This window comes from Aulonocara sp. 'chitande type north' Nkhata Bay, linkage group LG8 (genome assembly GCF_057382095.1).
Source record: "Aulonocara sp. 'chitande type north' Nkhata Bay isolate Kocher_YH1m ecotype deep benthic linkage group LG8, A_spYH_male_GT1.1, whole genome shotgun sequence".
Lineage (NCBI taxonomy): Eukaryota > Metazoa > Chordata > Actinopteri > Cichliformes > Cichlidae > Aulonocara > Aulonocara sp. 'chitande type north' Nkhata Bay.
Genome location: NC_141351.1, coordinates 3180295 through 3252383, shown reverse-complemented (window position 1 = coordinate 3252383; position 72089 = coordinate 3180295).

Below are 72089 nucleotides of genomic sequence, written 5' to 3'. Positions count from 1 at the left end.
CATACGTTGTACGTACCTATAGCTGGACTGGAGGCTGATGGTGATTTTTCGTTTTTATGGGCCGATAATTTTTTATTTTTTTTGCAACGGTATAAACAATGAAAGGTGGTGGATTGGCCAGATGCTGGTCGAGGTGTAAAAATAACTCAGTAACTCTCCCCTCCCTCTCCTGTTGCTACTTCAATCATGAAACTGATCAATGATTATCAGTTTCATGATTCTCTCTTGCTTGTTTATCGCCCACTTTGCGCCAGAAAGAGGAAACTAGCGGATGTTGCGCTAAACAACAGCAGCACGTTTAAGCTTGGTCAGCTGTTCTTAGAATTTATTTAATATTAATTTCTAGTATCAACAGTAAAGCTGCTGCTCATGATATCGGTTTGAATATGTGGTGAGAGGGAAACATGAAAATGAAACCAGGAGATGTCCTTACTGAATCATCAGCGCTGAATAGGTGATGGAGAAACAGGTTTACCTTTTAGGTGAAAGGAATGAGTTGAAGGGAAGTTATGAACTGTTTCTGAGAGACAAATAACACCAGGATCCTTTTCTAAGTAGCTGACAGCTGGTAACTGTGCAGGGGCGGGTCTAGCAAAGTGTTGCCAGGGGGCCAAGTAGGGCATTAACAGGGAGAGGGGGGCACAAAGAAATACTTTTCTTTCTTATTCCCATTTAAAAATATGGAGCTTTTATTAAATAATTATCTGAATCTTACAACCAAAATTTTTTTATTTGATGTAAAATGCATAGAAATCATACATATACCAACAAGACTGTACATCACTGTCACCACAGTGTTTGTTTTCATTCAAAGGCTTTATGGCTTTAATACCTGGTGGGCCGGTCTCTAGTCAAAATGCCCGCGACGATTTTTTGTCCCAGTCCAGCCCTGTACATACCTCACTGTGAATCGTCACTTGTTACAAATGGGAACCATGAAATAGTTGTTTGCTTTCAGCTTTCATCAGTTTCATTTTTATTTAATAAACATTAACTGCTCCTCTTGCTTTAAAAAAGATCAAGACTTTTCCTGAACATGTGCTTGCACACTTGGCGCCCACAGGAATAGTTCATCTAATTCTTTTATTGTGGTAAGTTAGTCATCAACAGTGAAAAGTAATTATTTTTTTTCATCCCGGGACGTCCCTTGGCTCTGATCTGGCTGCTGAGGCACCAAACATAAAATCATTAATACTTTAAAACTGCGTTATATGCTAGTTTATGTTCAATTTCAAGCCAGATAGCAAACAGAAAACTGTTACTGCCAATTATCTTTTGTTTTTTTAAATGTATCCAAACATGTGGATTTCTTTTACTTTCAAGTTACACAATCCTAATACTTAATTTGCCTTTGGGACAAAAGTTTCTATCGCTAATTTTCATCTAGAGTCTTTTATAACAATTTTTCAAAGTTAATCCGATAAACATGTGGTGTGCTGTTGACCACATACTGAAACGATGTGAATGCCATTGCGTCATTTGTATGTGTCTGCTTGTGTGTGTGTGTGTGATGATGTACTTTTGCATACTTGTGTGCATAAATGTTGGGGTCGTACAAGCCCATTGTTTTGTCGGTGTATGTGTGTGTGCTGCTGATGTAAAACAAGCCAGCTGTGGTACCATGTTCAGGCTTGATTTGCAACATCTGGACTCATCACCTCATGAGCTTTCACATTGTCAGAGCCTTCCTCTAGCATACTGATCATTTAAATCCATTCTAAGCTTCTCTGAGGAGAGTTTGTCTCACAAAGCTCTGCGTGATTGTGTCCATGACTCGTAACCTCAGTCTAAATAAAACTCAGATGGAAGTCTGCAGATCTGTTGTTGTGAATCACTTGTTACTTCTACGTTACTTACTTAAAAACAACAACTGGCTTGCGAGGTTTGGATTTCTCCAACTGCTTTTGAGATCTGGCAGGTTCTGGGTAGTAAATGACTTGACCGTCACTTTGCAAAATTGCAACCAATACATGACCTCCGCATTAAAGCCAGTAGTGAAACTGTAGATGCACTTAAAACATCAGGCTCTGATAGTTTTTCAACTGAGATGTTGCCAGTTCAATTATTCTACACTACTTGCTTTAGGAAGTTGCAGTGCCCCACAAAATGGTTTATGTTACAAAAACAATTATTTCAAAATGTGTTTAAAAGAAAATGAAATTGATAGTCACACCGCTTATTGCTCAGAATGTCGACTTTAACACTCTCCAACCCTACAGCCTAGTCCAAAATGTTTATAGCCTCGGTAATAGCTCTGCAAGATTTACTTCTAGCAGTTTGCAGTGAACACAAAGGTTACTTCCTTTTTTTTCTTTACAATGCCATAGTATTTACTTGGACCTGTCTTCTTCTGCAGCCCCTACTGGGTAGCATTACATGTGGCAAAAGGAAATTTCTCAGTCTGATTTCCTGCCATCAAAAATGTCTCAGTATGCCCTCACAGAGCAACATACCGAACACAACATGGGGTGGAGGGGATGGTGCACTTACAGGTCATTCTTTTATCAGGTGACTTTTGACTGGTGCTGTGCGATACAGCATATTTTGGTACCGATACCAAGTAAATTCTGGGCAGTATTGCTGATACCAAGGGAGCTTATGCAGGGCAGCAATGTGTAATGATTTATGAGCTGAATTACTTTAGTCAGGGTCTGTTGTTTGAATGTGCTATAGGCTATAAAGATACAGATAAAGGTTCCAACATTTTTCATAGTGCATGTTTGAGGTATATTCTTTAGTGAAAAAAAATGATACAAAAAATTAATTTGACACAATTTAGTGCGATACACACTGGACTCTGAGGATAGAAACAAAGTATTGATCCAGCTGTGCTTTTGACTATTTTGGTGACTTCTGAACTAAAGAGAGGTAGAAATACTCTAAGTGCAAGTGTTGTGACTGACCTGTTTTGCACTAGCAAGCATACCAAACTTTATACAAGAGAACTTAAACAAAAAAAGCAAGTAATAGAGGCATTGTTTTAGTTTTGTCTTAGTGATTCAAGATTCAAGATTGATCACTAACGTCTGAGAACGGAAACAATGTTTTTATGTTATTGGTAAATTTCAGTGTAGTTTAGAGTTCAGAGCTTTTTTGAAAGCTCTTTAGCAAGTTATATTTCTGCTTTTACTTGGCTAAAAAATATACTAAAAATTAGTGATTTCAGCTTCTTTCTCTCCTCTGGATGAGCACATATAATTTGAAGTGGATTCCTGTGCTGTGAGCTCTTATTTGTGTTATGTATGTTGATTCACCTTTCGAGCCAGTCTTTTGGACCACGACATGTTACTCAGTTACTCTTTAAATATGTAGATAACAAAAACGAGCCGGTATTATGACTACAATCTAAAAACCGCTGCGGGGGGAGAGCAATCCCGTACAGCAGAATGCTGCTGCAGGATTGCTCTCCCCCCGCTTCAGGACACCTACACCAGGAGATGCCGGACTAGAGCAGCGCAGATACTGAAGGACCCGTCCCATCCTGGCAACAAACTGTTCCAACTTCTGCAATCTGGTAGAAGGTTCCGCATCTTCCGGGCAAGGACAGAGAGACTCAAGAGGAGCTTCTATCCCCAAGCCATCCGTGCCCTAAACACACACACCCGCCCGCTCACATCATCTATAATTGACTGAGACAGGACTCTCTTCCAGACACTCTAAACCAACCATATTAATGTACAGAATCCACCTGCTTGCTGCTACTACTGCACATTCACCCAGTGTATATACTATATGTATGTATATATATATATATATATAATGTTCTTCCTCTACACCCCCCCCCCCCCCCCCCCTAATTTTTGCACATGTCGAGGAGCGTGTCAGGCTACATTTCACTGTGTGTTATACTTGTATAACTATGCATGTGACAAATAAAGAACCTTGAACCTTGAACCTTGAAAACAATGTGCTGTCATCCAAAAGAAAAACAGATATAAAACAACAGAGATAAAACTGAGTAATAGAAAATATAAACTGTTACTAAAAAAGAAGTTGAAATTATTAAAAGATCTGCAGGTTTTCAGGGGTTTTTTTTTGTTTGTTTTGGTGGCAACTACTGACTTACTAATATTCAAAGGACAAATCTATCCAGTTTAGCATTAGCTTCCTGTGTGCCAATTAGATTTCAAGCCAGTGACCATATCCATAATTTTAGACAAACATGGTGAATCCACAGGGTCCTAATTACAGAGGATGGCACATTCTTTTCTTAAGCTGCCTGAAATTTGTGGCAGCAAAGATTCAGGCAGAAACTATGGTTTTATATTTACGCGGAACCTTTGCCAAATGTTGCTTTAATGCCTGCTCTGTACAACTCAGGAACCATACTAAACCCCAGTTTGTTCACTTCTCTTGAACTTGGAGCCATGAGCTGAGCTGCTCATCGCACCACTGAGGCTCATAATTAAAAATCTCCAGTTACTTCCTCCTTACCTCTGCTGACCCTGGCCTCGTGGCTCAGCGTACCCGAGACCAGTGAGCCGCCTCTGGGGAGCCACGGGAGGAACTTGGCCTGGACATTGGATGGAGACTGGACAACGTTTGGAAGTAATGGGGATGTTGACTCAAGGGTGACGAGGGTGGGCGGACGTGACCACTGAAGAAGAGCCTGCCAGGTAAACACCGTGCAATCACGAGGCCAGATTAACCTTGCTTCTGATGCCAGCGTGCAGGCTGTGTTTCTACGGTTTTCAAATGCTGGAGACATTTGTGGATTTCTGAATGCAACTGACTAGGAGAAGGGAAAATAAAAATGGACACGAAACAGATGAGACTGGGAAGAAGAGAGAGCGAAATGGAGACGGCAACACACTGAAAGCGGTCATGTTTCTGTCTCTGGGGCTGTTATTAAAGCAGCATCTGGAATGCAGGAATGTCCGCTGACGTCTTTCTCATCAGGTAGGGTACGAGACGGGGAGGCGAGAGTGTCAGCTTGTTTCAGGAAGGAACTGATACTGCAGGGCCATCTGAGGATTCAAATATTGCCACTTGGGGGAAAGAGGGGAAGACAGAGGTATCAGTTTCACGAAGAATGAAACAGATCCACAGCGAGGGAATGACAAAGCAGCTGAAAAACCGGTTTGTATTAAACCGTGATAGAATAACGCCTAAATCCTTCACGGCGAATGGTCCAAGGCTAAAGGTAACACTGGGCCCCTGTCATTGGGACCCCCTCCTCGAGTACCAACCCACTGTGGTGAGTGAGCGGTGGAACGGCAGAGGGCCATACATACAGTACACGCTCTGTCTATCTCATAGGCTCTTTCAGCCTTGTGGTTTGGCAGGTCGAGCAACGATGTAGGTGGCTTCGAGTGAAGATACGGAGACCCATGTGTGTTGAGCTTAAGTATTCAATTTACCTCTGCCATTAGGACACATTACACATTGAGTCTGTGTGTGGAGTGGGTGCGAGTGTTTGGCTTATTGCAGCTAATCCCTCACTTTTAGCCTGCACTTGGCATTGTGTAGCACCTTTTATTTGTCATGCAATTCAAGTTTTAGAGTCTAATCGGGAAGTTGAGACTTAAGCTTCTGCAAACAGTGGAGAAAAGCAGCCAGTATCGCGGCTCGCCCAGCGAAGAGGAACCTCTTATTCCAGTAATGGGGGGTACTGCTCAGTTACCTACACCGAGGTATTCCCAAGAGCCTGGCCAAACATATATCAGCACTGTTTCATATCAAAGACCTTTATTTTGGCAAATGCTGATGTTTGCTTGGAGTGAGCACTTTTTAATGAATTCACTTGGTTCTGTACATAGTGTTAATGCACTATGTACATTTTAGCAAAAACACAAGCTAAAACCTTTTGACGTCTGTCTGGGTAATATGGGCTTATGGGAAGCTTAGACAACTTCCCATAAGACAACATAGACCCATGCAGGGTTTCGTCGCACAAATGCCCTTTGTGGGACGTGCAGAAATGCTCCCCTAAAAGAAAAGGATCTCAGAAATAAGGTCAAGGTTTAGCTACTGGTTTATAAAAATATCACTACTACCAACTGTCCTCAAAGGGATTAATTGATGTGCCATGTGTTTATGACGGTTAGCGGTCACATAGGTAACATTTTGAACCACTGAATGTGATAAAACAGACACAAAAAGTATTCTCTTTTTAATTTATCCCAGTTCCTAATGTTGTAACCCAATTCTTCTGTCCAGCTATGGAGCAAATCATTGTCACTAGCTGTTCCTGTCCTACGTATACGTGATTAGTCACACATTCACTTGATACTCCTACAATTAAGTGCTGAAGTAAGTCACTTAATAAATCTTATCCTTAACATTCAATAATCATTTTTTTCCATCTAAGCAGCGCTCACAAGTGCAAGTTTAACAAAATGCAGGCCCTACTAGTAAGACACGCTATTTTTATATAGGCTTTATTTTTAGCCTATGTAATCATCTTTATTACAGCTGAGCTATCTGCAGTACCAACAAAGAAAGACCTGGCTTCTACTGTACTGATCTGACTCTGTGTTTCCTCTGTTCCTTGTGATTAAGTTAAGTAGCAGAGCTCCGACTCTGCTCTGGGCCCACGCGCGGCTCGTCCTACGCTGAAGCGCTGCGCTACTCTTCGGTGTGCCTTTTATTCTGTCCTGTGCTCCGATGCCGGCTCCTCGCTAGGTGCCAAGTGATTTTTATCACTGGGAAAACAGTCTCCTTCCAATCTCAGCCCTCTTAGGACCATATGAATACACTTTACACTCACACGAAGGAAAACAGGTAACTTGAGATCAGGCTTGGGGCAAGAGCAAGAGTCTGCAGGTAAAAGAGCTGCAGTGTGTCTGAGTGAGTATGTGCTGGATGTGTTGACGCTCATGAATACCGTTATAACACAAATATATGTGCTTTCATTTTAAACCAGTGCAGTTTGCATCTTGGCACAGTGGATGAGCAGCAGAGGTGACATAAAGCAAAGAGAGGAACTGCTTTTTATGTGAAGCATTATTTATCCAGGAAGAGTCCAGTGGGCAAATTCGAGTATTTTTCCAGTGATTCCATGAACATTCATGGGCGCTACCATCCTAGCCACAGTGTTCTGCTGCCAACCATTCCTCAGCAGTCAAACGAGGCCTCTAAAATGTCATTAATTTATTGTCTAAATGAATTCATCTCTGTATCTGTGTTGCTATCTCAACAGCTGTTTATCTGATCCAGACTTCAAACTTGGCTTATGAATTGCCAGAGATAGTACCACCACTCGTATTAGTATCACATCAATGCTAGAGTGATAGGAAGGATCATTTGTTTCTATCAGGACAGTATGTAGCCCAAAGTATTGTGTTAAACAATGATTTACCTCAAACTTATACTAAGAAAAATGTCTGAACGTTTTTGTATTAACTGTCACATCTTGTTTTTTATAGCCTATAGCATATTTAAACATCAGAAGTTGATCCAAAGTATTTGAAGGCAGGCGCATTTACATTCTAGGTCTCCAAAAAGATCCAGTTTCAAAATACATGAGAAGTTGAAAGGTTGTTTTGTTGTGTTGATGATGATTCATCTCATAAATCCTGACACACTGCTCTCCCATACATACAAAAATATTGAAGCTTTTTGTAGAAGAGGTTTAGTAGTAGATTTGTGTCTCTAGCAGACCACTTTATCAACAGGTTTGACACTTATCAAGCTAGGCAAATATCCACGTGTTGGTGTTGTTCCTGCGTCATGTTGTTGTGTACATGCTGTGATGTCCTAGCTTAGAAAAAATGCTCCTTTTTATATGAAACTCTCTTCTAGAACAAATGGTCAGTTTTTCAAACGTTTTCTTTATTCATTTATACAACGTAATAAGTATATTATTAAGTTATGTTTGGTTTTAGCCAAATTTATGTTCTTCATGTTGGTTTGCTAGTGATTAATTTCAGTGGCATTAGCTTACGTTTGACTAATGCTAACTGAATGCTAAGAAAGTCACTTATAAAGTCAGTTACGAGGATGATCCTGGAACCAAATTATTACGATGTAACACCAACATGAGGGTATCTGATACCCTCATGTATCAGATTGAGCGAACAACACAAACATACAGAGATTTCTTTTTTAATTAAAGAGCTCTTCGTTCCTTACTGCTAGAAACATACCCGCAGTTCAAAGTTCAGCTTTTCAATACCAAACATAAGACATTTGTCTCCGTTAAATGCTATAAAACAAACAATCTCGTCATTTTCAGGGGTGGTTTCCCCAGTTTGTTTTAATATCATAATGACTCCTTTTGGAAGGTAGCCACCACATTAACATGGACATTTTGTGCCCTCAAACAACAATCTGGAGTCATACCCATAAGAGTTTATAACCTAAACCTGAAGGCAAGGCAAGGTGTGTCAAGAGGTCCTCTCCTCATCAGCTTCTGTTTATTTAATTTCAGATTTTCCTTTTTTAACACACATGTACATACACTAAATCCCCCATAAGTCATAAGTCTCCATCCCTCCTCCGCTCCATGCTTCCCGCCTTCTTTCAGCAGCACTGTTTATTTTAGATTTTTGGAGGAAAAACCTACAGTTAAATGAAAACAAAGGTAGCGTCACACTCATAATATTTGGAGTGGAGAGCAATTTATTTTCCTTTTATTAAATGCTGATTAATATGCAGTGTTGGGGAGACTAATACCGCAGGTTTCATTTCCCCAGTATCCTGTGCTGCGCTGTCTCTGCCTCAGAGGTGGACCCAGCTGTGAGTGAGCTGTGAGCTGGAGATATGGAAATCTGGTCTGAATTAAAAGAAATAAACTCCTTTCTCGCTGTTGCCGTTTTCCTGTCTCCTCTTCAGTCATCCTTTTTTTCTCTCTTTCTTTTCTGAGCTTGTAACTGTCAGGGTGAAGTTTGTTTTGGGGCCGGTGTTAATGTGGATGCCGGGAATGCCCAAACCCTAATTGCTCTGGTTAAATATTCGTGTGTATGTGTATTTATGTGTGTGTGGGGATTCCTTTTAATTAACAGTGAGCATGCATCATCATGGCAGGTGAGGAAGTGAAGCCAGACAGTAACACTGCTGCCTCAGCAGCAGTATCTCAGACCACATTCTTCGTGTTTGGAGCAGTGGCACACTATTTTGTGTGAGATACATCGAGATCAATGTGAGGCCATGCTGTAGCCACCATGCATAAGCATACCTGGAGGTTTTAGCTCCATCCTCCCTTTTGCAAAGAGTAAAAGGGCAAAGTAGAAAACCTGGACACAAAATAACTATTTTAAATTTTTTGTTTTAAAAATAGGCAGCCTTCATTATTTGCTGAAGGCTGCCAACTGGCTGCAAATATTTGCTATTTCTCATCTAAAACTCATTTATCATTAAGAGTAAATCCCACATTAGACTGATAAACTGTAATTTTCTGACGATATATTGGTTCATCTCCAAGTTTTCATGAACATTTGACAAAGATGAACAAAGATGACAAATCCTAACTGCAAAAAAAAAAAGTTCTATAAAAGCTGCTCACCTATAAACGTATAACTAGTAAGAAAATGTTTACCTTTGTTATTGATCCTATGAGAATAGAGTTTAAATGGGTGATCCAATCAGAAGCAACTGCGCAGTAAGGTTAGACGCAGACATTTGATCTGCACTGGGAAATAGTACAGCTTTTTCTTTTTTAAAATTTTTTTTTTGGGGGGGGGGGGTCCCAAGCAGTCCATTTGCCATTGAAACACGACAAAATGTCAATGTTGGGGAGGAAGGCAACACATATCAATACATTTGATGTTTGATATGAAGGAAAAGAAGAGCAACTCCATCCATCCATTCACTTCCACTTGTCCTTATCGGGATCATGGGGGGTTGGGCTGGAGCCTATCCCAGCTACCATTAGACAACCAGATAGGTCGCCAGTCTGACACAGGGCTAACACTGACAGACGGACAACCACACACAGTCACATTCACACCTATGGGCCATTTAGAATCACCAGTTAACCCAAACCGGCCAGATTGTGGAGAGGAACTCAGGACACTTCTTCTGCTGACCATCACACCAACTCTTAGTAATCTAATGATATCCAGTCGACTACAACTAAAAGAATTTAGACACCTAAATTATGAATTAAACTAAATTAAAGTTTGCTGTTAAAACTAACACTGATTTAAATCAATTTTGACTCCTTGAGTCAAATCTTTGGGTTTCGGTCCACCTCCACTGCCATCACATAAACCATACTAGCTGTAAGACTAAGAATGACATTTTATTGAATGAGTTTCTTTAAAACTATTGTGTATTATTTTTAATATACTTACTTGCTACCTTTCCCATACCAACAAGTTTGGTGGACACCAAAGTTCTGGATTCATCAGGATCACCACAGCTCCAAATGAACGATTCTGTGTCTCCTTTAAGTCAATATGTATACTGTATGTGGGCAGCATGGTGGTGCAGTGGTTTGGATTGTCCTTCCTGGTTCCTCACAGATGCCCCGAAAGTATTAAAGTGATTGAGATCAACACAAGGTTAAAGAATAATCTTCCAGATTAAACTTCCACTAGTCTTTGGCAAATTAAGCAGCACAAACTGTCTGTGTGTGCAAAGACAACACAGCAATAATCTCAAAACATACAAAGAATACACTCATGTTTCTTTGTACATTCACGAGCTTGCATGCAACGAACACCTCGGAGATCAGGACCTGGTCGGGAAATATGACTCACGTCGGCTTGAGTAAGCAACGCAGTTCGGCCGTCACATGAAAGGCTGTCCTGGAACAACTCTGTAACTCTGTTTAAACAGGCCTCCGAGAGATGCCCTCTCATTTCCTGCTGGAAAAGCTTATCAATCAGAGTTCTCATCACCTCGGAGGGGCGAGAAACGGAGATGTCGGTGGATTGGCTCGGGACACAGAGAGGAAGGTGAGATGAGTGAAGAAATGACAGGAGAGAAGGTTTTTTTTGTTGCTGTTTAAAGGTATTTATGTTTAATGAGATCTGAAAGAGACAAAGGCAAGAGTAAAGTAAAAATAGCAATTTTCTGATTTCCACATAATATGACATTATCTTTAGAGCAAACATCTAGTATTATGGAAGGATGAAAAGAGCAGTAAGTATGGAAGAAGACATTGGAGTGCGTGTCCCCTCCCTCCCTCGATTTGTCTTTGCGAGTGTTGAACAAAAGCTGGATGAATTGTGAAACGTTACATCCATATATCACATCCAAAAGCAGGCTGTTCTGCTCTTACGGGTCCTCTCTCCGCTCCTTCCTCCTGCCCAGTACTTAAAACAACACATTGTGCCAGCAGCTCTTGATTTCCACTTCAACACCATGTCGTTTTTCAAGCAAGCTCTATCAGAAGCATTTAGGCTGAACGCAGAGCAGACCCCAGTAGCCAGCTTGCCCCTGCCTTCTCTGACTCAGAGCATGCTCAGCTCCAATTTGTCCAGACATGGGCCAGCGTGTGCGAGTCTGTGTGTGTAGGTGTACTCTGATATGCAGGTGCAGATGAATCACTGAATAAAAACGTTGCCATACTTGTTTTTATGTTGCAGTGTTGCAGCATATAATAACAGTAATAAAGCTGAAAGTCCTAAAAAAATTTTTTACCATCACTATATGTGGGACGGGTATTGAGCTCATTGTTAAGTAAAAGTTCTTGTCCTACTTAAGTAATAATGGAAAAAAATAGAAACAATAATACTGGCTGTTTACAGAATAATATATATTATTTAATTGTAATTGCTATAGAGAGAAATCATTTACTGTAACTAAATGATGATCATAAGTAGCGATATCACCCTATAGTTAGTTGGCACAAGCTGTTTTAGCCTTATGGCTTTTGTCATGGTTATTTTGTTGTTGTTGCTGTTTTTCGGTTGGTTTTTTCTTATTTTTTTGAAACCACAAACATGGGTGGAGAACCAAGTTATCGGCAAACGCTTGAGATCAAATCAGTTTTTGTACCGGAGTATACATTTTTTTTTATTTCTGCTGCTAAGTTTAGTATCTGATGTTGGAAATCTATGGAGGTTATCTCTTTCTTTTGGAGCTACAATCTGAAGTTGCCATTTGAGGAGAAGAATGGGCACTGGCTTCATTTTCAGCTTGATTTACAAGCTGAAAAAGGATTGCTATTTCACCTGCAGGCTGCCAACTGCTAAATGGTATGTTGCATCGCCATTGTGCAATTTTCTTTCTGTTAGAGGCCAAACTGTCATTGTAATTCTTCCACTGCTAAAGTGAGTCAGTTGCTCTGACCTTTTGGTCTAAATTCTGACAAAATGATCTGACAAAGTTTGGGATTGACCACGTTGAAAACAGTTGTGACTAAAGATTTATTTGATTCTTCGTGTCTCGAGCAGGTCAGCATTTGATGCTGCGGTTGAAATGACTAGCTGCTTTCATGCTAGCTGTTGCACACAGGCATCTTCTCTGCAGTAAAGCATTGCGCTTTTACTTGTTAATTTTTCTTATAAGAACTGTACTTGTGTCATATAAACTGTGGAGGCTTTGCTGTATCTTCCTAAACAATGTTTTAAATAAAAGTTCAAACTTATAGCTACGACAATACTGTGGCCTACATTCTCACATAGGATTTGTGTTCTGGACTATAACACTTCAGACTGCCAATCCCTTGTTAACGTGCCACGTCCTGTTGAAAAGAAACAAAAAAAAAACAGCTCTGCACAAAAAATCTGTGAAATGGATCCCCATTATAGCTTCATGTATTATAGCAGACTTTAGTTTTATGAGCTTTTAACAAGTTTCCCAGGGGTCGCAATAATTTCTGTGGTTTATTTTCGGAACATTTACTTTTTCTTTTCCTTAAATGATCAGTATGGGCCTTTTAGCTCTCCGACATGCCTTTTCCTCCATCTCAATCCAGTTTCGCACTCATTCTTTGGGGGCACTTTAGTGTAGTTGGACAGCTTGCAGGCCGAAACCAACGTCAATCCTCAAATTTCCACGATCCCAATTCCAGCTCGTTTCTTAAGGTTATTTCCCCTTGATTGACATTCAGTGTTTAAAGAGTAATATTAAGCAGGAGAGGCATGGAATGGCGACAGGGGGGCAAAATCAAGAGACGAGCTCAAATTGTGGAACACGGGGAGGTTCTGAGCTTCCGATGTGTTTGTCGGAGCATGCCACAACATCATGTCATGTCCTGGAAACAAAACACATAGTCCTCAGTCTCTGAGTGACATTTCATAAAGCCCGAGAGATTAGTCGAAATCACATCCACATGTAGGAAAACAAATGAGAGAAAAGGAGGATGGTGTAAAACATGACTTCCACCCTCAGTTGTGCCCACAAGAGCTCCTACGTATGGTGTTTTTCTTTCACTGGGCAGATAAATCAACCCGAGGGAGGACATCATTGTCCCACATCTTACCGTTTATCCGGTCCAAGTTTCACCCTGCATACTTCTCATCCCATTCTGATATTTCCACTTTCAGCCATCACCCTCTCATTCTAACTCACTTTTTCCACCCCTTTCTCTCATCCTGCAAGTTTTCACATACCTCCGGCTCCCCTCCTCAGCCTGTCCCTCCACCGGTCCACACACCGCGTCATATCGTTATTGTGCAAGTCTGAGCAGTTCGTCTGACAGCCAGAGTGTAACGCTACACCTCTGACCTGGGAGAGTCAGCAGTCTGTAGTTTAAGTTAGAGAAACATTTCTGAGAACTGCTGCGCTTAGTGTTTCGGGGGACAAACGACCTGCACGCCAAAGATGGAGTTAAAAAAAATAAAAAAGGAATTATGGTCCGCATGCATAGTTCAGTTATAGATGAGTGACAAAAAAAGGAAAAAAAGGGAAAAACCTGACTGTTGGAGTGAGGCGATCAGGCGGTTCTGATGACCAGTTTAATTAAATCGCCAAGCACAGAACATTTCTTCTTCTTTCACCTCTGCATTTAATGATTAATCACAACGTGTCTCATCTCCTGTCTTCCTCTCCTCAGCCCCAACCAGAAACGGCAGATGGCTGTCCCTTCCTGAGCCATGCTGGAGGTTTCTTCCTGTTAAAGACAGTTTTTCCTTCCCACTGTCGCCAAGTGTTTGGTCATAGGGGCCATCTGTATCATTGTACAATATAAAGCTCACTGAGGCAACTGTTATTGTGATTTGGTGTTATATAAATAAAATTGAACTGAAATATCTAACCCAGCTTAACACCCTTGGGAAAGCTTGACCCACTGTTAGCAAGATCCCTGCGCCACCAACGTCAAACACAAAATGAGGGCATATCTGTGTGTTTGTATTGGAAGAATTGCATTCCGTCACTCCAGGAGAGTCTTAAAGACTTTTACAATCAAAGCCAAGGTGCACCGAAGCTGTTCTGGCATCGCTTTGTGCCCCAGATCCTTACTAAGACAATTTATGCTGGCTTTTGTTTTTCCATTAATTTATCACCCGTCTGTACGTTGGCGCCTGATCTAGAAAGTGCATTTTACTTTTCTGACGAGTTATAGTCAAAAAAAAATCTGGTTAAACTTCTTTGAAGAGAGAGCTTTGCAGAGCAGCATTCAGAATCTCCAAACACTGCTCCCTACCAACAACTCCCATCTAAAAGCTAATAATGCTAATAATAATAATAATGGCCCACATTAGCTTACCTTTTCATAAATGCCACTGTCTTGGCTGGCCAATTTTTCCATGGTTTATCCCAGCTTCTTGTTGGCTAATCTCTAGTGGAATTGTGGATGCATTTACTTCATAAATCATTACTTTTTCCATCCAAGAACCTGTAACATTAATGTCAGAGATATAATGTTACTAAATTATAAATTAGTAGCAGAAAAAACAAAGTCTCTAAAGAAGAGCGTTAGGAGGCGGATGGCACTGTTTGACCAATCAGGAATCACAATGTGTGATTTTTTTATTTTATTTTTTTGTTGGAAGTGCAAAGTTTGACAGACAGTGCTGTATATAGCTGCTGTTACATGAGGTTGCTTTAATGCAAAGATCTTAAAGATTAAGGTCCAGAGGGTGCCACGCAATGCACAGATTATAATGCTCACAAAGGCAAACGTGGAAAAATAAAATCAATAAATATTTTATAGCTAAACTTAAATAGGTTATTCCTTTGTTTTCAATGTCTGCCCGGCTGCACTTTATCATTTTGTCGATAGTTTGCACAACTTCAATTTTACTTATGAGATCATTTCTGCCTCTAGATGAGCTCAACAGATCTACACATCATCATCATCATTTACTGTCATGGTAACGAGGTTTGGAAGCCTCCGAATCTAAGCGCTACCCCCCTCACCAAAACTTGATGTATTCTTTTGAAAAGCAAAAATGTCAGAATAGTTAATAAGACATTAACCACATTCATACTTTATACTTCCCTCCCAGTCCAGAGCTCCGTCTGTGGATGGAGGCGTTCCCCTCAGAGGAAAAAGAGTCAGCATTTTGCGTACGAGTCGTGCTTTGGTTTCTCTGCCTTCATGTTTGTCCTTCTCCAGCAGCCAAAAGTTTGTTGTGAAATAAATATGACCAAACTGCAGCTTTATCACAAACTGGAAGCACAGGATGTGCTACCGATGTGTGTGTGTGTGTCTTTGTAGGTGTGCGCGTGTCTGAAGGATCGGTGTTCTCAGCACGGCCCTCCTGCAGAGCGCTCTGGCCGAGGCCTGTTGCCTCTGTGCCAATCAGATTTCTCTCATCCAGGGCCAGACGGAGACTCGAGCCAATCAGAGTCCTAATTCATTTCCTGAGAGGAAATAGTGGCAGTAATGGTGCAGTTGTGGGTATCTGCTGGCAGCTAGCATAAGGTGGGGCCAGAGACTATAGTAAATGATTAATTTCAAGTAACCAAGAGTGCTCAATAGCCAAGAGTTCCCCGGAGCAATAAAAAACACCACACAAGGCAGCGCAATGCAGCTTTTAGAAAGACATACTAGAGCACACTGCACTGTATTTTAATCAGAGTGATCTAAAAGCTGTAATACATAGAATTTTTCAGTTCTGATTATACAATAATATTTTGGGAAAAATTATGTCGTCATGGGGGAAAGAGTGTGACGATAATGAAACAGCTCATTTTAAACTCAATCTGCATGCCTACTTATTGCTTTGTGTAAGCCACCGCTAGTTACTGTCACGTCCCAGGATTTTATTATTATGACAATGAAGTAACTAATAAACTTTTTGTGTAATTGTTTGCTCGGTTTGTTTATTAGCTCAAATCCTCCAAACACCAGGACAATACAGAAATTTGCACATTCACTGTCACTAGTTTATTGGCCTCACTTTCGAGATGATTTTTCTGAAGAGACTTAAACAAAGAACAAATACATAAAAAAGTAACCCAAGCTGTAACATAGCCAAGTAATTTTATATCATAAGGTTTTAACGATAACTGACCATTCAGATGTTTTCTTTGAGAGTGTTGAAGAACAGAGAAGGTCTAGAGCTTCACTGTCTTTGTGGATTTCAAGAAGCCTGTAACGGGGTGCCAGGAGTCAGGAGTGACAGGGATGTATGCGAGGGTGGTGCAGGATATGTATGAAGACAGATGGTGATGGACAGTTGAGATGACGGATGAGGTCAGACTGAAGTCAGATGACACTGTGATCTTTAGTGACAGCAGGGAGGAGGTGGAGACAAGAGTGAAAGGGGAGAGTTACAAGACGGTCGTGAGACTTGCTAAGATGGTTTGGAGACAGTGACACAGACAAAAAGACAGGAGGCAGAGCTCAAGATGCTGAATGACCAGAATGGAAAGGACTAAAAATGAGTACATCGGAGAAACAGCTCAGACTGAGACACTTTGGCCATGAGCACAGCTTTTATAAGTTATAGTATCGGTATTGATATCGGCATCAGCAATACTGGCCCTGTATTTACTTGGTATCGGATCAATACCATAATTTGCAGTATCGCATGGCAAAGAATGTGTTGTTTTGGTGTCTTTAAGCTTTTTGTCTTGATATTACATGACCTACCTAAATCTGATAGGCAAACCTGTCTAACATCCATTGTCTGCGCGACACCGCAGGGCAGGCAGGAAAGGTTAGTGCTTCGTAAATGCACTCGGTGAAATATTTAACAGCTAAAAAACCAGATGTTTCCACAGGAGCTGGTGGAGGCTGGGAAGAGAATTAATGCTGTACTTAGATTGATCAGGTGGTCAGAAATATAGCCACAAATGAGTGCTAAGGTTACTTTGCATGTGCTGGATATGTTAATAAGAAACGGCTAAAATGTTAGCAGTTTTATAAGGTGAGAATAATGCATGCTATCATATATGTATGCGTATTTGGGGTAGCTTATTTTACTGATACTAAGTTACCACTGATATATGTGTTAATGTGCTTCATCACACTCAAAGTGGAAGTGCACTCATGTTCACGGTGACACAGACTCACATCAATTCAGTTGGAGCGGCAACAGTCCAAGTACATGAGCCGTGCTTGGACCGTGCAGGGACTGATGCATTCTGTCTCTCCTACTTCCCTTTTTCTTTTGTCCACTTAGTCTCTCTTTTCTAATTACATGCTGTCCTCTGAGTGCCAGAGTGCACGCACATGAGAACAGGAAGAGAGATGGAGTCAGGCAGTTACGATCCTGGACACAGCAGATCTGCTTTGTTGTGCCAGAGCTCGCCTTGCCAAGAGGTAATTGTTTCCATATTTTACAATAAATTAAACAGTCATTTCTGTCACTCTGTCTCTGTGTCACATTCTCAGTGGTCCTTTCTCTTTCTCTCATTTTCACCTCCTTCTTTTGGCACTGTCCAGTCACCCCTACATTTACTTAATAAACGATACAATATTAGTTACACTAATACAGCAGGTGTGATATCTGTTATTTGTAATAAAGACCAGCCTATAGTTCGTTTTTCCACGTATGCACACACTGACACGCACACACTTCCCATTTCTCCATGCTTTCTAAAATAACTTTTTTTTTAACCGTACATTAGGGCACATTTAAGAAAATTCAGACATTCAGCGTGGATGTACTTAATGGGCATTTTCATACTTGGAGTGCTCCTATATTAGTGTAGGTTTTTAGGGTTTGGCGTAGGTTTATTTTTCCTCTCCTGCGGTGACGACTGTATGCTATGGAGCAGCTCCCCTCGGCCCATTTGTGTGGTTCTGTTTCTGTCCCATAAATAAAAGGGGGAAATAAAGACTAAAATGGGCTCTTGCTTTGGTACCAGATGTCTGGATCTTTTAGTTCTTCATTCTTCAAAAAATAACATTACATTTTTTTATTGAGACCCATTCCAACGGTTTCTTGGTTAGGCCTTTTTGTTTTGCTTTTTTTGTTTTGTTTCTAGACTTGACTGTAAAAGTAAAGTTCTGGTTTGTGGGTCATCATCTGGAGTGCTCTGCAAAACCATGCGCTGGAGGAAATCACCCCCTCCCTCTACAAGAGGGTGATGCCAAAACAGGTGTCTGGGCTCTGGTTTCATGGCTTTTTGGGTCTTTCACACGTCACATTTTCTGGTTGACTGAGTTTGGTTCTGGATTAAATTCCAGGATCATGTGCTAGATTAAATTTTGGGATTCAGGCTGGGGTGGCGGTTGCGGCTTGAGTTATAGCAGGAGAGTCTGCCTGGATATGTTTTTACTCCACTAGACTCTCAGAGCTCAGATACTCTGTCGACAGTTATTTCAGGATAAGCAAGATAAGTGAAAGAGAGGAGAAGAAGAAGGGGGGGCTGGAAGCATGTCAGCAGTTCTGCATGAGGAACCTTGAGAGCGCCACAGTGTGAGACAAATTATATGGGCATGAATCAGCAAGAAAGCAAGAGCTGGATGGATGATGGATGGGGATGGTGAGGAGAAAACAAGGAAAAGTCTGAGTCAGCACCGAGATGGAGAAAAGGAATAAGAAAAGCCATGAAGAGGCTAGAGGAGTGAAGATGGTGTAAACCAAAATCAGGAGACCTACATGTTTGGTCTGTATGCCAAAAGAGAAGCGTATGAGGAAAAAATTTCACTGGATCAAGGTTGTACAAGCAGCTGTTCTTAGCTACTTATTCAACAAAGAAAAAAGAAGTTGAGGCTCTTAAAGGTTCACTTATACAGATTTTAAAGTAAAAGGAACTCTAAGTTTCTTCAATTCCCATATATTCTAAACTTGACAGTAACAACTGCTTATTTACCTAACAACTGTGTATTAGAGATTATCTATAAAGTTCACCTGTTTAACTTGTTATGCATTGTTACGGTTTTCCGTAATAATGCATAACAACGTGGCACTTAATTATGGATGCACCTTGCTAACCAAGCTAGCATGAGTGCTAGCATTAGCATTAGCATTAGGAAATACATCTCCACTATCTTCTCGTCATTAGGGTCATGTGTAATTAAAAAATGTATGAATAAATAAATAAATAAAACATATTTCCACAGTATGTTAGCCATTGGTCAACAAATGGTGGTGACCAATTAGCAACTGACTGACTGACAGTTAGCAACTGCCTAGTTAAGCTAATTTGGGATTTGGCTCTTAAACAGACAAATATTTCTTCCAGAAAGAAGAGAGCAAGACAGTTAAATGAGAATTAATAAATTACACTCTTTTTTGGCAATAGTTAAGTATACATGGTCAAAGTTTACCAAAAAAGGTATATCAGTACTGCCATTCTCAGTGTATCCTTGTATGCATCTATGAAGCATACTAATTGCTTCCATGAGTTGGGTGGCTAAATAACAAGTCAAGCTTATTCTCTTCCCCCTCCTGCCCCCCCCCCCCTCTTTCTTAAATAGATAACTATCATATCTGATATCATATCTCACAGTACAATAATATTGAATGGGTTGCATTGTTGTATTTTGTCATGTTTCTCGGGTCTTTGTCTGAATTTCTACGAACATTATTGCTAAGGATTGTCTTATTGCATTGGAGTCACACTGGGTTAAATATGTACACTTGGGTTTTAAGGGGTATTTATTATTTTCTTCTTTTTTTTGGGTTGTATGGAAGCCCCAAACGCAATTTCATTGTTCTTGACAATGACAATAAATAAATAAATACAAATACAAATACAAGCATTAGTTCCAGTCATTAGGAAACATTGTTACCGCAGTGATCTCTATTTTAGATCAAGATAAATGGAATCTTCAAAGATTTTACTTTATATATTTTTTAAGGTAGAGGAACCGAACACAAGAGGTTTCTGTCTGAACCTCTGTAATTGGTTGATTTAGAAAAAATATATAGGCAAAACATGTTCTGAGGGTTCTGCTCAACAATGTTAACAGGAAAGAGGTGAAAGTGAGAATGATGTGCTGGAGAAGTTGCCAGTAGGCCTCCAACAGTGCCGAAAATAACATATGTAAATGAGTAATGTAACTGTCAGTCAGTTAGTAGCCCTCGCCCTCATCTCATATAGGCCTCAAAGCTGCCAAATGACACAAGCTGTTGGGACACTAGAGGGTAAAAAGGATCCAGAACAAACACATTAACACAGCTTGACCGGCCATCTACTGTGAAGGCGTTCCAGAAATCACCATTTTGTCCAATCTCATCTTTCGTCTCCTTTCAAGATTGTATCTGAAAAAGCAGATTTGAAATATTGGCGAGCACAGGCATTCACACTTTTCCTTGAGTACACTTTTGCCTTCTGTTGCCCTCTATCTCCTGATTATCTTCAAGAGATTTTTACAAACTTTTCTTTTATTCTCACAAAACCATACCTCACAGTGTTTTTCTGCTTGCGACATTTAGATCTCATGCATTTTTCATAATCATATTTTCTTCCATTCTACCATGGTCTGAGGTAAATAGCTGAGGTTGTATGTGATATAAACTGATCCGAGCATATTTTCTATTGTTTGAAGCTGAAATGTTCAGTCTCCAAGAGCCTGCTGCTAAATTCACCTCAAAAATGCAACCAGCAGACAATCGCACGACTCTTGTTGTTCCAACAGATTTTGTTCCACCTACAAAGGACCTGAGGTGCAGTGTCACCGCATTCCGGTTTACAAATTCATATGGTGTCTCACCTACTGTGGGGAGGGCCATATGGCCTTCAGAGAGGCTTAGGACTTCAGAGGAGATCGCGGGAATTTATTGGAAAATATCCAGCAAAGTTTCATCTTTTTTTTAACTTTCTTTTTTGCCTAAAAAGTTTCAAAAATGAGAGAACTTTTAATGACAAAGAGTTTAAATGCTTTAGTGACTTTGTGTGTATAAAGTAGAGCTTTTGAGTAGTTACTTAAACGATCTAACATGACCGGTTCATGTTAAATTAAATGTCATCTCACGACACAAATAACCTCTTTTGCCAGCTTATGAACTGAAATGCTCACCTTCAGTCTATCATGCTGATGGTTTGGGGTAACTCTAGCTCTCCGAGCCTCGGCCACCTGCTGCCATGAGCGAGCCACATGATGGCTCTTTAATTAAAATATCCCCTCTTGCTGCTTATGAACCTGATCGGGTTAAAGCAGATACAGTATGAGAGTGTGCGTGCGGATGAGGGTTAGCAAATGAACTATCTGCTATTAATGTGGGCTGGATTTTTTTCTCAGGAAGGAGTAGGCAATTGGAAGAAAGTTACTATAAAATAAGGGGGAGAAGAAACCGGAAACAGTTTGTCAGGACTGATTCTTATATAGCCTTTTTCTACTCACACTGAGCACTCAAAGAGCTTTATACAACTTGTGTATTCACCCAATCATACAAGCACTTTTATCCAAGGTTTTTAGTGCTTCTATCTATATTCACTCTCCGATGGGCAACATGGGGTTAGTATCTTGCCCAAGGATATTTGGCATGCAGGACCAAAAGCAGACTGGGATTGAACCACTAACCTTGTGGTGATTAGGTGGCCCGCTCTACCACCTGAGCTACAGCCACCCACCATAAGCCAAACAACGATTGTTTTGAACTCTGACTCATGAAAACTGCACTAGTAGAAAAAAAATATGAAGCAGGAAAAGAGTCACCGTTGAGTATGCTTTCAGCCAGTTGACTCCGGATGTTAGACTTCCCCCACGCCCAAAAATCCCCCTTTAACACTTATTTGGGTTTAACAGGTTCACTAAATGTTGCACATGACTGCTGAGTGTCTTTTTTATTCTTAGCCTGTGTCCTAACAGGGTTTGTTGTGTTATCACTGCGGCTTCTGTACTGGCAGTGCTCCTGCATACAACCTGTAAAACACAGAATGTGTGTGTGTGTTTATAAACTTTGTACGATTTGAACCTGCTGCATATAGATATAAAGCAATTCCCAGTTTAGTTTAAAGCAACAAGGTTTCAAGCATCTTGTCCGGATGGTTAAAACCATGGACGCCTGACCATGGCTATGTTTAGCAATCTCTAAGTTGGCTGAAAACAAAATAATCTCGGTGCCATTTTTGGATATGTTTTTTCTTTGTTTCTGACGCTGCACATTCCTGCCGGATAACAGGTTTTAACTGGTTGTTATTATGCAGTATTGTGTTACAAATTCTTCGCCCTGTGTTCAGGAAGTGCTGCTCCCTTTTGCAAGGCGAACAATTTCATTCCAAGACACATACAACATGGCCATTTTGCAAATAAAACACTGCTCTATTATAATTTGCTCAATGTTACAAATACACGTGAGATTGCATAATCTCATTGCATAAAGACTTGTTAATATTGTATTTTTTATGGTTACATTTGTTGTTATGGCAGAAAATGCTACTGCCACCGAATACTCCTAATAATCTCTCTAGTTGTCTTTCTTGTATTTTCCCAATAGTTCACATCCTAGCATCAGAAGCATTACGTTACAGCCCTACCACAGGGGTTTGGCTTCATTTTGTTACCAGACAGAGGCCTGGGACTTGAAGTGTGTCAGTTATTGTTGCACTCTAAGTCATATGCATGAATAAAAGACACAGCAGGCATCGCGTAAGGCTGTGCAATATTTTACCATAAGCTTTATATAAACAGGTTCACATAGCTGATGTGAAGTCACCCATCATCATCTGCATAATGTGGGACGATGCCTCATTGTGAACCCTGAAGCTTAGTTTTTAGCCAGTCACCATGTTGCGGATTTGAAACTTGATGTGACTAGCCAGGGGCGGGCGTCTAGCTGACGAACAAGCAAGCCAAGGTGCATTCTCCCACACTTCTCTGAGATTGAAATCTTTTTTGAGACGAGTCTCTGTCTGCTGACTATTTGAAGGAATGAGGCTACAATTTGCATCACAACTGTATAACAGAAGACTGCAAAAATAACGGGGATATTTTCTTGCCACGCTTTCGGCCCAGTCCAAACCAAGCAGCATTTAAATGCCACAGACTACATGCTCAAATGAACTCCATAGTCACCACAACTATGAAGTTGCCATCATGTCAACATGGACCAAAATCTTTGAGCAACGTTCTCTGCACCTGTGCCACGAAGAACTGAACCAGATCTGAAGGCAAAAAGGGGTCAAACCCAGCACTAGCAAGGGGCACCTATCAAAGAGTCCGTGAGTGCATTTTCTCCTGCCTAGTTTCCCCCCACAGCTTTAGCTAAAAATGCAGCAAATTAAAGCAATAAAACCTGAACTATGGTAGAAAAATCTGAGCTAACACAGAGCTGGCCATAAGCACCTTCATTGTCATATACAAGAGATCTGCCAGGTACAAGGCACAGTTTTATCTGTGTGACTTTTCTTTGAGGTTGTTTAAAATGTTTAAAACTACTTCCAGAACGCACAAGTCGCTCTTTCACAGCAACTTCAGAATATCTCGTAAAGGAAAAAAATAACATCATTAAAAAAGAAAAAGAAAGTGTTTCCAGTGTTATCTTAGCAGTATGTATCTCTGTCAGATTTGAATGACACTGGGTTCCTGCTGCCACCTAAATTCACACCCCTCTCATAAACATGTTGCAGTAGCTGCAGCGCTGAGGAGACCACACAGGGAGAAGAGTGATAGGGGGAAACCGTAATGACTCTGCCCTTCTTGGCCAGTGGATATGATGAGTCACCGGTGTCTGGTTCAGAAGGAGTAAAACGTGTTTGTGTTGGTGTGTAAGTTTGCAGGCTGATAGATAAGGCTAAAAGAACATTTCACACAACAAAGTTCGGGCTGTGTGGTATGAAGCACTTTCCCCCCAATGCAGAATTCCTCTTGATTTCCATCTTCCATCTCTTGTTGATGCAGCATCAGAAAGGAGCCCACATTTTGGTCTTTAAAATAGAGGCCTACAGTCATTAATCCATAGTGTTGGAGGTCTGCACGAAGATGGGATTATTCTAACAGTGTGTGCATGCAAACTGCATAATCTGACTTTTGAAAATATTTCTGTGCATACATGCCCTTTGGGTGTTCATGTTTACTCAGTTGTAATCGGAGCGCAGCTAGGCACAGAGTGTGTCATTTTGTCCTAATCTCCTTCTGGGCAATTCATCCAAAAACAGCCACACGCAGACCCTGCTTGACCCCGGCAACTTGGGTGCAATTACAAAGGAATACAACACACATACACACACACATGCACACAGGCAATCACAGACTACCAAACCTGTCCAAATTCATCCTGTGCTGGACAGATACCAGGACCTCCGTGGGCGTGCATTTCCACAGGAGATGTGACCTTAATTGCTTAAGTCTTAAATTATCTTTAATTGTGCTTACTGTGTTGCCTTATAGTAATGGGCAGGGGTGGCTGGGTTCATGTGGAGCTATAGTTACAGCAGGAAACAGGGCAGTGAAAGGCCATGTAGTCCGAGTCCAGCTGAGTCCACACACACAGACACACGTAAACATAGGCTAGTAATATAATAACACTTTTTATACCTTTGGTAGCGTTAGTTCCAAGTAAAGTTTTGTAAACCTCTTTTACCCCCTTTAATTACTCATAATTTCTCTTCATCAAAGTGACAGTTATTGACAGTTAATCACTGATTAGCTGATTGGCAGGCTGGCGCGCTTAAATTCTACATGAGAATATTTGAATCTAATAAGTTATTTGAGTTCCTTTCATAGCAACAAAATCATGTTACATGCTTCATGTTTCACTTTATCAATATTTTACTGAAGGTTCATCGCAAAAGGATTAAGATCAGGACAGACTGCCATTACAAATCATGAAAAAACAGTTTTTAAGCATTTTATTGAATTGCACAAGTGCTTTGTGCATAATCTATCACCCCCAACATCCCCAATAATCACCCTTTAAGTTCAATATTCCCAATGAATAATTTACCCAGGACCTGAAATCAGCTCCAGATCACGATACTCCCTTCACCATGCCCAGTTGGGCTTTTGGTGTTTTTGTGTAGTACTGCTTGTTCTAGCATTGGGGTTTTTTTATGTCTAATTTCTATGTGGGTTTATATATGTACAAGGCTTAAGACTATGTGTTGTGTAGAAACTAGTGATGTCATCGTTAATCTTGTTAAAATGACGTTAACGCCATAACTGCATTAACGTGGCAAATCTATGTTAACGAGTTACCCCTGATCGCTCCGTGGGCGGTGCTGGACAGCGTCAACGTATTAACGAGCTAACCGTGCTAACGCGTTGACGCGGTGCAGCCCCACGCACGGAGCGATCTGAAATAACTCGCTAACGGAGATTTGCCGCGTTAATGCATTTGTGGCGTTACTTAATTTTAATGAGATTAACGCTGACAGCACTAGTAGAAACCATTAAGAAAGCAACTGTTTGCTCATAATGTAATGTTCTGCAACTCTAATACCAAAAATGCATGGACGCGGTGTAAAATGAATATCTCATACATCGACTATTTACTCACAATTAAACAGGGAAATCAGCACAGATATTTTACAATTTTGTAAAAAAAAAACCATCTCGTATTGAATTTGATGGCAGCAACACATTTCAAAAAAGTTGAGACAGGTCCATGTTTAACACTGTGTAACATCCCCTCTTCTTTTAACAACAGTCCACAAACATCACAGGCATTTGATATTAATTTTTGGACTCTTCTCCAGATTTTCAGATGTCATGTGCTTCCTGTGTTGCTGTAGTTAAAGTTGCAACATAAGTTCTGAAAAACCTTCAGAATTACAAGGTTTTCTGAATTAGTTATGTATAAATGTTTTTTTTCTACATCAAAGTGACAATTGTATATCGGTTAATGAAGAACACAGAAATGATTTGTAAATCATTATGTTTTTTATTTACATCCTGCACAGCATTGCAGCTTTTTGGAATGGAGACTGCATTGAGTTCTACATCGATGCATCTGGAAAGAAGTCAAGCCTTTAGAATAGGTAGCATATTTGAGGTTGTGTTTTCATCCATACTCTTTTAGTTCTCGGACCTCCACTGTGATTTGTGGAAGTTAAAATGGTACAGGTTGAAAATGGTATGTGGGGTAAGTTCACAATACACTAATTGAAAATGTCACTCACTGACTTAGATTTAGTCTAAGTGGCTGGATTAAAAGCAGTGGGTGGAGTCGAGATATTTCTCTGGCCAGTTACTTGGAGCAAAAGGAAGCACATATTATGTGGTGTCACGTATTTACTTGTAATAGAAAATATGCACCTTAATTATTTGGCTGATCTCTCAGGATCATGAATGTAAAGATTTTGAATAAATGTCATTAGTGTTTAAATTGCTCATTTAAGGAATATTTTAACCAAAGTTTGCCAACACGCCCTCCAAAAACCTGTCTTTTTCTCTGCTCCTATTGAGATTCAACATAACAAATGGCATTATTTCTTCCTCCAAACCTCTGCTTTTAATTAATTCCAAAACCAAAGCACGAGAGGGGAGGTAAGCCCTTATGTGGACCACAGAACTGCCCTCCAGTCAGCAAAAGAAATGCATACATCTAAACCAACAGAAATGATACATAGAAAGGAGTTTAAGTCATTGAGTCACTTTTGGACGATATCATCCATGATACAGGAAAAATAAGTTCTTCTTACCTACTGGATATCTATCACACAGCTGGGTTTGTTTACAACAGCAGCTGTCCCTCAGTGTCAACATATGAGCATGACACCCATCTAACTCTCTCCATCTTTCATCATGTCTTTCTGTTTCGGAGGTCGGAGTGAGGTGTGGTGACGACAGCAAGAGGTCAGAGCTGGATCATCATTAAACTACCAGAGGTCAGAGAGCAGGAAAGGATTTGATGCGATCTTTGATATAAACAGGCTTTCATCAATGGCTCAAGCACTTCAACTGCATGAATATGAGAGTATATCCAGCACAGGCTGCTGTTGAACACACTGAGTTCTGCAGTTCCATATGTAAGTTGTGAACAAATTAACATTTCTGTGCAGCGAAAGCTTTCAGAGAAGTTGGGAAGAGTCAAAAGTCAGGTGAGACTGAAAGACAAGGAAAGCTCGGAGTTATAAAACCAAAGTGAGAAGCTGAAGTGAGCTAAAATACTTTAATGACACATAAAGATAGACCAGATAGTTTTGTTGCATAAATTGTGAAAGTAAAAAAGTATGTGAAAACAAAGTCTTTCTAAATAAAGAAAGAATGAAATAGTGGTGGCTGTGTGTGTTGGAGGAAGATACTAGTTTCATCCAATAAAATTACTAACTTTTTGTTTCAACCTTTATTGGATTGGGTGAATCAAAATGTTGCAATGTTATCAATATTTTAGTAGTAAGCAAGGCAGAGAAAGATTCAAACAAGAAAACTGCAAAAAGTAACAAAAAAGTAACAAAAGTAACTTTAAGCTACTGAGACCCAAATTTTTTCATGGCATGTATTTTTTATTTCTCTTGGCTATTTGGGCTGATTGGGACCTGATGAATGTAAAAACAAAGAATTATGTGAAATTTTTTTTTTTACCTGATTTTTGTTTCTGAGAAAAATGAGATCCACATATGAGGACATTTGCTTTAAATTTCTGATAGATCAGTTGCAGTATAACGTCAGTGGATATCAGGATATCAGTGGATATTTTGGTCTGGACAACCCAAAATGTGATGTCCACATATGTGGACATCACAGGTCCTAGGAGGTTAATCATTTCTTGTTACAACAAAGGGTATGCAGAAGAGCATCTCTGAATATTAAGTATGTCAAACCTTTGAATAAGAGGGGCTGCAGGAGTTCAAGACCACACTTTGTGCCACTCCTGTTAACTAAGAAGTGGGAAGCTCTGCAATAGAAGCTTTAAAAAAGTTGTCTGGTGTAATGAGTCTTAATTTTGGCTGCGACAGTCAGAAGGTCAGAATTTGGAGATAAGCATATAAAAGCATGATCACTGGTTTAGGCTGGTGGTCTGGGGGATATTTTCTTGGCATCCTTTGGGCCCCTTAGCACCACTAACGATAGTTCAGTTCTTAGGGCGAAAATGCCTTCTTGGGTCGGGAGGTCAGAGCAGAATGGCCAGACTGCTTTGACCTTATAGTAACTCAAAGAACTCTTGTTAAACCAGGGTGTGCAGAACATCCCTGAACACCCATCGAACCTTGATGCAGATGGGTTGCAGCAGCAGAAGACCGCACTGAGTGCTGATAGAAGATTGGAAAAAGAATTGCTTCGTCTGACAAGTCCCTATTTTTGCTGTAACATTCAGATGGTAGAGTCAAAATGTAATAACATGAAAGCATGGATGCATCCTGCTGTACTCAGGTTGGTGGTGATGTGTATATCTTCACTCCTGGGGGATATTTTCTTGGCATGCTTCAAACCCTTCATTACCACCTGAGTATCATTTAAAGCCATGACCTACCTTTGTACAATAGCTGGCTGTGGTCATAAAGGGATGAACATGGTGTACCCATCTTATGATGGATGCTTCCAGCAGGATAACACACCATGTCACATAGTTAAAAACATTTGAAACTGGTTTCTTGAACAAAACAGTGCGTTCACTGTACTTAAATGGCCTCCAAGGTCACCAGAGCTCCACCCAGAGAGCATCTTTGGGCCGTGGGGAACATCATACATGTGAAGCTGGCAAATTGTGAGCAACTGTGTGATGCTATCGTGCCATTAAGGACCAAAATCTCTCATGAATGTTTCCAACACCTTATTGAATCTGTGCATCAAAGAATTCGAACAGTTCTGAAAGCAAAATTCAATTTCAATTCAATTCAATTTTATTTATATAGCGCCAAATCACAACAAAAGTCGCCTCAAGGCGCTTCATAGATACAGAGAAAAACCCAACAATCATATGACCCCCTATGAGCAAGCACTTTGGCGACAGTGGGAAGGAAAAACTCCCTTTTAACAGGAAGAAACCTCCGGCAGAACCAGGCTCAGGGAGGGGCGGGGCCATCTGCTGCGACTGGTTGGGGTGAGAGAAGGAAGACAGGATAAAGACCTGCTGTGGAAGAGAGACAGAGGTTAATAACAGATATGATTCAATGCAGAGAGGTCTATTAATACATAGTGAGTGAGAAAGGTGACTGGAAAGGAAAAACTCAATGCATCATGGGAATCCCCCAGCAGCCTACATCTATTGCAGCATAACTAAGGGAGGATTCAGGGTCACCTGGTCCAGCCCTAACTATGTGCTTTAGCAAAAAGGAAAGTTTTAAGCCTAATCTTGAAAGTAGAGATAGTGTCTGTCTCCCGAATCCAAACTGGAAGCTGGTTCCACAGAAGAGGGGCCTGAAAACTGAAGGCTCTCCCTCCCATTCTACTTTTAAATACTCTAGGAACAACAAGTAGGCCTGCAGAGCGAGAGCGAAGTGCTCTAATAGGGTGATATGGTACTACAAGGTCATTAAGATAAGATGGGGCCTGATTATTTAAGACCTTGTATGTGAGGAGCAGGATTTTGAATTCAATTCTGGATTTAACAGGAAGCCAATGAAGGGAAGCCAAAACAGGAGAAATATGCTCTCTCTTTCTAGTCCCTGTCAGGACTCTTGCTGCAGCATTTTGGATTAGTTGAAGGCTTTTCAGCAAATTTTTTGGACATCCTGATAATAATGAATTACAGTAGTCCAGCCTGGAAGTAATAAATGCATGAACTAGTTTTTCAGCGTCACTCTGAGACAGGATATTTCTAATTTTAGAGATGTTGCGCAAATGGAAGAAAGCAGTCTTACATATTTGTTTAATATGTGCATTGAAGGACATGTCCTGTACAGAAATGATTCCAAGGTTCCTCACAGCGTTACTGGAGGCCAAGGTAATGCCATCCAGAGTAAGAATCTGGTTAGATACCATATTTCTAAGATTTTCAGGGCCAAGTACAATAACCTCAGTTTTATCTGAATTAAGAAGCAGAAAGTTAGCGGCCATCCAGGTCTTTATGTCTTTAAGACATTCCTGCAGTTTAACTAATTGGTGTGTGTCATCTGGCTTCATGGACAGATAGAGCTGGGTGTCATCTGCATAGCAGGGAAAATGTATGCTATGTCTTCTAATGATGCTGCCTAAGGGAAGCATGTATAATGTAAACAGAATTGGTCCTAGCACTGAACCCTGTGGAACTCCATAATTAACCTCAGTGTGTGAAGAGGACTCTCCATTTACATGCACAAACTGGAGTCTATTAGATAGATATGATACAAACCACTGCAGCGCAGTACCTGTAATACCTACAGCATGTTCTAATCGCTCTAATAGGATATTATGGTCGACAGTATCGAATGCTGCGCTAAGGTCTAGCAGGACAAGCACAGAGATGAGTCCACTGTCAGAGGCCATAAGAAGATCATTTGTAACCTTCACTAAAGCTGTTTCTGTGCTGTGCTGAGCTCTGAAACCTGACTGAAACTCTTCAAATAAACCATTCCTCTGCAGATGATCTGTTAGCTGTTTGACAACCACTCTTTCAAGGATTTTTGATATGAAAGGAAGGTTGGAGATTGGCCTATAATTAGCTAAGACTGCTGGGTCTAGAGATGGCTTTTTGAGTAAAGGTTTAACTACAGCCAGCTTGAAGGCCTGTGGTACATAGCCGATTATTAGAGATAGGTTGATCATATTTAAGATCAAAGAATTAATTAATTGCAGGACTTCTTTGAGCAGTTTTGTAGGAATGGGGTCTAAAAGACACGTTGATGGTTTGGAGGAAGTAATTATTGAAGTTAACTCAGAAAGATCAATTGGAGAAAAAGAGTCTAACTTAACATCAATGGTACTAAGAGTAGCTGTAGATAATATTACATCTGTGGGATGATTATTGGTAATTTTTTTTCTCTAATGATAAAAATTTTATTTGTGAAGAAGTTCATGAAGTCATTACTAGTTAATGTTAAAGGGATGGTTGGCTCAAAAGAGCTCTGACTTTTTGTCAGCCTGGCTACAGTGCTGAAGAGAAACCTGGGGTTGTTCTTATTTACTTCAATCAGTGACGAATAGTAAGATGTTCTGGCTTTGCGGAGGGCTTTCTTATAAAGCAGCAAACTATTTCTCCAGGCTAAATGATGATCCTCTAGATTTGTGACACGCCATTTCCTCTCCAGATTACGAGTCATCTGCTTTAGGGTACGTGTTTGAGAATTATACCACGGAGTCAGGTACTTCTGATTTGAGGCCTTAGTTTTCACAGGAGCTACAGTATCCAGAGTCGTACGTAGTGAGGAGGTGAAATTATTAATAAGATAATCGACCTCTGTTGGGGTAGCGTTCAGATAGCTGCTCTGCTCTACAGTGGGGCAAAAAAGTATTTAGTCAGCCACCGATTGTGCAAGTTCCCCCACCTAAAATGATGACAGAGGTCAGTAATTTGCACCAGAGGTACACTTCAACTGTGAGAGACAGAATGTGAAAAAAAAATCCATGAATCCACATGGAAGGATTTGTAAAGAATTTATTCGTAAATCAGGGTGGAAAATAAGTATTTGGTCAATAACAAAAATACAACTCAATACGTTGTAACATAACCTTTGTTGGCAATAACAGAGGTCAAACGTTTACTATAGGTCTTTACCAGATTTGCACACACAGTAGCTGGTATTTTGGCCCATTCCTCCATGCAGATCTTCTCGAGAGCAGTGATGTTTTGGGGCTGTCGCCGAGCAACACGGACTTTCAACTCCCGCCACAGATTTTCTATGGGGTTGAGGTCTGGAGACTGGCTAGGCCACTCCAGGACTTTCAAATGCTTCTTACGGAGCCACTCCTTTGTTGCCCGGGCGGTGTGTTTTGGATCATTGTCATGTTGGAAGACCCAGCCTCGTTTCATCTTCAAAGTTCTCACTGATGGAAGGAGGTTTTGGCTCAAAATCTCACGATACATGGCCCCATTCATTCTGTCCTTAACACGGATCAGTCGTCCTGTCCCCTTGGCAGAAAAACAGCCCCATAGCATGATGTTTCCACCCCCATGCTTCACAGTAGGTATGGTGTTCTTGGGATGCAACTCAGTATTCTTCTTCCTCCAAACATGACGAGTTGAGTTTATACCAAAAAGTTCTACTTTGGTTTCATCTGACCACATGACATTCTCCCAATCCTCTGCTGTATCATCCATGTGCTCTCTGGCAAACTTCAGACGGGCCTGGACATGCACTGGCTTCAGCAGCGGAACACGTCTGGCACTGCGGGATTTGATTCCCTGCCGTTGTAGTGTGTTACTGATGGTGACCTTTGTTACTTTGGTCCCAGCTCTCTGCAGGTCATTCACCAGGTCCCCCCGTGTGGTTCTGGGATCTTTGCTCACCGTTCTCATGATCATTTTGACCCCACGGGATGAGATCTTGCGTGGAGCCCCAGATCGAGGGAGATTATCAGTGGTCTTGTATGTCTTCCATTTTCTGATGATTGCTCCCACAGTTGATTTTTTCACACCAAGCTGCTTGCCTATTGTAGATTCACTCTTCCCAGTCTGGTGCAGGTCTACAATACTTTTCCTGGTGTCCTTCGAAAGCTCTTTGGTCTTGGCCATGGCGGAGTTTGGAGTCTGACTGTTTGAGGCTGTGGACAGGTGTCTTTTATACAGATGATGAGTTCAAACAGGTGCCATTCATACAGGTAACGAGTGGGGGACAGAAAAGCTTCTTACAGAAGACGTTACAGGTCTGTGAGAGCCAGAGATTTTCCTTGTTTGAGGTGACCAAATACTTATTTTCCACCCTGATTTACGAATAAATTCTTTACAAATCCTACCATGTGAATTCATTGATTTTTTTTTCACATTCTGTCTCTCACAGTTGAAGTGTACCTCTGGTGCAAATTACTGACCTCTGTCATCATTTTAAGTGGGGGAACTTGCACAATCGGTGGCTGACTAAATACTTTTTTGCCCCACTGTATGTTGGTACAGGGCATTGGAGATGATAACAGTGGGTGGATTATATTCTTAAACTTAGTTACAGCACTTTCAGAAAGACATCTACTTTGATAAAGTCTACTCTTCACCGCTGTGTAATCAATTATTGTAAAAGTAAATGTTATCAGGAAATGATCAGACAGGAGAGGGTTTTCAGGAAACACTGTTAAATGTTCAGTTTCTATGCCATATGTTAAAACAAGATCTAGAGTGTGATTAAAGTGAGTCCAACCTGGACTTTAATGCTTATATATTTCCACTGACGTACAGCCACTTTGCAGTTATTTCATACTTAAATTATTTCTCAATTTACCAGATCAAAAGAGTGATATGCCTTAACTCCTAAGTGTAAAACTGTAGCTTTTTGGCCATTTGATTTTATGATGAACACTATAAACCCAACCTTGTTAAAGGAAAAACAGATCCTTTTAAAAATATTTAGATTTTTTTGAGTGTTTATATTGTAGGATTTATTTTATTTGAAGGTGGTGGAAACTTTCCAGCAGCACCAGCTACAACCACAACACACACCAGGAGGCCAAAAGTCAATCACAGTGAAAACCAACTTGAGAGAATATTTGCTGAAATGGTTTATATTTACAAACATAAACTATATGGGTGGGAGAGGCACTTAATGCAAAATATAGCACGATGCCAGGAACATTTCTGTGGCTTTCCAAACTCTGCATATGTATATCTGTGTGTGTGTGTGTGTGTGTGTGTGTGTGTGTGTGTGTGTGTGTGTGTGTGTGTGTGTGTGTTGTGTGCGTACGTGCATGTTGACACACTTGTAAATGGATATTTCACAGATTTGGCGCGGGTCCTTTGCTTATGTGTGGTCCTTTTGTAAATATTTGAGTGCTGGAAACATGCACGCACGATATGCAAGATACACACAAAAACAGCATCCGTGCATACAGTGTGTAAATGCAACTCATTAACTACAGAACTGCTGGTGGTGGTGTCTCAGCCCGTCCATCTTTCTCATTTTACTTAATCAACATACCTTTAGGAGCATGAAATCTCAGGCAATAAATGTTATGGAGCACAGCAGCTGAAACAAACAAAACCAAAGAGAAACCGCTATGTTTAATTTATGGGGTGGTATGCTTTTGGTCACATTTTTTTCTCCACACTTTCTTCTTTCCATCATTTTGATAGAGGCTGGTTTTTGTTTTGTTGTCCAGGAGAACGTTCTTACACAACTCTGCTGGTTTCTATTTTGCTTTGTGTTTTGAGCGCCTGCTTATCTTTCTGTTTTTGAGGATTACCAGGGGTCTTCCAAGGTTTCTATTCTTAAAGTCTTCCCCTGAATGCTGACGAGGATACTTATGTGTCTACCTCCTGGATGTGCTGACATTCTCAACTTGCTCTGCAGTAACAAACCTGTATATTCATGCCGCTGATTTTCCTCAAAGTATGCTGCTGGTCAGCCCTTTTCTTGATTTCCTCTGCACTAGTTAATTTGGGAATGAACCTGGCTGGTGATACCTATCGCAGTGTTTCCTAACCTTTTGGTGCCACGGCACACATTTCAGATTAGAAAAATCACACGGCACACCACCAAACAAAAATGTCACAAAAAGCATATTAATAATTTTCCCCGTTCACCAGGCACAGCGGAATTGGTTCGGTTTGTCTTCTCATTTGGCTTTCTTCTGACCACTACTCATCCTACGGCCTTCACCTGGGTTGGAGTTTTCTCCAGAACCCAGGTCAGACTGACTACTTTTTCTTTTCAAATATTTATCTATTGCTATTATGCACTGCATCAGCTCACAGCATGACTATTATGTAATTTCTTCTTCATCTTCTTCTGTTTTACTGGCAGTTGGCAACCCATTTAATTAGAGCAGGTAGTTGCTCTCTAGTGGAAGATAATCTAATTGTTCTGCTCGTTACTCACGCCGATCGCCAATCAGGTGGAACCAGATAATCTTCCAGGGCACACCTGATCATTTCTCGTGTCACACCTGTGTGTCGTGTCACAGTGGTTGGGAAACACTGAAATATAGTTACCTATAGCTGATAAGCGTCGTGAATGGGAAATAAATCCATATCCAAACCTACCTAACCCTATGTGAAAACGTATTTGCCCCCATTGATTCTGTATCATGAATTAACCACAGTTTTTGGAAAGCTGACTTCAGTTTCTCTAGCTAGACCAAGGCCTGATCACTGAAAGACCCACTGAATCAAGAAATCACTTAAATAGAACCTCTCTGACAAACTAAAGTAGGCTAAGATCTCAAAAAAGCAGATCTAGAAAGTTGCAAATCATGCTACTATCTAAAGAAACAACTAAGAAACAAAGCCACTCACAACTGTACCTACGAAAAAGGTTACAAAGCCATTTCTAAGGCGTTGGGACTCCAGTGAACCTCAATGAGCGCCATTATCCACAAATGGAGAAAACTTGGAGCAGCAGTGGGCCTTCCCAGGAGTGGCCTTACTGGGAAGGTTTCTCATGAAGGCCACATTTCTCGAAGAGTGTATTCGAGTGTAATTCATCCAGGAGGGCAAAAAAGAATCAACAACATCATCTAGAGAACTGAAAGCCTCACTTGTCTCAGTTAAGGTCAGAGGTCATGATTCAGCAGTAAGATAGAGACTAGGCAAAGATGGTATCCAAGGCAAAAACTCCTGTTGACCAAAACTAAGGCAAAAAGATCATCTGACAGTTGCCATAAAACATCGTAACAAACCCCAAGACTTTGGGAAAAGATATTCTGTGGACTAGAGAAAAAGTTTGATGCTGCATTGCTGCTTCAGGAACTGGACGTCTTGCCTTAATTGATCATCATCGTGGTTCCATCACTTTGTAGTTACTTGGGCTGTGTGTCTGATATTAAAATTTGCTTGATGAGCTGAAACATTTAACATTAAAAAATACTATGTCACACATAGTTCTGTATATAAACTATGCAAATTCACCTGAGATCCACTCATGAAATGAATATGTTAGAGGGCAGAGGCTGAAGAATAAGTTTAGTTTTCCTGTAACAGCCGTCAGGTCTTCATGGGTTTAATCCTCATTCTCCTGACATGGTGGGATCCATAAGCTCAATCAAGTCCGGTGTCTCAAAATGTCATTGTAGGTCCCAGATTAGTGATAAAATGTATGTATTCATATATGAGTAATAACTCATATATGAATACATATATGAGGGAAGAACAGGATGACAAAGTGCTACTAGGAAAAAAATGATTACCATGATTCCCTGATCCTGTTTATTCTGGAAGTTTTTCCTTCCCAGTATTCTCAAGTACTTGCTCAAAGGGGGGTGTTTGATTCTCTGATTATTGTTGTCTTTACCTTATAATATAAAGCACCTTGACTTATCTGTTGTTGTAATTAGGTGCTATTTAGTGAATTGAATTGAAATACTGACTTCTGGTTGAGTCAGGTTTTTTGTTGTTGATGTTGTTCTGTGTGGGTCAAAGTCTCAGTTTTCAAAAGGTTTGAAAAGCCAAACACAACTTCTTAAACCTGGATCCTTTTTGATGGCCAGCAGGGGGCGACACTTGTGGTTGCAAAAAGGACTACAGTTGTGTGGAAGCTAATGAGGAAACGTAGCTCCCTTGATCTATGACCTTGGCAAACACTTTTCTAATGGGTTTATGTAATGAGTTTATGGTGTGAGTCCCCAGTTTAAACTCTTATTGAATACAGCCTGCCCATTCTCATCACTGGTGCCACTGTTGTGGCTCATTAACATTCAGTGTGTTCAGTGTGTCTTTGGCATCGGTGCCATGACGCACCAGGATATAGCATTAGTGAGATCGGGCTGTTACTCCCAACCTGTCATTTTTCACCGTGCAGGGTAACTGTTTTTGCATTTTAACTGAAACTATAATCTTTTCCAAGTGGACGGTGTGACTGACAAGTCGTTGCATGAGCATGCAGTTTCCCTCTTTTTCTCAGTCTGATCCACCCCTCTTCTGTCACATAAGGGTTCAAAACCAAGGCTTGAAAACTCACAACAGTGTCCGACTATGTCCAGCTGTTGTTTTGTTCCCATCAGGTACATTCTCCTGTAAATTGGCCCTACCTGCTGCATGATGATGGCATAATGATGACATACTACAATTGTTTGTCCTTTGTTTGTGTTTCTCTGGTGGCAAGCAACAGGTTTGACTCTGAATAGTTGATGGTAGATATATTAGATTTCAGACCACTGTGTTGTACCTAACCTTTATAATAAAACCCTCCAACCCTCCAGCCTCTCCGCTAATATTTCAGAAGGCATCTACAAATTTGCTTCATTTTAATTGCACCAGCTATTTTTATCAGATCTTCCTTTAAAATTCTTAATATCACAAATATACTTTGTAAAGCGCTTTTTGTGGTGTTATTGATCAGAACGAGGGTTTGCATTTTGCTCGTGCAGCTGTGTGTAAATCACACTGATGGATCGAGCACACCATGTCTTCATCTGCTTCCGTTTCACGAGCACATACGTGTAACTCCATGTTTTCCATTGGGGAGTAAATCATTTATTTTTTTTCAGTTCATTTAAATTCATAAGAATTGACTGAATGGAAATCTTTTTTCTTTCTTTTTTTTCACCTCCTCTTTTTCGACGGGGGGAGTTTTATGGCTAGAAAAACAGAATTTGTGGTTTCGACGGTTGAGGTTTGATGCAAACAGCTTTGGAACCTTTTATGCAACCTGGCATCCAGGAGACTAAAGAAAATATTTTGCTTTCCACCCTTTTGAGCCTTTTAGCCTCTGCTAGGGGAAAAGGGGAGAGGGGCTGAAAAAGGAAAAAAAAAAAACTCTCTCCAAGGTCAAATGTCCTGAGTGGGATGGCTGCCAGATCTGCTCCATAACCACTTTGCTCACACGTAGTTATGCCTAGAACACACACAGTTACACACACACACACAGAGGTGGGATGGCATAAGACATATTGCAGATGCACACAAAGGAAAGTGTGTGTGTAAGCATGCCTTAAAAACACCTATATGTGTACTGATCCTTTTCAGAGCCTTTGTTAGAGGTTACTTTAAACAACAAGCGGCGAGATCATCAGATAGCTGAAATGCAAAAACACTGTTAAAATCATGTGTCTGTATGTGTGTGTCAGAGAAACAGAAACGCGGCAAACACACGCATTTCCTCGTCCACAATCGTGCCTTTGTGTGCATGTGAACATGCTGCACTTCCACTGCGCTTTACGCTCACTGAGAAGTATAATCTGTGATTAGCCATGATGTCATACGCACCCACATGGGTGCATACATATAGGTACAGTCAGCGGACACACACTCTGCCTCCTGTGTGCAATTAGGATGCAGTGTGGGGCAGCTTAATGCAAAGTGCATTACTTGAGATCAGAGCCTGATTGCGTCCAGAGGTCATTTTTATTTGTGGCTCCTGCGGAATGCGCTCGGCCACACTGAGCTGATGTCAGTGGAGGGCAGGGGTAGTGGTTGCACTTTGGCTGAAAGCCAGTCTTGCATTTATTTTACTTTTTATTTATTCATTAGTTGTTTTCTAATTTTTTTGCCTTCATCTGCGTCTTCCACAGGCGCGTGTCTTATTCCTCTTTCGATTACTTCCTGTAAAGGTCACTTTCCTCGTCTGTTTTTACTTCCTGGCTTTGTTCTCGATGCCCTAGCCTCATTAGTTTCACCTGTGATCAATTAGTCCTCCTTCTTCACAAATAATCGGGCCCTATCTTATCTTAAAGATAGATAGTACCATATAACCCCATTAGAGCACTTCGCTCTCAGACTGCTGGCTTCCTTGTGGTTCCTAGAATATTTAAAAGAGGAAAGGGAGGCCTTCAGCTTTGAGGCCCGTCTTTTGTGGAACCAGCTCCCGGACATCACATACAGTAGCTTCAGGGTTTTGAAAAGGTGTGTTACAAAAATAAAATTCAACCTCCAACTTTTGTCATTTCTTGACATACAGCAGGAAGCACACCAACACCAACCAACCCTGACAGCAACTAGCTTCTTTTTATAACTGAGCCTTAGAGAGGATGAAAACTAAATACCTACATAAACGCTCACCAAAGAAAATAGAATACACAGAATAAATATTTACACATGTACAAATTCCTATAAATAATTCAGAAACACTCATACTAAAAACAGCCCTACTCATTTCAGTGTGTACTACTTTCACTTGATTCAGTGGTTCAGATGTTAAGCAGGAAACTGAACTCTTACGTTTTTGCCTCACACAATACTAAAGAGACAAACAGAAACACATTACTACACATTGTCTGTAAAATCTGATTTTATAACATGAAAAACAACTACAAAACATGAACTCTTCTGAATAAAGTTTATTTTCCACACAGTGAGGACAGCCAGGTTACCTCTCTGCTTATTCAGTCACCTAAAACTGATGCTCCAAAATAACTAAACTCAACAATCCAAAAACAGTAAATGTGTGTGAACATATGATCCCCCTGATCCCTGTGGATCTGCTGTTTTCTATGACAAATACACAAAAATAACACAAGAAAATATCTTATATTTTATGAATAAATCTCCAGCAGTAAAGTTGTTAGAATGCATGACTGAATTAAAACCTTGTGACAAACACTGTACCTGGATATATTCAGGTAGCTGAGGTCACTTAGAGCCATGCAACATATTTAATATAACACCACAAAGTGAATTCCAGCGAATTATCAGACAATATCAGACAATAAATGAACATTTTAAAAAAGTCAAGGAGAGATGGGAGAAACACCCTTCAACCATCTGACTAGTGATGGTGTTCCATAATTTGTCCACCAGAGGACATTCTTCTATGTCCGGGTTTGAAACGCCACAAACACAACAACCAGCTGATCCGAGGAGAGCCGCGCAGAACACAAGCAAGTAATCCAATTATTTTTAACCTGGGTTGTAATATGTCCATAAGGACCCATAAATAACTATACATGAGACATGCTAGGGAAATATGTTCATGTTTTCTGTGTTTGAAAGAAAAAAAATATCTGCTGATATATCCGATTTTTAAAATGTTATCGGCTGATAACAATATTTGATCAGTTTATTATTATCGATATTGGTATCAATATAAGCCAGGCTCTAATTGTATTTTTCAAAACAAGGCAATGTAACCTTTCCATGCTTTTTCCACAGAGCCATTGCTCAAGTTTCTGTTCACTTGTCCACAGAGACTCCTATATGTGATTGGATTGGACTATACCCCCCCCACGCACACTCTCCAACAAGGAAACACTCTCTGAACCAAGAACTGAAAACATTCCTGACTTGCATTGCAATTGCACACACCTGCTGCTATATATATATATATTTAGTATTCTTTTAGCACTATTTATATTATTATATTACTATTTATTACCTTATTGTTAGGGCTGTTTTTGTTGTGCATCTGCACCTTATTGTTGTCAATGTCTACGCATGGGACAGTGTGAAATGTAATTTCAATTCCTTTGTATGGCAAGTACATTTGAAGAAATTGACAAATAAAAGTATTCTATTCTATTCTATTCTATTCTATTCTATTCTATTCTATGTAGAGATCAGTGACTTTTTTATTCTCCAAGATGAGCTGCAGGGGCGTCCCTGCTGTGGCGTGTGGTGATTTTTCACCTGACACTCCATCTAAACACTCTGAAGTTGATCTTGCAGCAGGAACATGGTGTGAGTTTTCTCAGGCTGCTGCTGCTCCTGCTGATGGAGAGCTCTGTAAGATGACCCAGGAACCAGCTGGAGCTGCAAATAGATGAGGTGTGTATGTGTGTGTGTGTGTGTGGATGGGGGTGTGTGTGTGTGTTGATCCATGACTTCATAATTACCAGTGGTTCTCAGGGGAACATCAGTGTGCTGCTGGTGACCTAAGCAGTGACCTCATCAGTGACATCACGGCCGAACGGGCTCCGCTTCTGCATAGAGGCAAAAAAAAGGAAATAATGATTGAGTACATGCGGGAGTGTGTGAGCGTGTGTGTTCACAGCTCCTGTGTGTGGGCTTACTTTTATATATATGTAGGTGTGCGTACGCATATTTAAACTCCTTGGGTCATGTTTTGTCAGTGTGTTTGTAATGTTCAAAAAAGGGTGTGCATGGTTGTCTGTCAGGCTTTGTTCACACAGCAGCAGTTTAGAACATCTTGGGGTGGGGGTGACAGGGGCACACTTTAAACAAAACAGAGGAAAGTTTAATTTGTAGATACTTTAAAACTGTTTTTAACTGCAGCTGGCCTATAACCATGGAAAGATTATGAGACAGTGGGCCCATGGAGAGGGACACATACTAGGCTCTCCATCAATCCTGCACAAGAGCAAGAACATCGGACTGAAAGTGACCAACAACAACAAACCTCAGGTCTCCCTGCAGTTACTGCGTGGAGGTTGTGCAAAGCAGTAACCACATTAAGACCAATTCTCACACTATACAAAAAGCTGAACTATGTTAATAACTGCTTTGAGGCCCTTAATAATATGTGCGTTCTATCCTGGTTACGATCCTCTACTTTGCTTGTGTGATAGATATGCAAACAAAAAAAGAAATCAAAGAGTAGACAAATACTTTTTCACTGTAGTGGACTCAGTTACACACAAATTTGTGTGTGATATGTTAAATAAAGATTGACCGGAGTAGAAACAAAACACAGTTTTTATTAAGGGGGAAAAAAGCTATCCAAACCTACCTGGCCCTACCTGAAAAAGTAATTGCCGCTTAAATCTAATAACTGGTTGTGCCACGCTTGGCAACAAGAACTGCAATCAAGCATTTGTAATAACTGGCAACGAGTCTTTCGCATCGCTGCTGAGGAATTTTGGCCAACTCTTATTGGCAGAATTGTTTTAATTCAGTCACAGCGGAGGCTTTTTGAGCATGAAGGTCACGCCAAGCATCCCAATCTGATTTAGTCTTGACTTTGACTAGGCCACTCTTTTTGTTTTTTTCAGCCATTCAAAGTTGGACTTGGCTTGTGTTTCGAATCATCATCCTGCTGCACAACTCCAACTGTGCTCGGGCTTCAGGGCACAAACTGATGGCTGAACATTCTCCTACAGGATTTTCTGGTAGAGATTAGAATGTGTGGTTCCATCAGAAGCGGTAAGTCATCCAGGTCCAACAAAGTGCTCCAGACCCACCACCTCCATGTTTGACTCTGTTATTTTTGTGAAAATGTTGTGTTAGTTTTATGGGACTCAAAACTTCCAAAAAGTTCAAGTTTGGTCTCTCCACCAAATCTTTTTCCAAAAGTCTTGGGGATCATCAAGATGATTCTTGGCAAATATCAGGCGATCCTTTATGGGGTTTTTTGGTCAGCTGTGATTTTCTCCTTATATCTCTCATAGATTACCATTTTTGCCCCGTCTCATTCTTATTGTTGAATCCTGAACATTGACCTTAACTGAGACAAGTTAGGCTTGGAGTTCTTTGGACATTGTTCTGGGTTCTTTTGAGACCTCCTTGATGAGTTATCAGTGGTCTTTTGGAGTAATTTTGGTCACCAGCCACAATTTGTTTCTTTATTTTTCTTTATTTACAGATAATGGCTCTCGGTTAGCTGGAGTCCCACTGCCTTACTATACAGGAAGTTCATACAACAGTCTTTTTCTTTAGATCGATGTGTTGCTATTTTAAAGATGTTTTAGCCACCTTCACTTTGTCAGACAGGCTGATTGCTTACTGCCAGACCTAGTGAATCAATCAGGCCTAGTGAACTTGAACTAATTTCTAAAACGCGTTAATAATCAAAGTTAACCCAAGTTTACTCAGATTGGCTTTGTCTTATATCAATATGTCATTAGTTTTAGCATTAAAAAAATCTAGAAGATATGGTAGAGCTGTAAATGACAAATTTTGTATTTGAAGTTATAAAGAATCAGACCGTCCTGTTCTCTTATGTTTAAATTGCTTTCAACAATTCAACAGTTGCCCCTACAGTGAATGTTTCAGCAATTGAGTATCTCAGTGTCCACATTTGAACAGATTGTAGAATTCACAGAGTAAAGAAGCATAGCTGCTGCCAGCCTGCGATACACCTGAGGGGACAAGCTTAGCCCAGCGGGGAAATGTCATGCCTCTGATGTGTCCCCATGCTCCCGTCGACCCCTCAGATCATCATGATGCCCGACTGGTCCTAGTAGCCCTTTGAATCTCTCGTGGAACTGCCGGAGGGATCATATAGTCGAGGTCAGAAGTCGTGAGTCAGAGCTCCAGCGGTGAGGGGCTGATTAAACCATCCCTCTCTCTAATCCTGACCTCTCAGCTGGACATCAAGAGAAGTCTGAAAAATGAAGTGGGAGTTACTCACTGATGTAAGAGCACTGTTATTTGATTTCTGCTTGTTTCACTTTGTTCTAGCATAAGGCAGAAATTAAACACAAAATCCAGACTCCAGACAGAACATTAAAGACACACTGGAACTCCTTTATTACCTTGTATATAGAAATATACCACTGGACAAGTCTTCCAAGCAAACTTCAGGCAACTGCACCAATCTGCTAGCAACCAAAGCAACTGCACAGAGGTTTTCAGTGCAGCAACTTTGCAATGTATAGAACCAATTTCAGCGTCGATCAGAGTGAATTACACAGCTACTGCCAACAACCTCCAGCAACCAATGATCTGTCACCAGAGACAGTGCAGTGTAATACTGCAGATTTAAATACAGGGCCAGTATAGAGTCCCAATACCAATACAAGTACAGATACTGAGGGAACAGTGTGTCATGACTTATGAGATAGTTTATCATTATTTTGCAAATTCTGAAAAACAGTTAAGGACCAGAATATCTGTGATTTTTACATTAATTAGATAATACAAATAAACAAACAAACAAACAAAAAGCACCTTTCAGCTTTTCGTATATTTTGAATTTGGGTTTTGGGGAGACCTGGAATGTAAATGTGCCTGTCTGTAAAGCACTTTTGGTCAGCTTCTGTTGTTTAAGTGTGCTTTAGGCTATAAAATAGACATGACAGTCACTACAAAAGGATTCAGACATTTTTCATAGCGCATCTATGAGGTATATGTTTTAATTTCCAAAAAACTTATTTATTTTCCACAATTAAGTGGGCTCCGTACTGAACTTTGAGGATAGCACCAAAGCATCAAATCCATCGTGCTATACTGGGCAAACATCCCAGTCTAGCACAAAGAAATTAGTGTGTAGATACATTGTTACATGATAATGGTTCCTACAGGAAACAACTTTTTGTGAGTAACCAGGTCTTAATTTCTGGAAAAGTGTCAGTTCCCTGCAGTGAAAATTTCCATCACATCAAGATGGCAAATAATGAACTTTCCCCTTAAAATGGTTTGTTCTTGTTACATTTCTCAGACCTTGACATTTCTTGCTCTGCATTTGTAAATGTGATGAATTGTGTTGGTTTTGGTTGTTCAGTTCCTATTTTGCAAGCCGTAAACAATGACAAAACATCTTTCACCGCTCTTTTTCTTCCTGTTTCTCGTCAGATTTGCACCCCGCATCCCCGCTGAATGTAATTTCTGACATTTGTTTACTTGGTTGACACACTATACTACACTCACGGCGCTAAACTTGCCCTTTTCACATCGTTCTGTTGTTATCTGCTCGTTTCTGTTTTCGCTGCTTTGTTTTCTTCCTGCTTCCAGCTTCCCATACCTCATTTCTTTTTGTCTTGGCACTTTGCCCTTTGCTCTTTTCTCCCCAGCCCCTGTCTGTACGTACTCTCATGGGTTCATATACTGTACACTGTAGTTTAGAGGCAGCAGGCTCTTGTTGGTCATTAATACACGAGTTAAATGGTCTGTGACTCTTCCTGGCCTGGTGAGGAGGTAGAGATGTATGGATATAGTTGGTGGGTTCTTGACTTCCCCAGCAACAGCAGGACTGCAGCCTCATACGTCAGACAGCCATAGCCTTGTTTGCAGAATGTGAAAGGAAGAAGGCAGGAATGGATATGGGTGGAGAGGAAGAGAAGCGTGGTGACATGTATGTTGGGAAAAGTGTCTGGAGGGCGACCCGAGTGAATGTGGTCTATTTAGCTCAGCTGCTGCTTGCTCCTTCTCGGTGCATCGCTGGTTCAAGCCCAGGTTTGACTGCTGCCCTCGGAGACACTGTGGTTTCAGAGATTTACACTTAGCATAATTATGGACTCCAAAGACGATGTATTTACACCAGCCTTGCATCTGAAGGAACCGTGGTCGACTTTGGCAGCGGGGACCGTGGCAATTACTGGTGTTTCTCGATGAAAAATTTGCTTCCACCTTCAGCAAACTTCAACAAACTTCTGAGACAACAAATCAACTGACCATTCCGCTTCCATTTTCCAGGCCACCTAGGAGGAGAAGCAACCTCCCCCACTCCCAACTCCCGTGACAAAACAAAAACTACTTGTTTGCTGCGCTCGCGCAACGTTTTTTGGGTTCCACCGCAAGCCGCTGACGCTCAAGGTTCGCGTGTCACCCTGGGGTGCCGTGGAAAAAACTCGAGGAAGAGAGCACCCGTCGTTGGTCCTCGTCATTCCTGATCGAAATAGCATTCTGCATCAAAAACCAAATTAAATATAAACTCAAGTAGTGGCGGCACCACCCACGGTACGCACACACACCGACCTCCTTCAGTAAACAGACGAGGCTTTTAGCCGGGGCCCCGGTGGTCCGACTTGTGGTCCCACCTTGCAGCAGAGCCATGCTGGCATCCATTTGAAATCCAAACCTGTCTGAGGAGAGGGATGCTACACTCTTTTCAGCCCTGGCTGCGGACCAAGGACCATAAATGACGGTCCGAACCTGAGATTTTTACAAATGCTGGGTAGGAAGAAGCATCTCAATTGGGGTGGTGGGAAAGGGATAAAAGTCTTTGCAGCAAAAAAGAGCAGAATAGTGTTAGAAAAGAACCGTAAATCTTTAATTAGAAATTGTATGCATTTTAAGGTGGTTAAAAAAAATCATCATCAGAGAAGAGTCAGATTCAACAAAGAAGCCTCGCTGGTCAGCTCGCTTGGCCTATGAAAGAAGCCATTCAAGGCCATGGGTGGCGACAGGTCTGGCACACGGCTCGTGAAAAAACGAAGACGGCGCTTGATTTGGAGACCGCAAAGCACAAACAGGGAAGCCAAAAAAGTTTTTCAGCAAACATTTTTTTTTCTGGAACCCCCTACTCGTTTTTGTGGTGGGATGTGGAATGGCTGAGTCAGCATCTTTTCTTTCTCTGCTCTACTTTTATGGAATTTTCTTATCTTCTCCCCAAAATGTAAACTGGAATTTTGCACATTTTTCAGCATGGCGCAACCCCCCGTAACCTTTTATCTGTATACAATCAGGTCTCTATTTGCTTCCCGCAGACATTATTTTACCATGCCTTGAGAGCATCTGTCACTCAGGATGCAAAAAGTAGCTCCGATATATGTGTTGGGCTTTGTGTCAGAAAGTGTGCGCACATGAACATCGGCGTGCATGCATGTGTGAGCGCAGCCACCCATGCATTTTTATCAGGCGGACACCTGTGACAGACAAAGATGGCCTTATATCCCAGCTGCGGGATGGCACTGTGCTTCAACAGAGTCCCAGCTGCACAGCATTCACTCCGCTCTTGTATTCACGCTTTTTGCCCATAAGGCAAGATGAATGGTTGTCGTGACGACACAAGATTGCCCCCTACACTTGCAGAATATGTTTGGTAGGGCGCTGCAGAGCGTAACAGTCATTCACAATATTTGACAACAAAATTGTCAAAAATTATTATTAAATGTAATCCGCAAAGACAACTTTATGCATTTTCTCTTCATCTCTTCTCATGTTATTTCTTTTGTGGCTTTGCTCCGTTCTTTCTGTTTTCTCTTCCAGCTCTCTTTATCTCCCTTATCTCACGATTGATACAAGACAAGGAAAAAACAAAGGAGCTGTCAGAGCAAGCGTCAAGCCAGAACCCCCACCCGTCTCCATCACTAACCTCCACACAACAAGGTCTTTATAGTCGCCGTGGCTGATAGTCAGACAGCTGTGTGTTTGCTGTGTAGGGTGTGTGTGTGAGTGCTTATAGGCTGGTGGGGGGGGGGGGGCTTCAGTAGAACTTAGAAGTGACAAGTTTTCAGATTGTGCGTGATCTGGCAAGAATTGTGTGAATTTGTGTGTTTCTGCTGTTAGATAGTCTTGTTAGACTAAGACACGGGGCAGATTAATGTGGTTTGTGTTAGTCCTAAAAATAAAAAGGCATCATTATTTTTTGTTCTATTTTAAACAGAAGACTTTTCAAAGGTACAAAAAAAAAATTATAGAAGGATTATGAGTACATTCAGTGTAGCTCCCCAAAATGCAAATGTGGCATTTACAGTATTTCAAACCCTGCATGGTTTACTAGCTTACAGGCCTTTGTTAAGACTCATAGCTCACAAGCATAGTGTTTCGCACTCCTTGGTTTCATGTTTTACTGAATTCAGCTTGATGCCGATTCTGTAAAGTCTACTTCCCATTTCAGAGAAAAAGGAGGGCCCTATTTTGTGATTGGCAACAACATACAAAAAAAAAAAGGAAATCAGGCCTGGAGCAAACACTTTCTCACACCACTCTATAGTCGCTTGCAATTTTTATGGTGCTATGGACATATTTATAATTTGTATTGATGAATACATGTCGAAAATCCTAATATTTCAGTATCTCTCAGGATGATATTTATTTTCTCATGACTTTATTAATATTTGTCTTTGTCAAAGGAGCTTGCAAAGAAAAGCGTCTGGACTTCTTTAAGTTGCTTGAAGATGTTTCACCTCTCATCCGAGAAGCTTCTTCAGTTCTAAGGTCAAATGGTGGGGAGTCCCAGATATAAACCTAGTGGGAGTATCCCCCCACAGAGGGACAAAAGGACCCCCTGATGATCCTCTAATCGCCTGAGCCAAGGTGGGAAACTGGGCGTGGGTCCCAATCAGCCAGAGTTTCGGGTGAGTTCATCATCAGGGGGTCCTTTTGTCCCTCTGTGGGGGGTCACTCCCACTAGGTTTATATCTGGGACTCTCCACCATTTGACCTTAGAACTGAAGAAGCTTCTCGGATGAGAGGTGAAACGTCTTCAAGCAACTTAAAGAAGTCCAGACGCTTTTCTTTGCAAGCTCCTTTGACTACGATGACCTGGATGACTGAGAACCTTCACAGAAATATTTGTCTTTGTTTTGTCTGAGGCTTTAATATAGTGCTAATGTTGATAACACTACAATAATAATACACCAGTTGTAGAATAGAATAAAATACCCCTAATTATACATGTACAATAAAATTATAGATAGGGGGAAAGTCCATGAAGCTTTTTTCTTTTCTTTTCTTTTTTTTTTTTTGCTACAACTGCAATCAGATGGCACCTCAAGAACCTCAAGGCAATAATAGCTCTGCATGGGAGAATTTTATCCTCCCGATCCTTTACCACTGAGTCCTGCTTATCTTTAGTAACCTTGAAACAACAAAGGAGGAAGAAAAATGCTATAATTTGTCCATAATTTGATTGAGTTAATTATTTCATGTGTTCAAGTATATGAAGACACTTTAAAGAAAGGCTCCAAAGCAGTGTTGGCATGCCTTTGAACATTTATATAACACACACACATCAATCAATTGACAGAATTCCGTATTTGTCAGAAATATAAAATAATGAAAAATCAAATTGCCGTAGCATAAAACGAAATGAATGTCTTTGCTGATCGTACTGTGTTACTGCCAAAAGTAAAAGTAAAGCTAAACATCAGAGTGATTGCTGAGAAAAATAGAGTAAGCATCTACTGCTCATTTATTGCTGAAAGTTGTTCAGGCGTATGATGGAAATCTTTTGGGCCAAAAAAATAAATTACCACACTTCATCACGAAATAATCATCGGAAAACTCCAAACACTGCAGATTAACATGAACTAACATAAGTAAATCCACAGGGTCATTTTTTAAATATTTTGTCCTCTCGTGTGTCATCTGGGTAAACGTCATGCTGCCAGTTTTTGTAAAAGAACAACACTGACAATAAAATGAGGTGTTTGAAAGTGATAAAATAGAGAGGCCGAGTGAGCCATCCATTAAGAGTGACCGTTTCTTTTTGGAAACTTCTCCCTGGCAGTGCATTCGTCCCAATCATCGAGCTCTAATGTAATCACTTTACGAGGCCAAAGCATAATGAATATAGTGTTTAGGTGTGCAGATCCAATCCTGGCCCCTGGTCCTCGAGAGGAAAGTGTACATTTCTGTGGCATCCTGTATTTATTTGAAATACCCTCTGTCTGGTCTCGTAATACAGACACAGGCAAGTGGGCATACAAACCTTTTTCTATTCCATCCATTTTCATGATGCGGTCTTGCATTAATGGCACTCGCCGTATGTTTTTAAGAAATAAAGCAGTAAAAGCTGCTCCGCTCTGCCTTTACTCAATTTGTCTTTTGTTTTAGGAAAAGCACACAGTTTGTTGCCATTTTTAGGTTAAGGTATACAATTTGTCTCCATTTTATTGGAGTGGTATATTTAAGCTGCATGGGTCTTGTGTCGTGGCCAGCGGGTTGGTTTCAAATGACTGTCAGTCAGCACACAGTTTGGGGATGAGGACAGCATTAAGTGCTATACACTGGTCAACAGCAGTATTTATTCTGTTAGTCGTGTAACATTTTATTGGCATTAACCACTATGTTACAACATACACTAGGTTGTTTAGTTTAGGGCTTAAATACCTGGGACTCTCCTCTTTTTGGTCTTGGCTAAAGAAGCTTCTCGGATGAGAGGTGAAACTTAAAGAAGTCCAGTCGCTTTTCTTTCCATGCCCCTTAAATTATCAACTACAGTCATGTAACATTAAAGAGAGCTATACATATCAGTAACTGTAACCAATAATAATCAACTATATTATAATTCAAAACTGTAATTATACATGAGAATAATTAATTAAGGTAAATATATTGGAATATACAACCTGGGAATTATTAAACTACTTAAGTAGGATTATAACTTCTAGTCTAAATACTTTTTTCCACTTTGGTACAATTTGCAGTTTTATGTGTTGTGAGGTGTTTTCGTTACACATATGTATGCAGGATAAGAGACTCTTTTAATGTGGTCCCATTTGTCTTCTTGCTGTGCACCCCAAAACACAAATACACAACAGAAACTCTAATAAAACACTACTTTACTCATGGAGTTACATGGAGTGTATCTTATGTCATACCGGCCTTGTTTTAAAGGGAAGGTCAGTGGTGTCGACAGTTTGGTGACAGGATCAACAAACACTAAGAATCTCCTCTCACACACGCTCCACCTCTTCAGTCTGAGCTCCAGTGGATGTAAATTTAAACCCTCCTTCCCCCTCTGTTGTTGCTTTCTGTGCACGTCTCTGCAAGCGTCTGCGTCCGTGCAGGCAAACACACACTTACACAGTATATCCATGGATTTGTGCTCAAATGTGGAAGAACTTGGATATACAGGTAATCCAGGTGTCATGGTGCCAACATCCACAATGCCCCGTTCCAGACGTCACTCATTTGGCTCCTATTTGTTTTCAGCTTCATGCTTGTCTGAACATGTCTGCTGTCCAGGGCCAAAGTGGCCTTGGTTCATTAACAACAAATTCGGGAAATATCTCAGCATACCTTTCGTCAGAGATCGAGCTTATATTAAGGAAACACTGCGGTTTATTAGAATTGGAGAATTAATTTTGTGGGTTTGGACATCATTTCTATCAGTTATTGTAAATCAGATGAAGAACCACATGTGTTTAGCTGATAAAGGGAACTGATTGTACTGCAAATGGCTATAACAAACCCCCAGTTTGCAATTTCAAGCTAAAAAGTGGTGGAATAAATGCACCTTTAGACTACTTCATTTTCTCTTTCATAGGAGTTTCAGCTTTTCCTCATGTTTTCTTGTGTCTGTACTCTTAGAACGGTAAATGTTCATATTAAATATGGCCTACTACTACTCTTTTTTTCTACACTTGGATCTCTGTGATGTCAATAAGAGTAAATATTCTTGATATGAGCAGATCGCAGACACCTCTGCTTACCCTCTATTTCCAGTTAGAGATAAGCTTAATTAATTGCAAGGGAAAGCAAGCTGAAATGTCTTGTTTCACATTTTAGATGAACTGATTATTTTGAACTGTGAATCATGCTGAGCTACCCTGGTGTAATGTAATGAGATTACATTTAGCATGATAGGTCCCCTTTCAAAACCTGTCTTATGATCTGTCTTTCTTGCCCTATCTAACTGCAGATTTTCCAAACCTTTTAAACTCAATGATATAAAATGATGTACGGTTGACTGAACAGCAGTATTTATGACTACCTGCTGTACTTCACAGCCATATTACACTTCTGCATAAAGCTAAGCATCGGCCTATGTTACTTTTAATCTAACATATGTGAAGGTTAGAGCCGAGCTGTCACCACTAGAAGAAACATGTAGCTATTAGCTGGTGACACAAAATAACTTTTTATGTACGTCTGCCCCAAGTGGAGGAGTTCAAGTATCTCAGGGTCTTGTTCGCGAGTGATGGGAGAAGGGAGCTGGAGATCGACAGACGGATTGGGGCTGCGGCTGCAGTAATGCGGACGCTGCACCGGTCAGTCGTGGTGAAGAGGGAGCTGAGTGTAAAAGCGAAGCTCTCAATTTACCGGTCGATCTACGTCCCTACCCTCACCTATGGCCACGAGCTGTGGGTAGTGACCGAAAGAACGAGATCGCGGATACAAGCGGCGGAAATGAGCTTCCTCCGAAGGGTGGCTGGCCTCTCCCTTAGAGATAGGGTGAGAAGTTCGGCCATCCGGGAGGGGCTTAGAGTAGAGCAGCTGCTGCTCCACATCGAAAGGAGCCAGCTGAGGTGGTTCGGGCATCTGGCAAGGATGCCCCCTGGGCGCCTCCTGGGCGAGGTGTTCCAGGCATGTCCCACCGGGAGGAGGCCCCGGGGCAGACCCAGGACACGCTGGAGAGATTATATCTCTCGGCTGGCCTGGGAACGCCTTGGTATTCCCCCGGACAAGCTGGAGGAGGTGGCTGGGGAGAGGGAGGTCTGGACCTCTTTGCTTAGGCTGCTACCCCCGCGACCCGACCTCGGATAAGCGGATGAAGATGGATGGATGGATGGATGGATGTACGTCTTCCTCCTTTCACCTCCATCAGTCTGAATCTTGCACTCTTTGAAACCCCAACACCTTCCCCCTCAAAAGTGCATGTATTTGCAATAACGTGTGGTTGTATTCAATAGAGAGCAGGTGACCAGCAGTCTGAGTTTATCGCACAGAGGCACACATAAAGAAGGCCAAACAGACATCTAAGCACAGAGTCAGCAGCTAGCGTGAGCCCACGGGGTTCCTTTCTACCATACCTTCCGACGTGTCGAATCGCTTTCACGCAGCGGGCTCGGGGGGCATGGCGGATCATGTGGAAGCCATCGAGCCACGCTCCGCAGCCGGCGTTCACGTCGATTGGTGCTGACACCTGGCAGGCGTTCTGCCGTTTTCACGTATGGGAGAACATCGACATGCAACTTCCTCCTGCGGTTTGGATCGCTCCCTAAAACGTCTTTCCATTACCTCCGAGTACCACACAGATGTTTTGGTTGCTTTCTTGCACTGTAACTCGTAAAGGTTTTGGTTCAGTGGCCTTGTTGTGCTGCTGGTGGCTGTTTGGCTAGACTGAATGGATTTACTGCAGTGTTTATTTGAGATCAGATTGCCATCTGTCTGAGGCTATGGAGCCTTTAAAAGCCCAACCGCTAGATTCAGACAGTGTAGATCTGTATGAAAGTCAGGCCTACGTGGACAGTTAATCTGTGTGTGCTTCACTCCTTGTTTGTATGTCATATAGCTCATTCATATCCCACAGGAAAATATAATAGTAAATGTTTCCTACATGAATGCACACTTGCATACGGTATTGCAGTATTACAGTATTGCATACTGTTTCACTAGAAGGAAAAGGGCACTTAGATCTAATTATATTTTTTAATTTGTGTATGCCTAAAATAAAATTCCTATTTAAAACCCTCAAGTTATTTAAGATTTAAAAAAAATGAATGGCATACAGACTGCATTTATGAATTTTTAGTTGCCCGCTCCCCTGGAATCTGCCAGCCAATCACACAGAAGCAAGCCAACACATTTTGACATGTAGACAGGATCAAGATAACCTGCTGAAGTTCAACACGAACATCGGAATGGAGAAGAAAGATACCAATACATTACATTGCTGCCACAGAGGGGACTCTTGGCTGGAAGCAGTGCTTAAACAATGGAAAAAACACAAACGTTGTCCAAAAAGCTCTCATCTTTAGCTGTTTTCCACTTTTTCTTTGGTCATTTTAGCCTTTTTGGCCAGGGTGAAGGGAGTATCTGCCATCAAACAAGAAGACAGCCGCATGTAACTACGACGGTGTTTGCTAGTTCACCTTACATGCATTAATGTAATAACGTGGTTAGCCTACTCAGCGTAAATTACACACGAGACTCACGCAGAGAAGAACGGCTGCTGCTGCCATCATCATCCTCATCATTTCTGCTACACTGGCAGGGCTAGGGGCCAGGACTCTCCTCTCCGGGCTCTTGGGGGATGTTCCTAACTCCAGTCCGATAACAGGCAACCCACCCGCAGTAGATGTGCACGGTGTGAGGTCTTGCAGCAAGCTATCAAATACGGCGCATTTCTCGGCTTTTAAAAAACGCTATGCGTCGCCAGGTGTTTCATCAGATTCGAGGTGTTACCTCCTTTGCACAGTATCACCTTAAAGCACTTGTTGCAGGCTGCTGGGTTTGCATCGTTTGCTGTGAAGTACAGCCAGACTTTTGACCACTTCGCCTTGGGCATTTTTAATCTGTAGCTCTGCTCTAAAAGAACGTACGTACCTGGGCCTGCATACTGTCCTTGCAAAGGTAAAATGATTGGCTAGAATCGAAAGTGTATGACATCTCAGGAAAAAAAAGCACCGAAATAAAGTACCGAAATGTGCGCTGCTTTTCAGTCTGGTTACTACCGTTTATGTAAGAACCGGTGCCATACCGGTACTCATTCCTATACATACCAGGATGTAACAACATCCAATTGTGAATGGCTCCATTCCCCCCACAGACCTTAACTGGCTACATTTCCTATGGCTGTGAATGTGAATGGTTGCCTGCACGTGATAATTCATCACATTTATTTTTTTACAAGTAAGTATTTATCACACATAGTAACTTTAGCTTAATAGAAGTAGTAAATCTGATGTCAGGGCTTGGTCACTTCAGTCCTTAGCATTGATTATTAGGTGACAGACATATGTTGTTGAGTTTAAGCTTACAACTTTTTTATAAGTTTTGCTAGTTTAAAAAAAATCTGGCAGACTTTACAAACTTTTCCACCTTGCTTACTGCAAGATGATATATAACAGAAAAAAGCAAAGACATAAACTAGTGGAGCGTAATATTAATGAACAGTCTTTTTCATAAAGAGTTGATGAAGGCGTTTTTCCCGCCATCCTGATTACACCAATACATTACATTGCTGCCACAGAGGGGATGTAATGTGTTATTTTACAAAGCTCGTGCTTATGTGTATAAATGGATGCCATGACATTGCTATTTCATCCTTAATTCCATGACGGGAGAGGTCTGCTAAGATATTGATGGGAGTGAAGCCGTTCATTATAGCTTAACCACTACTTCCCTGTCAGAATTAATATTCCAACACTTCCTGTGTTACAGAAGCCTCTTTGCAGGATTGTTTTCCTATAACCTGGAGTTGAGACCTACGAAAATTATTGAAAATTGTGGTCTGGCTATTTATATCATAAAATGATAGATTGTAGGCTGAAGGAGTTTAGCTATGAGTCACTGCTCGCAGGGATGATTTTTCTTAAAAACCTTTATTCATTGAAGAAAGATTTGGCGAGTGTGCATTCACTGTTTTAGTATGACTCATCCACTTGTAGAGGCAAGGGTGCATTTTTTTTTTCTTATTTGCTTGAGTTTGGAGGCTAAATGTTCAAGGACACCCACTTGGATGACTGAAAAATGGTGAATGGTAAACTTAAGCCAAATTTCTTTGGCTGAAGCACATTTGGGGATTAAATTTTCCGTTGTTGCCACCTACAGACTGTGTGTTAACATTATGAGGCTGGCACATACAGTCACGAAAAAGAAATTACTTTGGTTCCAAGGTTTTAAATATCAGCAAATAACAAAAAAGAACATAGAAGTGTGTGAAAAACAACAACCCATGATTTTGTCTGCAATAACTTGATGTAATATTTTCTGTACAACTTTATCAGCCTTTCACATGATAGGAAGCATTTTGGCTCTCTCCTTTTGACAGTTTTACCTCAGTTCGTTGAGATTTGCAGGCATTTTATTTATGCACAGGTCTTTTAAGGTCCCAGCTCAGTATTTTAATCCAGTTGATTCCTAGACTCTATCTGGACCATTGCAATATCTTTCAGATGCTGCTGTGATTAGACAAACTTTAGCTGTCAAAGAGATGGCTTCACATCTGAGGAGTTTATAGTCGACGCAGTGACTGCAGGGTGTAAAATCAGCCATAATCATCACCCCTCCACCACTGTGCCTAACAGTTGGTATGAGATTTTGTGATATGCTTGGGTTTCACTAAACTTATGGCCAAAGACCTCCACTTTGTTATTATCTGTCAAAAGGACATTGTTCCAGAAGTCTTGTGGTTTGTTGAGATGGAAACCAATTAAGTAAGGAAGTCAGGAAGGTAAGGAGGGTGATAATAACAATTAAAAAAGGGCAAGATGACTGAAATGCCAACATGAACAAGGCTGTTATTACTTATATGTATATGGTGTATACTGCATGTCAAGCCAACTAATGAGAGCCAAAATCAGACAAATCAAGCAAGCAACAATATCAGAATTTCTCTTGTTTTTGGAACTATATCCAGATCTAGAAATATTCAAATTAAATAAATCCCCCAATAACTGGCATGCACTAAAAGATCTCTTATTTCAACAGGTGAGTTACTGGTTTGAGATGATGCTCAAAGATCAAAGCAACATAACCAATTCAGTCACAAGCTGATGTGTGATACCAGCTCATTTTTTTTTTTACTTTCTCTGTACAGTTACCCAACATGTTATTCTCCTCTTCTCAGCGCTTTGTTGCCCACATTGGCACTTCTCAAGGGCGGTCTAATTGTGTATTCCACCCCTCTCCATCTGTGCTGCATTGAAGCAGACAGGCCTATCGCACCCTTCCTAGGGATATCAGAGATCTGGTTACTGTGCAAGCAATACCACTCCCTTCACTGGAAATCTACTGGCTGCCCCAAGAGACCTCGCTCTGCACTTCGTGGGCAGCTTCCTAGCCTCGAGATAACACGTCGTAGAGATACTTGAGTCAACCGTGCACCGAGGAATGTTTTCATTCATAGCAATGAGTCTGCATCAAAACTCTTTCTGCAACGAAAGCATTACTTTTATTCAGAAAGGTTACCTTCAGTGCAACAAGTAATTCAGTTTAAAGCTGTGCTAGACCTTCTCTCCTCTATGAGCCTCACCACCTTTTTCTTTGCTGTGCCCTTTGCCACTGAGGGAAAGGAGGTAATAGCTTTCACTAATTTGGCCCTGGGCTGAGCAGTCAAAGCCATATGCCAAAGTGAATCTGTAAAGCTAACATTAGGCAGCAGATATCTGAGGCCAGCGGCTGTAGGCTTTGACATCCTGTATTACACCTAATTGCCACCAGACATTTCATCGAAGTCTCTGCAAAAATCCCCCGCAACCACCTGCTCCTCACTCTGTTTACCTTTTAAACCAGGAATAATGTTAGGGGAGAGCAGGGCGCGAGCTCCTCGCTGTTATTTTCTGACACCCGAGCTGAGGATTGGGGAACTGGAATGTCAGTAGAAATTTAAATTTGAGACATGTTAGGATAGTTAAGGGGTATCCCCCAGTGCATTGTGTTGCACTGTATACCTTTCTGATTTATGTGTTTTTGTAAGAGTAATGAGAGAAGGAGAAAACAGGGCAGGGTAATGTGGAGGCATAACCATAATTAGTTGAATTAGAAGTTTCACAGTCATTTTCATGACACGGGGAAACTTTTAATGCATCTCATAGCGAGAGCAGTGTAAATATATTCTATGACGATGATGTGGCGAGTCTTACATTTTCAGTAATTTGGTACATTTCGCTGAAGTACCAGTGTCTCATGTGTGCTTGTGTATGAAATTATTCCCCCTTTGCCCTCTCTTCTGCTGTCCTTCAGCCATGAAAGAGATGAGAAAATTCCACACCCTTGACAGTGTAATGATGAAATGATATCATTGCACCGTATCCTCTAACACCACTGTGTCAACCTCTAAATAAGTCAAGCGTCGCTCACTCTTTTCAACCAATAAAGTGGACTGCAAATCTCAAACGCCGCTGAGAGCTGTACCGCATGGATATAATAACCTACTTACAAAACAACAGTGTTTACGGACTTTATGACTCCAGGTTGGAAGGAAACCATGAAGTTTTGTTTCGGACCTAATTCAATTTCTCTGTCTGGTACACTTGGATACAAAACTCCACATCCAAGAGGTGACCTAAGTGATCGGATTTGGCTGTTAGCTGTAATGTATTTTGGTCTGAGTGGTTAGTTACAGTGGCAGCCTAGAAAAAAAAAACATTGGCTTGAATGCAGACTCAGTGTTCTAAAATAATTTCTGTTAATAAAGCAGGTCATTTTTTTCTGTTTCTACATCCAGTATATCCACCGCTGGTTGTCTGTTATCATTTATTGTAATCAGTGTAATGTAAAATTGAGGTAATACAATACAGGACCTTAAAATGTAAAGGAAAAATCCCTGCATGGAAAATTCACCTTTGTTTCAACATGTCTCAGGCAAGTTCACCCACAGAAAAGAATTCATATGCATGTATTTGTACAATAATGCAGACTTACTGGCATATATTGTATGGTTAATCACTTTTTGCACTTTTATATACTAGTTCTACAAGTAACCCTTGATCAGTAACAGTCTACACAGTATTATCACCACATTCCAAGGACTGAAAAGTCATACTTTTGCTAGCTGACTGGCTCGATCGCACCTCCAGGTGTGTTTGGCTGCACTAAAAGGAGGCTCCCCCTTCACTACTTTAAATGAGTAATTTAGAGGTTTGCTGGATGAGAATCTTGGGGATTGTGTTGTTTATTTGCAGTTTATGCATGAGAATGTCTTCCTTCTCTCTCCCCAACCAGTCGCGGCAGACGGCTGCCCCTCCCTGAGCCTTGTTATGCTGGTAGGTTTCTTCCTGGTAAACGGGAGTTTTTCTTCCCGCTGTCGCCAAAGTGCTTGCTCATAGGGAGCCATATAGTTGTTGGGGTTTTCTCTGTATGTATTATTTTAGCTGTATAAATAAAATTGAATAGATCTGAATTGAAACTGAATATGTTTAGTAAAGAAACTAAACTTAAACCAAACTTTATTTGGTCTGAAATTAGAGACTATATAGATGCTTAATGGTAATGTTAGCTGACTTATTAACTTACTTTGATTTTAATCATGTTACCTATTATAGATGTAGTAGGTCCTTCCAGACCTTCAGCTTGTTAAAATCAGCAACCAGCTCAAGTTATGAGCTAACATTAGCATGTTAGCCCAGCAAACACTGCATGCTGCCAACCCGAAAGCTGTCTCAGTTAGCAAAGAAATCAGAATATGAAGATTCTGGCAAAATTAATTTGAATCTAATTTTATAATACAAATTAAAAAACAAATAATTTTAAAGATATTGGACATTTGTTCAAAAAGTGTGTTTTTAGTATGCTTTTAGTAATCTAAATTTTTGAGCAAAATATTCTTGGTGTATCAATTTTTTTTATAGGAATTACAAGGTACTACTGAAACAGTGTACCAAGGTATGAATTCTGGTAGCTATAGTTACCTGACTTTGACAAGCTGTAAAATGCTATTTCTTTTTTGTTACTGTGTGTTCTAGTGTTTTGCTAGTTAGCAAGCACAATTATTGATATGTAGCCAGTAGCTACAACAACTGACCTCACTCTATGCCTCAAAGTTGGAAATCAAAAAACAAACTACAACTAAGAAATTAAACAACAACTTTTAAACTTTTTCATGTTGATGTTTTTAATGTTTTTTCTATGTGCTCTCTATCCTAGCTGAAGCAGTACAGTCATGTCCTTTTCTACGAGTTTACATTTCTGCCTCATTTTAGACTCATGGAAAAAAAACGAACACAGTATAGTTTATTTGGTGACACTTCTAGCTCTTTTTTTCTCCTGAGTGTATAATTTTAAAATAAGATTATTATATCCAGTAAATGGAGGCGGATAATCCTGTAATTGCAGTTTGTGGACCAAGTGGTCGCTGTTTGGCAAAGAGGTGTTGGCTTCCTCTGAGTAGGACTAAAGCAGCACACCCAGTCCCAACCCATATGGAAACGTGTATCGACCACAATAGACAGACACAGAACTATGTTCATATTTTACATCTATGAACATTTGTCACTGGGTGTCACATTGTGTGTGTTTGTGGGGAAGGGGGATGCGGGACGGTGAAGGAGATTTACAGCCCTAATCAAAAACTGGCTCGTGGTTGGAAATGTAGCGTGAATGATGTCATGAAACTGTCCCGACTCTGATGCTGTGATTTATCACACGATATGGGAGTCACGAACAAGAGCATCAGTTAAGAAAAGAAAAATCGACGACAAGGACAAATTTTCACAAGCTGTCCTGTGTAGTGTAGGCTGCGTGCATGTCCATCCACATGTCCTCGCCAGAAAAGCAAACAAATGTACATTTGGATATTTTCTTTTTCGCCTTGGATGTTACACAAACCTGTTGCCACCGAGATGATGCATCGTGCCGCCAGCCCTCCATCAATATGTTTAATTACCCTTTCTGTGAATTCATTGCAGTTGTCTTGTAAATATTTTTGCTGGGAGGCAGGTTGTTATTCCCGTAGAAGTTCCACACAGTCCAGGCCTTCCTGAGATGAACCCAAGCATATCTCGTATGTCACTGTGTATCTGTGCTGAGAGGAAGCATGACCAACTGCTCTTTGGCACTTCATTAAACAAAATCTTAAACGCTTGAACCACGAGCCAGAAGGGACTCCCAGAAAGAGGGAGGCTGGGTGGTTGAGTGCGATTCTTTGTCTCCTTGTGGAATACAAACACTTGGATATTTTTTATAGCTCATTTTAAAAAAAACTACTTTGGACTGAATGAATACGCTATAATATGTTTTCATATCAGTGCGAATACTATACAAACATATATTGTCCTCCTGTGTAACGTTATGTGAACGTGTACGTTGTTGTTGGGTCACTGGAATGCATTATCATGCATATCTACAAACGAGCGTTCATCAGACAGTAACACTCATAGTGCCTGTAATTGATTACTCTCTTATACAATGAGTATATATGTTTTTGTTTAGAATAAGATCATAAGGACATATGTGTAGATAAATGCTATTTAATAGTGATATACTAATAAATTACTGGAATCTTGTTCTCCTGAACAGGAGCACACACTTTTTGGAAGGTCTACAGAAACTTTTAATATGAATACATTGTATACTTTACATGCTAAATATAGATTATGGAAGCACATTCAATAAACTGAGACTTCAGAAAAGAAGAAATGAAGAATTGTTTTATTCTGTATATGTTGTTGGATGTTGTTTTAGATCGTTTTGATCTAACGGGATAAATCTAGATGGTAGAGTCATAATTTGACATAAATGACACGAAAGCATCCATCCATCCTGCCTTTCATCATCAGTTCTAGTTGTTGTTGGTGGTGTAATGGTGTGGAAGATATTTTCTCGGCTCACTGTTAGTTCTAACTGAGCATTGTTTAAGTGCCACAGACTACCTGAGTGTTGTTGCCAACCATTTCCATTCCTTTATTTCACTATATCAGATGTTTCAGTGAGGCTAACAGTTTTTCAAAGCCTAAGAATTTCTAGTGAAAGATAACAGAGTTTATGTGAAAGCTGGTCGGTGCAAAGCCCAAAATAGAACAGGGAATCCTGACACTTGTACTGTTGAGAAGCACCTCCTCTTGTGCATGTGTGCGTCACATTTAGACACACACATGCACAGAAACAGGAGGCTTGACTAAAATAAATGAACTGCCACAGCAGTGCTATTTCAGGTTGGGTCACTGGAATAATACAGGGCTGGAGGCACAGGTGGGGCAGCAATCAGATGTTCCCTTGCGTGTGGCGATGAACTTGGTTCTGCCTCTCGTCACACACTTGACACACACTCTCTGAGACAGGTAAAGAAGAGTCAGAATCCACTTTTAAATCCGTGTCTGACTGGGTCTAAAATTCTCTCTCATCCTTTGCGTATTCCCGGAGAAATGCTCATGAAAAAAGGAAATCCAAAACATTCTGTCTGATTCATGAATGTGAAGTATGGGTGATGGAACCTGATGTGTGTTTCACTATCAGATGAGTATTAAATTATAGGTATCTCAAAAAGAGACTCTCTTTCTTCTCGTTCTGTTATATTACAATTTCATGTCTGTAGCCACATTTCCAGTGAGTATATTATGGAATCTTTCTTTAGTTAGTCAGGCTGGTAGAAGTAACAAATTCTGTGCACTATGAACTATTATCTACTATAATAATAAGTAATTATGCAATGATTTGATATCGATATGCTGTGCTCAGGAAACATCTGTGCTGGTGCACGTTTTTTTGTATTGCTTATTTAAATATTTTATTGCAAAAATCTGCTTTGCATCAGTGTTACTTATAGTATTATTGGCATGTGCAGTAGTTTCTGTTCATTCTGAGCCTGACAGTCCAAATTGCATCACCTATTCTAATCATCTGAGGTACTCTACTCTGATTTTGAGAATCTTTTATTCTTCTGGTGTTAATTTTTTGCTCTCTTAAAATATATTTCTCTAAACTGCAACAAAACAAACAAACAAAAAGAAACTTGAACATGAATTGCTTTGCATTGTGTGCTTGGGCTTTATGTAACCTTCTGAGTTTTAACACTATCCTCTATGGACATGTGATATTTAATTTTTGGAGTCTTGGTAATAGGAGACAAAAACCTCAAAAACGTCCTTTTATTCGCCCTAAAAAGTCTCATTGTTTTCCTCCAAACCTAATCCTAGAAACGACTCCTAAAATCTGCACATTGGTTCGTTTTGCCCCACAGTCTCTTGTTACACTTTCTCCATCACATGATTTCTTTTACGGCCAGTCCACTCCTGCCATACAGATGTACTCACACCCCCCCACTCCCCTAGCACTCCTTGCCCACCCAGGTCCCGCCACAGTGGGGCTTGCCCTCCAGTGGAAACAGACCTGGTCTGGTTACCCACCTTGGAGATGATGGATTGATGGCTCACTTGCGTGAAAGTTCAGGGCGGGTCTTCAGGTAAACAAGCACAGAGCTGTATTAAGTATGGAGTAGGATGGAGGGAGAAGGAGACAGGATTGTGGTTTATACAATGTACGTTAAAACTTGAAGTTTAGGAGTTTCACTCATTTTTAAATAACATTAATGTGACTCAGTTATTTGTGTCCTAATTGGTTTTTCCAAATGAGCAAATTATATTAAGATGGCATCTTGATGCAAGACTTCAATCTTGAATGTTACCTTTTAGAAATGCTCCTGATAGTGCTTGCACTTTTTTTTCTCTCTTGATCCTGCCGTCATTTTCTTCCAGTAGGCCAACTAAGAAATGATCCATGGGAAGCCAAATCAACAAGGAAATTGGGCTAGCTCTTTGCCCTCCTCGAATGATGTATAAAAGCCATTTTGCTCATTACCCTGCCACGAGAGACATTTACCAACATTACTCTCCGATTTGTCCTGATGGCAGTAATTTCATCTTCTAACAATCTGATCCTGACAAATTAATTCCTGCTCCCCACTGTTTTCATGCCCCCCCTCTCAGCAGTGACAAAAATGGAGACAGACAAAATGAGATAATTTAAGTGACTGTAAAGGATGATTAACCAAAGCCCCAACAGGCTCGCTCTTCCAAAGACAGGAAAGTCTGCCTTACCTAAATAAAAACTGCTGTAAAGTTTTAGCCATATAAGAAAGAGGAAATTAATTAAATGCAGGGCGGGTGGTTTGGCGCCGTGGAAAGAATACACAATTTAGAGTCTTGTGCCAGGGAGCGAAATGGACAAAATGAAGGTGATCAGTCATATTTCGCTGCTTTTTGACATTAAGCATATGCTTTTTTTCTAAGAGGTCAGCTAAGCAATTTAGACAAATTGGACAAAATTGCAAAGGTAAACACAGGGAGAGGTCTCGTAATGTTTCTTTCACTCTCTTTCTGTGCCTCAGTCTCACTTTCAGACACTATTTTGTTCGGTAAATCCCTTACCTGAATTTTCTGTGACGGTGAAAGTGAGGCAAAATGACTCCGTCAGGGCTATCAGGGGCAGGGCTGTGTTATGGTGTTTGACTACGCCACAACCCACCGAGCCAACACAAACTGCACTCATTTGCCCCAGAAAATACAGCCACTTTAGTGCCACTGTAGTATAACAGTTACATATTGTGTATGGAATTAGCCGTTTGCCTTTATAGTTCAGGGATTCTTGCAATGAATGCATGTACAACTTTACTGTCTTGTGCTGTAAGCAATCTGACAGAATGCATGAGCCATGAGCTTTCAGGTGTAGGCCAACCTGCTGCTGTTCTGTGTTAGTCGCATCAACTTATTGCAAATAGCAACTTTCCTGAAGAGCAGTTGACTTCAAATGACTTCAGGTTCTGCAGTCTGCTGTTACCAGAAATACCACTTTATTACACTCATTAAATCAGTGTAGGGAACCTTGGCTCTGGCAGCTCCCAACAGCACCAATGTTGTACTGGATTTTATAGTATTTGATTTAGTTTTGATCTAGAAAATGAATGGCTATTTGTTTACTGTGTCAGAGTAAACTGACATATCTACTGATTAGCACTCAGCCAGAGCATTGCATAACCATTTTCCATGCAGGCATGCGTACCTCAACCTGGAAAGGAAAGCTAACCCTAGCCTAGCTACATGAAATGTAGCTAATACACTAGTTGATAAGTATAAATTAAAATTTCTGTATGAATGCTGCAGTCCTCACAGAACATAAAAGGGCAGCACAGTGTTCTTGTCTATCCTTACATACTAAAGAGGAAGGATATCCGCAAGGATGCGAAAAAAACTACATGTGGAAGATGCCGACTCTTGGCGCTATCATGATAGCTCCACCCGGACCCATAAGGAAGGCAGTAAGAGTCGAATATGAAAGTATTTTACGTCGTTATCTTTTTGGTTTGAGACTGCTAGCTTTGTGAAATCAGCTATGTTCAAATGGGTAAAATGTTTGCAGTGGCTGGCATTATACAAATGGATGAGCTAACATAAGATAACTGACGTTATACCTCATAGTAAAGCTAGTAGGCTATTCCGCAAGCATTGTATAATTTTAATCTATGTCAATACAATGACTGCTACTGCAGTCACTCAGTGTGCGCAAACAAAAATAGGTGCAGCCAGCACACAGGTAAGGGTGTGGTTTCACAGAGGAAGGGCCAGGCAGAACCACAAAGTGGTCTTAATAAATGGTCTGCTATAAAGATGGCAGTTATTTTAAATGACTTGCGTGATTTACTAGCTATACTTTGATTATTTCTTGTTTGCCATCGTTGAAGGCGCCATCAAGATATCTAAATGCCCATTGAGTGACCCTCATGAGTGAGTAGTATTGAAAGTTGTGTACTGAACATTGGCAATAACAGTGAATAATTCAAGCAGCTTGTTTTAACAAGTTGCAAAATGTGCACACGTTCCCTGCAACTGGCAACACTGCAGGCTGACAAAAGGTCTAAAGTGGCACGTACTTGCTGGTCCAGCAATGTTGTCGTCTTAAATTTGACACATTTCATTAAATCAACCACAATAAACTGCATACAGAGAACTCAGAAATGCTCAAAGTACTTAACATTTTTGAGGCACCACTTTTGAAATATGAATGTGCCACTGCCACCATAAAGTTCTTGTTTACATCCAAGGTACATGCAGTAGCTTCCAGCTGTTTCGGTCACCCTTGCATAACGCTAAAAAAAATGTTTCATGAATCATTTGTGAGCAAATTATACACTGCACACATGTAGTCCTGACAACATTTTAAAATATTAAATATGTGACGTGTTAATGTGATGTTGACCTTAAAATTGTAATCTCCAGGGATTCATTCGTGTGACTACAGGGTCAACCTCGGCGTTCAACTCCGGGGTCGGCTTGTCAATCCCAAAGCCAGCCAGGCCAGTGCCTTTCTGCACCAAAGTTTCCATGTAGTATAATAATGGCAAAATGAATCACTGGTTACAGTCATGCACACACACACACACTCACTAAACCCGTTGCTAACACCTCTTGGGTCTAGACATGCGTGCAAGGTGCTGAAAAGAGAGAACGCGGGCTTCAAGGTGATTGGTTGTTCTGACCACAGAAATGAAGTTTACCCAGAGAAAGTAACAAATACAGGTTGCTAAGACACTGAAAGAAAACCTGTTGCTGCTTTTTCTATTCTTTCACAAGTCTTTTTATACTTTCCTCCCCTATAAGAGCCTGCTAGTAGCCTGTCTCCCAGACTGTGTTTGCTTCTATTTTACAGTTTTAGTGAGTTCACATTTGACATGTTTTCATGTCACTTTACTGGCTTGAAGTGTCATTAAAATGATGATTGTGACCACACATTTGGTAGGACAGAGTGCGTCGAAATTGAACATTAACCGTTATTCTAAGTGCAGAGCTCTTGACTCTGTTCAGTTTGTTGTCATCTATTTATCTAATGACTCCTTCACAGTTTAGACAGCGGACTAGATTCTGTCCACTCCTGTATGCCTAAAAAAGCATAGTGCTGCCATAACCCTAATCACCTAATTGCCCTCCCCTGCCTCATTAGAAAACAAGCTTAACTGGAAAATCGCCTTAAGTGGCCTAAATTAATGAGACCTTCACACTGGGTGCTGAGTCATCTGAGGCCTGAGTCAGGGCGACGTCACCACAAAGGAAACGGCTGCTCCATAAACTGTCAATGCGTATTTGAGCAGAAGCCGTGAGGCTGACACTGACCTTCTGACCATCATTATAAAAGTTACACAATTTATGTGTTGTACACTATGTGTTTTGGCTCATACAGTCCTATACTTCAGCACAAGGAAGTGCAGAACACTACGGTAGTGACATTTTGTTACTGTGACAGTATCAAATTTTTATCAAAAAGGTTCATTAATTATCCAGGCAAGGTAAGCTATTGGTGACCAATTGGGAACCATCTATTGCAGGGAAAAATTCTGTATTTCCCAGCCAACCAGTTGTTCCTGGGAGTAACTTTGAAAGTGATTGATAAAGCCCCATTTATGCAAGATAAGCCCAGGCACTGACCCCCTGGTGACGACCAATCCTAAGAAAAAGTGGATATTATGCAACTGATTGGCAATTGTTTGTTTGAGACTGCTGGCAGTTGCTAGCTTTAAATTGGTCATAAAGTGGTGCACAGTGCTATGAAAACCTCATTGTGATTGCTTTGCATGGATGACAGTGACTTGTCCACCAAATGACTCTTGCCTACAAACAAATCTGAAAAAAAGGTGTGATGTAAACCAGAAACAGAAAACAGACTCAACTTTTACTCAGGAGGCGAACCTTCTCGGTTTTTAGGTTACACCACAGCTGGTTGAGTAAATGGTGAGTCAGCATCTTCCACACAAACTATTGGCAACTGCTAAAACTATTGGCAGTTTGCTAGCAACCAAAGCAATCACAAGGAGGTTTTCGGTGCAGTGTTTTCTTTGTGACTGTTGTCACCTGACAACAGCCAGCAGCCACTTGCCAACTGCTTGGTCAAAACATATTTTCCCTGTAGACTAGAGGTTGTCAGAGGGTCGCCCGCTGATATCTAGGCCTATGGACCGTATCAGGAACTTCTGTTAGCCCACTACCTGTCAATTAGCATTTTTTTTGGTCAGCCCCTGCAAAATATTGTCCAAAAACTATGTGAAAAGTATATGTGTGATATAAATATATATTGCACCAATTGTGCTTTTTATTTTACAGCAATGTTGTTTTTAGTGTGCTGAAGTGATCAGGACAGCAGCTTTTAAAATGATCGATTCGTCTCTTTGAACGGAAATTTGTAATGAAATGGTGACAAACGTGAAACTGATGAAGAACATGCTAACATAAACATGCAGTAGGACCACATTGAATTTGACACTTAATGCTTTTCAAAGAGGCATGACTACAGCGATGACCCCATTATTTTACCCATCAGCCATTGAGCTTTTCAGACTTCATAACTCACCGAGACTTAGGTCAGTGTGTGATGACTTCATTATGTTTGCTCCCACGGAGCTGCATTCCTACCTGTTGCCCTTTGACCCCTAATATGCTGTGTGGATGGTGGGCATGTGTCTCTGAGACGCACATGTTCTAGGATAAAACAAGCTGTAAAATATCAACACTGTCAAGACTGTTCTTGGATGACGCAATGACTTGAAGGTAGGCCCTCTCTTTTTCCTCTTTTTTTTCACGTCTGAAAACACGTGGATATTTTATTTACTGCTTTAGCATGCTAGCTCCTATACTCCTTTCACCTCTGCAGTGATCAAGCCTTTCAAGTTTTCAGGAACGTCACTGATGTGTGCACAGGAGATATGAGCTGACAGTGTGAGCAGGTAACATTCCAATCTGAATGAACCTCATTTCCAACGGATCTCAGCTCCTTTACAGAAACATTTTATGACAGCAAGTCCCGGAGCTTTAGCATAGCAATAATAAAACCCAACCAGGACTTAAATGATTATTCTGACACCATTTTGGCAAGAGTTAGATAAGAAGATTGATACGCTTAAGTACAGAGCTGGAGCCGAGAGTCAATTAGCTTAGTCTAGCATAAAGACTGTGGATAACGTGAAACAGCTTGTAATATGTAAGTCAAGTTTACAGTGCCAGTCACGTGTGTGGTTACATTAAATTGTTGTGTAATAGTTTTACAAGGGGTTTAACCTGCATAAATAAAAAGAAATTGCATATTTACAGTGCTTCAGTAAACGGATGACTGTGTGAGTTTATCAGTCTGTCATTCTTCTCCCCGCAGTGGTCCAACCATCTGTCTCTCATCTTCAGAAAGTATTTACCATTCACTTCCCCTTTGCTTTCCATCCCTCCATGGGAGCTTGAAGTGTTGATAGTTGGGAAATGATGGCTCTGCTGATTCCTTATTTTGGCAAACTCATCACTCTAACCTCAATCTTCAGCCTGAGGTGAAATAACTGCAGCCAGACTGTACGGCAGATTGAGTTATACAGGAGTGAGTCAGAGATGCTCTCCAGCCATAAAAACACTGTTTTAAATCACGAGATAAAAACAGGTCATTTTTCTAGAAACCAGAAAAATATTTATTTTTCAATAAAAGCAAAACTATAGACTTTATAGAAAACATGGATGTTGCCACAGTAAAGTTACTCAACTCTTTAAAAAAGTTATTAGCTAAGGCTAGCTAGCTTCTTTTAGCAGCCTTTTAGCATTTCACGAAGGCTAATATCTGCTAGTTTCTGTTACAGTAAATGTGAGTATCCAGCTTAACAGATAATGAGTGGGTACAGCAGCCCACATTGGCACACTTGACTTTACATCTTAACATGGAAGTGTTATAAACATATACTGAGATGAACAAAAGACACTTGTTTTTCTTTTGTACCTGCTTTTCACGCCTATAGTTAGGCAGTTAAAAACAGGAATGACTTACTTCCATTCTTTACTCACAAAATGATTGTGAATTTATCATAAAGCCTAATAAACTCAAACATCTATTGTTTTAATTTGAAGGATGAGTTCAAGTCAGTAGATCATCAGTAATATGCTTTTTTTATACTTAAAATGATTGATTTTATTAACTATTTTGATTTTACACCAATCACTTAACTGATAGGAAGGCTCTCTAGTTAATTCCCCCACAAAAACATCAATAGTAAAGCCATAGATTGTGGGCAGATTGTGTCTCTGTGTAACACAGCAACATGCATGGTTTGTGAATAGTGAACAGTGGTCAGTTTGGACTGTAGTCCCGCTGTATTCTGAGACTAATCAGTTGTGACTACAAGATGACGCCACCTCCATACCTCCCACTAACACCTCATACAGTATGTTTAGTCCTCCATGTCCCTCCCCATATCTAATTCTCTGACTCCAGCCAGTGTCTCCATCGCTGCCTGCCCAGACAGACAAAAGTAATTCAGGTTTGCCTTGTTTGATTTGGGTCTGGGCCTCCTAAAACTAATACCTGTAAGCCCTATAATATGGTAATTTGTAGCGGCTGGGGTAAGGAACGTGGATTTATCAATAACTGGGCTAGCTGGGCTCATATAGTGAGCTTAGATTTGGTTTTTGGAGGGAGACGAGGGGCACACTGAGGGGCTAGGTGAAACAGAGGTTATTCAATAAGGGGTTGGCTGTTTTTCCAAAAGGGAACCAGGGAACTTATAGGCTGTCACTGAGCAGGCACTGACAGCCTCGTAGACTGACACTCGTGTCTCCCCCGTGGGAGAAGTAAGTAGATGACATGCTTGTGCATACGTGTACAGGAACACATAGATATATTTAGTAAAACAGACTATGTCTATAAAGATTTTCTCATATGAATTTACCTAGTATCAGTTATGCAGATCCTGCAGTTTATTGGACTCATTTGAAGCAAAATAAATGCATTTCCTACAAAAAGGACTCAGTGTGTTCATTGCCACACAGATTCTGATTCAGATTCTTAAAAAAGCGCATTAAGCATCAGTATGTTTCAAGCTGATCTCCAACTATAGAAGTTCAGAGTGAGGTCAAGTTACCATCCATTTAAATTTGGCTTACACCAAGATCTTCAAGACCATTTTAATGATTTATTGATGAAAAATGACAAGTCACTTCCACAAAAATGCTGTGATTTCCATCACTGACAACCCTCCAGTACACTGGCCCTGAGATGATAGATGAGTTGCAGAAGGTACAAGTGTTGAAACCAGGGATTAAATTAACCGTACTTATATTTTTATTCATTTCAGGGATTCCAAAACTACATAAAAAGAAATACATTTGTGGGTTAGTGATTCTTTATTAGGTTTATCAGGTAACATTTGAGCTAATATTTAAGTGACTGCTTGTGGAAGGTGAAGAGATGGAGGGGGACTGGCCATCCTACCTGTGTATCTTTGTATATGTATTAAGAGAAGCTCACTCCTTGGTGGCTGCTTGTCGGGGCCTGGAGCCTGGGGCTCGCTCGGGCCACTTCGGGGATGGGGTGCCCTCGGCCTCTCGGCCTGGGGCTCGGTCACTCTGGCACAGCTGGCTGCCGGTGGAGCTCACGGGCACGTCACTGCAACCCCCCCGGCTTCTGCTCCGCGGCTGCTGAGTGACCCCTCATCTGGGACTCTCCTCAGCTCTTTCCGGGATAGTGGCGCGGCTGCCCCTCTGTTGGTTTTCCTTGGTCTCTTGTGTTCTGGGGGCCTCTGGATGTCTGGAGTTTTGATCTCCTCCATACCTGCTTCATGCCCTGGAGGACGGGGCTGTGGCCCCCCCACACCCTCTAGCAGATCATTACATGAAGGAACCTTTTAAAAACAAGCGCATCCATGCTCACAGGTGTACACACGGGTGCTCACACAAACAAACTACACCCTTTTTGGCTCCTACCTCAAAGCACACTGTGCGCTGTCGATATTACGTGCTGCACAATAATGTTTAATATTTAGTATTTACTGTTATATTCCCATATATCATCGTGATGTTGTTTATTGTATTACTCTCGTTTTCTTCTGCTTGTTTTCTTTTTTCTTTCTCAACAGGTGATTGATATATGTATTTTTTTTGTCTGCTTATTTAGTTGGTTTTTGTTTTTTTGCCCTTTATCCCCGTCCCTCTTCTCCGCTGTTTTCCCCCCTCTTCCTTTCTCCCTTTTCTTTTCCTCATTCAAGTCTGTCCCATATCTAGCAAGTGAAAATAAAAAATTAATAAAATAAACAATAAAAGGTGAATCAAATAGACCATTACGGCAAGGCAGGGATGGTCAATTTGGTAAAGTAAATCCGTTGGGCATCTTTCTTTGCCTTTAGACAATAATTCTGATGGCAAAAAAACCAATCGGGACAGGCAAAAAAAAGAAAAAAAAAAAAAAAGAGAAGCATGCTAGTTGTACTCACCTTTTCCCGGTTGTTTCTTTCGCAGAATGTGGCACAAAATGGTAAAAGCAGCTCAGTCACCTGCTATAGAGCTCCTGGAGTAAACCAATGTGCCTGGTTAGGGGAGCTTTGGTCATTGTGTCTCTAATTTATAGATAAGTGACTGAAGTGTATATGTTATTGAATTAATTATAGGACTTGGTACATATATAAATATGTCTTTCGTGTGTTGTGTTGTGTTGTATTGTTTGCTTATGTGGATGTTTATTTTCTCATTTGGTTTGCTATCCCAAGACTTGGGCTATTCCAGATGCTCACCTGAATCAGGTAAAGTATAAAAGGAGGACAGTTGCTTTTAGAGGGGTTGGGTTCTTTTGTGTGTAGATGGATACATGTTATTCCAACCTTATGCACTTTTGTTTGAACCAAAACGTGACCGCCGGGAAAACTGACTGTACACAAAGAAAGATATGCGAAGGATTTTACTGAAACACTTTAAAAGAAGCAAAGGGTTTTTTATTTTTAAGAAAAGCTGTTAGAAGTTTACATGTTTGCTAATAGTTGTTGATTATTAGCTTCTCATTTCTGCAGCTGCTCTGTCACACTGTTACCTTTTTTTTTACTGCTTGTTTATTATTTCCGTTGTGTTTTATTCAGCTTCTGTTATGTTTTGTGCACTGTACTCTATCCTCGGCACAGGCCTTCAGATTGTTGGGGTCTTCTTTCTGCCATTGCAGGGTCTTTAACTTATAAGCGTATAAAGGTGAGGTGACTGTTGTGGATTGCTGTTAATTAAATTGAGCGGAATTAAAACCCAAGCATTCACTCTCAGTATCTAGTGCTGAAGCAGCTGGTCTGTCACTGTGTACCTCTAACATGCAGTGGGCTTCTGACACAACAATCTGTTGTAATGTCAAAGTCAAAGTCGCAGAGTGATGCTTAGTCTGCTACAC